This window comes from Schistocerca gregaria, chromosome 1, assembly GCF_023897955.1.
Source record: "Schistocerca gregaria isolate iqSchGreg1 chromosome 1, iqSchGreg1.2, whole genome shotgun sequence".
NCBI classification, from domain to species: Eukaryota; Metazoa; Arthropoda; class Insecta; order Orthoptera; family Acrididae; genus Schistocerca; species Schistocerca gregaria.
The window spans coordinates 349,054,656-349,126,744 of record NC_064920.1 but is presented as its reverse complement, the minus strand read 5'-3'; the positions used below and the strand labels follow the sequence as shown (position 1 = coordinate 349,126,744).

Below are 72,089 nucleotides of genomic sequence, written 5' to 3'. Positions count from 1 at the left end.
CTTAAATATGAGATCTTAATATTAATTGGGGTGTAATAGAAGTGTTTGTGTTCAGTGCATTCAGTATATGGAGATAACTCTCTGTCTATAGAAGTGTCATGGTACAGCCTCTTCTAACATTAAGGAATTATTACTTTAAATATAGTTGCCTGAAGTAATGTATGTGGGAAGAATAAGCGAGGTTTCTGTGTATATCGCCCTTCAGGCTAGAATATCAAGCAGTTTAATGGAATGTCAAGCAAATAATAATTTTTTAAGTCATGATTTTGTCTAATCGTTAATGAGAGTTAAGTTTTTCTTAGCATAAGGATCTGTTACTGTGAAGTGTTTTTCTGTAGAGTCAATTTTGAATTAGATAAGCAGAGCAGGTGGGTTGTTTATTAGCTAATGAAACACCAGTGAAATAATAAAATAATTAATAATGTTAGGGTCTTAATGGTTAGGGGACCTGTCTCTACAGCAGTGATATTTTTTGACTATTCACTCCACTAGCTAACAAGGTAAGAAATGTAAGTGAAATAATGGTGCTGAAAGATGTGATTAATGAAAAAGATAACTGAATACAAAGAAATGTGGTGTAACTATAGTGATGATCTATTTTTGAACTAGGCTACATAGAGTACATTCATGAAAATGCACCAGAAATGAGAGTTTAACAGAAAGAGCAATATTTTAGTAAGGTACAAGTCATATAATGTTGCATCATTGGACCTAAACGTTATCTGAAGAACTTCTATTTCTGCTGTGAGTAATTATGATCTTAAAGTGGTAATACTGGGATGAAGAAAAGAAATTTTGCTGATTAACTGATAAATGTGGTGCTAGATTGACATGAATATTCTGACATTTCAACCAAATGGTAACATTTTGTGATTTTGTGAGATTTAATTTTCTATTTGAATGAGAGTAGTACTCAGAGTGAAGAAATAGGGCAATGATTTGGTACAGCTACCATCCTCTTAATTTTGATTTGAATGGTAATTAAGTAACATGATGGGGCCTCGCTTCTTTTTTCATACAGTAATGATTAGTAAATCAATACTGCTGCACATCTTGAGTTTTTAGTATTTTGCAAATTGGAAAGAAACAAAACATCTTTCAAGTTTAACCAGTTTCTGAGAGTTATGACTTAGAGTAATGTTTTGTAGTGCAATGTGAACTTCATTTTAAAAAAATTTCTAGTCACCACCTTCCTTACCATAGTCAATTGTAGTGCTAATAATTGAAATGTTATGAGAACTATGTAATGTGTCTATTTACGATGTAATGGCTATCATTTACCATTAGTGAAACATTTTTTTAAGTTATAAGTAAAACTAAGTGTACTGAAGTAGGATATTTTGTCTGAAATTTTCATGTACTGTGACGCAGGAAAACCACCTCCAAGGGCACTGATAGCAGTACATTTCCTTGCTAACTGCCATGTGGACCAGTTGAAGGCGTGGACAACTTGCCGAGAAAATGTGAAAAAGCTCATTAAAATTGTGAAAGTGCTTGCAAAAAATAATAAACATTGAGTAACTGAGATTTTCTATCAAAAAAGGGAACCGCAATGCACAGTGTAATTTAACTTTTTTGCTACCCATGAGGATTAAATTTTTGTTAAGCATGACAGGACTTGTATAAAATGATATGTATCTTTAAATGTGATCTTTGCTTACCCATAAAGGACATCACTTATGATGAAGTCGCCTATTTTTTTGTTAAAAGTATAACTTGTGGATATTTTGTGCAAATGTACAATGCACTGAATCTAAATATTTTAGATGGGGACTTTCATGTGGCCAGCTCATATAAGTATGGATCTGAAAAAAACATATGCACTGTAGTTGTGCTAAGATTTCTTATGGAATATTTTTTGTGTGTAGGATTTCAACCCACTGTCTGCGGACACTTGTGGTTATTGAATTGCCCAATTAGATATTCGCAATATCTACCTGTTAGCCAATCAGGGGGTGATGTGATGAAGCAAACTGGGGTACTTTTACTTCCCCTCTTGTTTGGTCATATGCCTCCTTAAATTCATTTTTTCTGTTTTGAACTAATTACCAGCATACATGAATATGCCCTCAGTTTTATAGAATATAACAACCAGATCTAATATTGTGCCTAGTGTTATATACACAATTGATTTTATAATTTATTTTGACTATTCCAAGTTAGTATCTTTCATTATAGGGTGAAATCATTAATTGTTTCGTAACTGAAATTCTATTCTTGACGTATAAGCAAATATAAATTCTATACTAATTATAAACAGTTGGAAGACAAAATACTAGTAATCTTAAAGTATCTATTTGGTTCTCTTCGAAAACATGTAGGCAAAGCCAGCCCTTAATTAATTACAAACTAATTAACAGTTTTGTTAAAAGTTTAGTTGGCTTAACGATATATGTTAATTTCATGACTTAAAAAAGTAATTCGCCCTAAACCTTGTAGTAGAACAAACTGTTAAAAAGAACCACTTTTTCGATGTATTCAGTTAATTTAGTGAGTTAAGTTTTAATTATAATTTATGTAAACTTAACTTTGATCAATGTGTAGTTTCAGTGCCTACTTTTATGAGGATATATAAGGGCCCACTTTTTGGTCCCAATAGAGTCAGTCCATGGCTGACGAGATACCTGTGTTGGTTAGAACAAAAACGATGTTTCAACTTAATTGTGAAAAAAGTGTTACACAATTAAGCTGTGTGTTAATACAATGACAGTGTCTGCTCCATACGTACCTTTCTATTCTTCAAGAGCCGTGAAATTTGAGGTTAGGTTTTTACTGCTCCTAGATGTTCAATAGAAACTATTGTAGCAGCATATGGAGGTTTGCCTGCAAACTATTGATCAGGCTTATCGAAAGTTAAACGATAGTGCACTGGCCATATAACTGAGTATTATTGGGGGTTGTGAACAGTGAAATTGAAGTACTGTGAAATGCACCTGTCGGCTACATTATTTACAGTTTTCAGTGCCGGCATTACAAACCCCACTTTTCAGCCAGCGCAGCAACGCAGTACGTCGACACCGAGGACAATCAACGAAGAAATAAATAAAGCAGGGAACGTCGTCATACCTGTAGTCCTTAGTATCGGCTGCCAATTGATTTGATTTGTTTTACGCAAGTAGTTACTTACATATTAAGGGTCCAGTACATCGGTATGTGGCCCATCATGCTGTAAACATCTTTCGTATGGTGAGGTCAGGACTTCTTGGTGATCATTTCAAGGAAGTTTGTGTTCCTTATGAACGACGATTTATCCACTTTCATGGAAAGTATTCATTTATGAACTCGTGCACTGCAATAACGTAGTGAGGATGCGCTCTTATTGCTGCAGCCATATGCATTCTGTGAAGTCCGTTTCCTCAAGCTTGGGTGTAAAACCAAGTTTGTAATATCTGCAATCTGCGACATTCACAGTTGCTTCAAGAAAGCAGCTCTTGTGACGTCATCGCTGCCCATATCATTACGTGAGGCGGGTTCCTGTTTAACTCGACTGTGAAATGAGGATTCTCTTTGGCGGAAAAGGCAAAATTTATAGTACGTGAGCTGCGGTAAATGGCGCATTCATCCGAAAACATAAACTTGGCACGGTTCACTGCATTTGGAAGTTCAGTTAACAAAACACTGCTTGCTAAAACGCACTCATTTCAGTCGGTGTCCGATGACTCTTTACGAACTTCGGTCGACAAAGCCTGACGTTAAGGCCTTTTTCCGGGTGGTTCCACATAGCTGTCCTCGGCATACCGAATTCCGATGCACCTTTACGTGTCGACTTCGTAATACATTGTTCAGTCGAAGCAGAGACTCCGGCACATGTTTCTTCTCGTGTCTTCTTCCTTCCACTTTATGAGGTACTGGTTGCCAAATTGCTTCGGTCAAAGAATAAAATTTGTTGATACTTACTGAAGGGGAAGATCATTTTGGTAGATGCAGAAGGACCAGTAGCTTGACATAGTCGAAGACGCTCTTGGAAAATTAACTGACGATTAGAAAAAACAGTTCCTGTTATGAAGAAGATATAACAAGTCTATGTATCTTGTATGGTATTGACTCAGTGGAATAAAGCGCCTTGTGTCTGGTGACAGATAAGGATATTTTAGACGTCGTTATCTCCCCTGAGGGGTACCCGAAATTGGTGGTACTCTTTATTCTCGACGGTAAATCTAAAGAAGAACCCAAAACAAGGCCGCTGTTCGCAAAGTTCCATTTGAAATCATGTGAGTCGCTATTTTCATGCACCTGAGTCACGTCGTAAGTTGTCCACCGTATTTAAGCAAACAGACTCATTGCCATCTTCAGATGATTCCTGATGACCGCTCCTCTGCACTTTTTCTATATACGTTGGCCGTTGTCTCTCCATAATTCCACTCTTGTCGCTGTACAAACAGCCGCCGCTGTGGGTTGTGGTGGTGGTGGTGATTGTGGTGGTGGTGGCGGGTGTTTACGAACTGTGGTTTCCGGTCTCCGTGCAATCGTCGTCGGCTGCGGACCTCACTATATGGCAACGCCCATTTTTTCTCGGCTCAGTGTAGGGCTGCAAGCCGGACAGTTGCGGGCCGATGTCTAGGTTAATTAGATCGTTTTGGACCCTAATTTCAGTTGCCTGTTTATTCACGCAATCCCAGAAGAAGGAAGAATGCATAAGCGTCTTGGTTTTCTTGTAATGTATAGTACGGCGAGTTTTTGTAGTATGGTCGACCATGGCTGATTTGGTCCTCTAGCGTAATTCAGTGCTTACGACACATCTGCTCTACCATGCGTACAATTTCCCCAATACGTGCTTTTCCGCAATAGCAGAGAATTTGGCAGACCCCTGGTTTGCGAAGGCCTAGTAAATGCTTTACTAAGCCCCGTAGTTTCAAGGTCTCGCGGGGCGCTAGGAGGGAGTTAAGGGGAGGGGGGGGGGAGACGAAGGCGAAACACACATTTTCTTTGTGCCACTACAAGATTCTGCCGACTTTTCTTGGTCTACTGCGGGAACAAACGGTGCGCACGCAAATGAGTTATTGTCCTCTTTTTTTCTTCCTGCTGTTGTCTACGTACAACCTGTCTCGAAGTACGCTTTATCTGATTGTCGCTGTAACCGTTTCTCCGGAATGTTGTCTCCAGGAGTTTCAGCTCAGCTGAAAGTCTGCTTTAGTGACAGATGAATTTCGCAGTGGGGACAAGTGTGCGTGAAACGGCTTCAAGCTGGGAGTTGTGGTTATTATTGAAGACTTGAAGTTACAGATTAGTGTGTGTAGGCTTCCTGTACACACTGTGTCCCATATTGGAATATGGTTTTTGCTTCACCAGGACGTGAGGAAACGGGAGGGCGCCATCCTGTTCTACTTGCATAATAAAGTGAATGTTGGGTTAATGCGCGATGAGGTGATAGGTTTACCTAAGGCGTCCCGTCCTCGTGGTCAAACGTCGAGCGTATCATCCACATAACGGTAGTAACAAGTTGGTTTTGGTTGGGCTTGCTTCAGGGCCTTCTCCCGGAAATCTTCCATGAACAAATGCGTCACGACCTGGTGACAGAGGACACCCCACTGTGACGCCGTCCGTCTGCTCGTAATAATGTCTATCGAACAGAAAGTAAGTTAAAGTGAGAACAAAGTCGAAGAGTCTCACCCGGGTGGTCTCGGATTTCTCGCTTAATTTCTATGGAACCGTACGTCGGTGAAAAGGGACATTACGTCAAAACTCACCAGCAGATCACCATCACTGAGTTCTTGTAAACGTTGCACAAAATGGAGCAAGGGTATTTGGAACAAACATCTGGTTAATATTCTAGGGATGACAAAAAGGGCTAGATGGTAACAAGGAACTGAACGTAAAACCGGCTACATTTGGAAGTACTTGTGGCACAATCCACATCAAGTTAAAAAATAAGACAGGACCAGAAGGTATAGTAAAATTTTTAAAAATTCCTTTTTTTCAGCCTTTCTTTGTGGGAGAGAACATTGAATTCTTAGAAGGATCTTTAGATGAAATACATGGTGGGGAATCTGCATTTATAAGAAGATTAGAGGTTACTCAAAAGCGGATCACGTAAGAAAAGAAACAGCGCGGCTTGAGATGGAACTAGATGAAATTGAATGAGTTATTGTTGTGGTCTTTAGTCCGAATACTGGTTCCATGTAACCTTCGATGCTAGTCTATGCTGTGCAAGACTCTTTATCTGTATTTAGCTGCTTTACGCTACATCGATTTTAACCTGCTTCGTATAGTTTAGCCTAAGTCCTCGTTTACCGTTACTCTCCATAACTATACCTTGTTGTCGCAGAAACAGTCTTATCATTCTTCTGTAGCACCACATTTCAAAATCTTCTATTCTCAATCGTCTGTGGCGTTTATCGCCCATGTTTCACTTCCATGTAAAACTACAAAGCAGTCAAATACTTAGAGAACAAGCTTCCTAACACTAAAATTAATGCTTGATATTAAAATTTTTCTCTTTTTCAGAAAACAGTTTTTGTGAGTAAGCACTTTATATTGTCTTTATGTTTGCGGTCCTTAGTTGCCTTGTTTCCCCAACAACAACAACAAAAATTGGTGTGTTACTTAGATTGTGTCAAGTTCTAATGTAATTTCGTCAGCATCAGCAGATGTGATACGACTACATTATATTTACCTTTGTCTTCATCTGGTTGACGTCCATCTTATTAGCTGCTTTCTTAAATGTCCTTTTCAGAGTTATAATGCCACCGGCAAAACTTAAATCTGCATGAAAGGCTGCAGGCTAACATGACTGTTGTCACTGAAGGTAAAATCTTTGAGAAAGTTAGGTACAATTTTCTAGAATGTTAGGCAGCGTTATGTTCTTTTTTAATGTCCTCTCCACTATCGACATTTCGCCCATTACGGAGAACTACAGCGAAGTAGTTTCCTTCAATAGCGTACGCACGGAGACCAAGGAAACCAATGTTTATAGGCGGGAAGTCCGAGAACACTAACTGAGATGTTCAATAATGAATGTAGCTTTAATAGAGTAGACAGATATAGGCTTTCAGCTTCGTGGTTCTCGCCATAAAGTAAGTACACTACTGGCCATTAAAATTACTACACCTAGAAGAAATGCAAATGATAAACGGGTATTCATTGGACAAATGTATTATACTAGAACTGACATGTGATTACATTTTCACGCAATTTGGGTGCATAGATTCTGAGAAATCAGTACCCAGAACAACAACCTCTGGCCGTAGTAACGGCCTTCATACGCCTGGGCATTGAGTCAAACAGAGCTTGGATGGGGTGTACAGGTACAGTTGCCCATGCAGCTGTAACACGATACCACAGTTCATCAAGAGTGGTGACTGGCGTATTGTGACGAGCCAGTTGCTCGGCCACCATTGACCAGACGTTTTCAATTGGTGAGAGAACTGGAAAATGTGCTGGCCAAGGCAGCAGTCGAACATTTTCTGTATCCAGAAAGGCCCGTACAGGACCTGCAGCATGCGGTCGTGCATTATCCTGCTGAAGTGTAGGGTTTTGCAGGGATCGAAGGAAGGGTAGAGCTACGGGTCGTAACTCATCTGAAATGTAACGTCCACTGTTCAAAGTTCCGTCAATGCGAACAAGAGGTGACCGAGACGTGTAACCAATGGCACCCCATAACATCACGCCAGGTGATTCGCCAGTATGGCGATGACGAATACACGCTTCCAATGTGCGTTTACCGATATGTCGCCAAACACGGATGCGGCCATGATGATGCTGTAAACAGAACCTGGATTCATCCGAAAAAATGGTGTTTTGCCATTCGTGCACCCAGATTCGTCGTTGAGTACTGCATCGTAGGCGCTCCTGTCTGTGATGCAGGGTCAAGGATAACCGCAGCCATGGTCTCCGAGCTGATAATCCATGCTGCTGCAAACGTCGTCGAACTGTTTGTGCAGATGGTTGTTGTCTTGCAAACGTCACCATCTGTTGACTCAGGGATCGAGACGTGCCTGCACGATCCGTTACAGCCATGCGGATAAGATGCCTCTCATCTCGATTGCTAGTGATACGAGGCCGTTGGGATCCAGCTCGGCGTTCCGTATTACCCTCCTGAACCCGCCGATTCCATATTTTGCTAACAGTCATCGGATCTCGACCAATAATGTCGCGATACGAAAAACCGCAATCTCGATAGGCTGCAATCCGACCTTTATCAAAGTCGGAATCGTGATGGTGCGCATTTCTCCTCCTTACACGAGGCATCACAACAACGTTTCATCAGGCAACGCCGGTCAACTGCTGTTTTTGTCTGAGAAATCGGTTGGAAACTTTCCTCATGTCAGCACGTTTCTAGGTGTCGCGACCGGCGCCAACCTTGTGTGAATGCTCTGAAAAGCTAATCATTTGCATATCACAGCATCTTCTTCCTGTCGGTTAACTTTCGCGTCTGTAGCACGGCATCAACGGGATTACTACATTCTTCTTGAAGTCAGGGTATTTCGTTTGTTTCATATATTCTGCGTAGCACTTTTCTGAAGGTTAGTTCTCCCAAAGACCATTATCGACGAAATGTTACATACTCCAGAAGACTTATATAAACCTAGTTCAGAGATGAGTTTAATCTTCTCTCAACTTCACATCTCCCACTGCTTCCTCACGTGCAGCTGAATGTAAAAGTAGTAATTAAATGTAAAAGAAGTAAATATCCCAATATCTGTTACGAATGGGCACAGATAACTGGCATCATGTGACTTCACAAATTAGAATTATCTTGTACACTGACCGCTAGAAAAACTGTCTTAAGATCTAAAAAGATATGTGCAGATTGCGAAGACAAAGAAAATTAAGAAATTTTTGTTCAGAAAACTATTTGACCATTCCTTTACTAAGTTAACTAATTTCAAATGATAAAGCACGTGCCATAGTTATACTCATTTTTCATCTGATGAGGGAAGTCCATAGACATTTTTATCACTTTTCACCAACGAAAAAATGGTCCTATTTGAGCGCAAACAAGCGAACATACTCCTGTTTAATACAGTGACGGAAAAGTGGGGTGCCGACTGTTTCATTCTACCCTCTTCGTTGCCACTGTCATAGACTCTGTCTCTCATTATCACTGGCTCTCACCCACTTCCACTTCTTTCCTCTCTTTATTTCTCTCCTTCACTCTTCTCCTAGCACTTCTCTGTCGCTACCACTGTGTTCATATCTTTCCCTTACACTGCCATTGTCTTCTTCGCTCTTTCTGTGCCACAACTAGCGTTTACTATCTTCCAGTATTTATAACGTTTCCCTATATTTTCCACTGAACCGTCTCTTTATCTTTGAGCAGAAAAAAGTCCGAATATGTCCGCATGTCAAAATTTTGGAGAAGTTTTTAAAGGTACCGAGGAAAGTAGGATGAGGCAGCTGTTCTCAAATTTTCAGTTAGTCTTTTAATAGGAGTGTTTGCTCCGATAGGAGATTTTCTCTGCTGGTTCCCTTCTTTTTCCTGCTACAGCAGGACATGTCATTCATATGAAAAGAGCTTTATAGGTCAGTACAATTTTGATAGCTTGCTTATGAGAAACTGAAATAACGCGAAATTGGTTTTACGCCTCAGGTGGTTCAGACACTTATTTAGAAATCAGCTGTGACGGCGAAAAAACGATGAAAAACTCTTTTTTCCTGTTTTCTCAGGAACCACCCATGAACTAAATAAGCCCTTTAAGGCCCACCATGGACTACATCGAATGCAAAAAGAACCAACCGATTTGCTCAATTTGCCTAAGCAGGAGGGACTGTGTAATATTCAAACTTTGACCCTGTACTGTACGATACTTAGCGCAAGACCATCTTTCTGCTGGGTACACGTATGGCCCCTAACCGACGGCTATCCAGAACATTTGACCCTACCTTTCTATCACAAATAGAATCCGAGGTACGAGCCCTGGAAAAATCCTGTTTGTATGCGCGGCGAAAAGAATATATTGGTAGCGCATTCTGTCGCATGCTTACCAATTATTTGGTTTATTTGTGCCCTTCAATTTTAGAATAATTCCGCAATAAAACATTTCGAATCTTTCCAGTTTTATTGTTTCTACCGTTCCCAATGCCCTCACAGTGCCGTAATCCAAATGTACGCTTTCTGAAAGTTCTTTCTCAATTCCTGTCAATATTTTGCGTGGAAGTCTTCTGGTCCTGGATCTGACTGCATTCTCGTTTACCGAGCTAGGTGGCTCTGTTGTTAGCACACTGGACTCGAATTCGGGAGGACGACGGTTCAACCCCGCGTCCGGCCATCCTAATTTAGGTTTTCCGTGATTTTTCTATATCGCTTGAGGTAGATCCTGGAAAGTTGTTTCGAAAGGGCACGGCCGATTTCCTTCTCTATCCTCCCCAAATCCAAGTTTGTTTTCCGTCTCTAATGATCTCGTTGTCGATGGGACGTTGAACACTAATTTCCCCCTCCTCCTCCTGCATTCACGTTAGTGGAGTTGAACGTGACCACGATTGCCACGACAAAACTGCTGGCGGTCCGTCAACGTGGAACATCACGTTTCCTGTAGAAGGGATGGTGCAGCGGAAATCGTTTCCACTTTTATCTTTGACACTCTGTAGTGTCACTGGATGCCCTTCCCATACATGTGTTTTTGTCCCAATTTGTTTCTCAAGGTACTCGAAACAGCCCCTTAAAGTTTGTCGATACCGTTTTAATACACCCAGAACAGGGTGGCTGAGAAGTCCCCGTACCCGTGGAACCATTGTTTATTATGCACGTTGGTAGTTATGTTACTTATTATCGATTGTTGGAATTTATCGTAACGTGTTTCCGCTTTTGCAACTGCTGTCGAATTTCAATTTGTAGCCGTGAAGTACGTGGGTGGTCATAGTTACACTACTGAGGGGCACTTAGTGGGAAATGTGTCGGCGCACTAACAACAACACACAGGGCAGTCCATGAGACAGATTATGGGTGCGTTCCAGGAAAGATTTCATAGGGCTCCACCGCAAAAGGCAACTCTCTTGGGAAAGACATGATTACTCACAAAAACTGTTTTCTCAAAAAGAGAAAAATTTTTATATCAAGCATTAATTTTAGTGTAAGGAAGCTTGTTCTCTAAGTATTTGACTGCTTTGTTGTTGTACATGGAAGTGAAACATGGGCGATAAACGCCACAGACGATTGAGAATAGAATATTTTGAAATGTGGTGCTACAGAAGAATGATAAGACTGTTTCTGCGACAACAAGGTATAGTTATGGAGAGTAACGGTAAACGAGGACTTAGGCTAAACTATACGAAGCAGGTTAAAATCGATGTAGCGTAAAGCAGTTAAATACAGATAAAGAGTCTTGCACAGCATAGACTAGCATCGAAGGTTACATGGAACCAGTATTTGGACTGAAGACCTCAACAATAACTCATTCAATTTCATCTAATTCCATCTCAAGCAGCGCTGTTTCTTTTCTTACGTGATCCGCTTTTGAGTAACCTCTAATCTTCTTATAAATGCAGATTCCCCACCATGTATTTCATCTAAAGATCCTTCTAAGAATTCAATGTTCCCTCCCATAAAGAAAGGCTGAAAAGAAGGAATTTTTAAAAATTTTACTATACCTTCTGGTCCTGTCTTATTTTTTAACTTGATGTGGATTGTGCCAGAAGTACTTCCAAATGTAGCCGGTTTTACGTTCAGTTCCTTGTTACCATCTAGCCCTATTTGTCATCCTTAGAATATTAACCTATTAACCAGATGTTTGTTCCAAATACCCTTGCTCCATTTTGTGCAACGTTTACAAGAACTCAGTGATGGTGATCTGCTGGTGAGTTTTGACGTAATGTCCCTTTTCACCGACGTACGGTTCCATAGAAATTAAGCGAGAAATCCGAGACCACCCGGGTGAGACTCTTCGACTTTGTTCTCACTTTAACTTACTTTCTGTTCGATAGACATTATTACGAGCAGACGGACGGCGTCACAGTGGGGTGTCCTCTGTCACCAGGTCGTGACGCATTTGTTCATGGAAGATTTCCGGGAGAAGGCCCTGAAGCAAGCCCAACCAAAACCAACTTGTTACTACCGTTATGTGGATGATACGCTCGACGTTTGACCACGAGGACGGGACGCCTTAGGTAAACCTATCACCTCATCGCGCATTAACCCAACATTCACTTTATTATGCAAGTAGAACAGGATGGCGCCCTCCCGTTTCCTCACGTCCTGGTGAAACAAAAACCATATTCCAATATGGGACACAGTGTTTACAGGAAGCCTATACACACTAATCTGTAACTTCAAGTCTTCAATAATAACCACAACTCCCAGCTTGAAGCCGTTTCACGCACACTTGTCCACACTGCGAAATTCATCTGTCACTAAAGCAGACTTCCAGCTGAGCTGAAACTCCTGGAGACAACATTCCGGAGAAACGGTTACAGCGACAATCAGATAAAGCGTACTTCGAGACAGGTTGTACGTAGACAACAGCAGGAAGAAAAAAAGAGGACAATAACTCATTTGCGTGCGCACCGTTTGTTCCCGCAGTAGACCAAGAAAAGTCGGCAGAATCTTGTAGTGGCACAAAGAAAATGTGTGTTTCGCCTTCGTCTCCCCCCCCCCCCTCCCCTTAACTCCCTCCTAGCGCCCCGCGAGACCTTGAAACTACGGGGCTTAGTAAAGCATTTACTAGGCGTTCGCAAACCAGGGGTCTGCCAAATTCTCTGCTATTGCGGAAAAGCACGTATTGGGAAAATTGTACGCATGGTAGAGCAGATGTGTCGTAAGCACTGAATTACGCTAGAGGACTAAATCAGCCATGGTCGACCATACTACAAAAACTCGCCGTACTATACATTACAAGAAAACCAAGACGCTTATGCATTCTTCCTTCTTCTGGGATTGCGTGAATAAACAGGCAACTGAAATTAGGGTCCAAAACGATCTAATTAACCTAGACATCGGCCCGCAACTGTCCGGCTTGCAGCCCTACACTGAGCCGAGAAAAAATGGGCGTTGCCATATAGTGAGGTCCGCAGCCGACGACGATTGCACGGAGACCGGAAACCACAGTTCGTAAACACCCGCCACCACCACCACAATCACCACCACCACCACAACCCACAGCGGCGGCTGTTCGTACAGCGACAAGAGTGGAATTATGGAGAGACAACGGCCAACGTATATAGAAAAAGTGCAGAGGAGCGGTCATCAGGAATCATCTGAAGATGGCAATGAGTCTGTTTGCTTAAATACGGTGGACAACTTACGACGTGACCCAGGTGCATGAAAATAGCGACTCACATGATTTCAAATGGAACTTTGCGAACAGCGGCCTTATTTGGGGTTCTTCTTTAGATTTACCGTCGAGAATAAAGAGTACCACCAATTTCGGGTACCCCTCAGGGGAGATAAAGACGTCTAAAATATCCTTATCTGTCACCAGACACGAGGCGCTTTATTCCACTGAGTCAATACCATACAAGATACATAGACTTGTTATATCTTCTTCATAACAGGAACTGTTTTTTCTAATCGTCAGTTAATTTTCCAACATCGTCTTCAACTATGTCAAGCTACTGGTCCTTCTGCATCTACCAAAATGATCTTCCCCTTCAGTAAGTATCAACAAATTTTGTTCTTTGATCGAAGCAATTTGGCAACCAGTATCTCATAAAAGCGGGTGAAATTGATGGCATTTAACTTCCTGAAATGTTGACTCAGAACTTGTTTAAGAAGTCGGATCCGGTAGGACTTCTTTGTCCGACAACACATTTTCGTCAGATCAGAGTATTTGTACCGTAGTTGAAAATGTTTAGTATGTATGACTGCGAGGAGTACATGTATAGAGTACAGGCAGGTTTGGATTGCTGATGAAGACAGGTAACTCCAGTCTTCAAACATATAATACAACAGAATAGTAATAAATGGGCTGCTGAGAGTTTATCTAACTCCATGAAACCGAGAAGAGGTTTGGAAATCATCACAAGTCATTGAAAGTATTTCGTTGTGACGAAGGAATGTACATTATCTCCTGTGTTTCCATTGCTAAGGGAATATTGATGGAAAAAATCGTAATTTCACATGTCTCATGTTGCAGTGTAACTGTACTGTAACATTTAGTGTTGGCTGTAAGAATCTGAATCACCCAACGCGCAGGAGATTTACCCGTGAATCACTTACGGAAACTGTAATTTTTGTCGGTATTGGTGGGTGATTACTTCGCTGATGAGAGCGTAATATAAAATAGTATATGATCTGATTAAAATGTCTAATTTCCCCATGTTTCTATCCTTTGCTAATTTACTGACAGATTTCAGGTGCCATAGTCTGGCTAATTGTTCTACTAAATCCGTGATTGTAGGTGCTCGTATTTTATGAGCATAATGACAGTGTTGGACATCCCTCCAGCGATCTTTTGACTATGTGCCACCAGAAATTGTTCTCTGATGTCCTTCTCGGACTTGTCGGTGATTGGCTACATTCATATCTGTATCGTATGTGTGACTGAGGTGAGTGCATTGTCGTACTGTATTTGCAATGTTGCTATCAACATTGTCATATGTTTCCGCTCGGGACATAATATGGAAACATTTCCAGCTTTCCTCAGAGGTACTGAACAGCCTCTGCTGATCAGATATTGAACGTTATCATTCCTTCTCCCATCGACGATTAAATTTCGGTGATAGAAGTTCTTGCACCACCAAGATTTGAACATGTTACGTATGGATCAATGGTAACGCACTTACTCCCATTAGTGAATTAATGTTTGACGAAATAAATCTCGGGTGAACAGCCTGGTATGAGTGTGCATAGGACACAATATTTCGGCAATCGACCACGTTGCAATCATCAGGTGCGCTGATGTACTGACGCCAGGTATATATAGGACAATCTCCCTCCTCCACCTGATGATGGCAACGTGGTCGATTGCCGAAATATTGTATCCTATGCACACTCATAACAGGCTGTTCACCCGAGATTTATTTCGCCATAAAATACGCCTGCAGAAATTGAAGAATCACACGAATTTATATTTGTTAAATTTCAACAAAGTTGCGAATTTCAACAATATGAAACAGTTTGAATTTCATCTTTAATTTTTTCTATCGTTTGCCAAAGGTACTCTTCTGTTCCGTCAAAAAATAGTAAAAAAAGATGCTATTATTATAAAGTGTGCGTATTCAAATGCCCTGTTTGCATTAGTATTGGAGTCCTGTTCCCTCTCATGTTCGTGGTGCTACAGAGAGTATTCCTTCTTCGTTGAGCCTTTCTGGAAAATGAACAATCAGCCTTACCCTCTCTCATCAATACAGAAACCTTCTAAAAAATAAATGTAGCGAAGAGAAAAAAATTGTGTTTTTAGATCTGTTGGGTCACTTGGAAGCTTTGTGTTTACCTGGTGTAAAACCATTAACAATAATTTTTATGTGTATTGTGCACAAACGAAATTTATTAAGCTCCGTTAAGGAACATGTCATGTATCAGAGCTAGAAAGACAAAAAAATTAACAGTGATCGTCAAGAGAAGGGGAACAGTTTCCAGGCCTATTGTTCCTTGTCAGTCAATTTCAGGCCGCCTTGTATGCCTGCAGCCCATATGACACTGCTGCTGGGCGGGTAGCCTGACTACCAGGCTTCCCTGCAAATGCCTTGCGCGTCGCGGTACTGGCCGTCGGGACACGGCCTGTCCGGTGCGTTGATGAAGCTGTATACCACCAGCTGCATGTCATCTTCCACATCCGTCGCCGACTCTGCCTCCTCTGCGTCTTCCGCTGCTGCTTGCGCTGCGTCAGCTGGTATTTCCACCGTCTCCTGCACAGAGAAAGGTCCACATACTTAAGATATAACGACCATAATGTAGTATTGAATGACATATTATTGAAGTATGAAGACATATTTTATGTGGTAAATGCAACAGTTATTGTTTTAATACTGTGGGAAACCGGAGTTACGTAACTGGTACTTCAGAACGTTGTCATCATAGAGACCACGAAATCAGAAGTATTGAAATGAAGCAAAAAAAAAAAAAAGTTCACATGGCTCTCAGCACTATGGGAGTTAACATCCGTGGTCATCAGTCCCCTAGAACATAGAACTACTTAAACCTAACTAACCTAAGGACATCACACACATCCATGCCCGAACCTGCGACCGTAGCAGTCGCGCGGTTCCGGACTGAGCGCCTAGAACCGCGAGACCACCGCGGCCGGCGAAATGAAGCAAAAGGAAAATACGCAGTAATCTCTTCACACATCTTCTAGGAGAATATAATTTTCTATAATTCGTGTGACTAGTACTCAAGCTCTCAACCTGTATTATAACAAGATTTTTAGGCTGGAGCTCCCAAGAAACTATTATAGGAATGCGTATTAAGATACAGAGATATGTAAGCAGGCAGAATACGACGCTGGTGACAGCAAATGCCTGGCGCAGTTGTTTGATCGGCTACTGCTGCTACAATGGCAGGTTATCAAGATTTAAGTGAGTCTGAACGTGGCGTTACAACCGACTCACGAGCGATGGAACACAGCATCTCTGAGGAAGCGATGAAGTGAGAATTTCCCCGTACGACCATTTCATGAGTGTACCGTGAATATCAGGGAACCGGTAAAACGTCAAATCTTTGACATCAAATCGGCAGCAAAAAGATCCTGTAAGAACGGTACCAACGACGACTGCAGAGAACCGCTCAACGTGACAGAAATACAACGCAAATTGCTGCAGATTTCAGTGCCGGGCCATCAACAATATCAGCGTGCGAACCATTCAACGAAACATCATCGATATGGGATATCGGAGCCGAAGGCCAACTCGGGACAACCTCATGAATCCATGGACCCTGCATGTCAGCAGGGGACTGTTCAAGCTGGTGGTGGCTCAGTAACGGTGTTGGGTTCGTGCAATTGGAATGATATCGGACCCCTGATATGTCTAGATACGACTCTGACAGGTGACATGAGAGTAAGCATCCTGCGTGATCACCTGCATCCATTCATGTCTATTCTGCATTCCGACAGACTTGGGCTATTCCAGCAGGACAAAGCGACATCCCACACGCCGAGAATTGCTACAAAGTGCCCCAAGAACACTCTTCTGAGTTTAAACACTTCCGCTGGCCACCAAACTCCCCAGACATGAACATTATGGAGCATATCTCGGATGCTTTGCAATGTGCTGTTCAGAAGAGATCTCCACCTCCTCGCAGTCTTACGGATTTATAGACAGACCTGCAGCATTCATGGTGTCTGTTCCCTCCAACACTACCTCAGACATTAGTCATGACACGTAATATTTCGTCATTTCTGCGCGTTCGAGAGGGGCCTACACGATATTAGGCAGGTGTAGTAGTTTCTTTGGCTCTTCAGTGTATTTTCTTAGTTTGTCACCAGAGAAGGGACAATACGTGACCTGCCAGCAATGTAATTGGAACACAACGTTCACAAACACGCTGAAAACAAGCTTAAGATAATCATTCTCTAATTAAAGTCTGCAGAGGAAATGGTAGATTGCCAATGTAGTGTGCACTAAATATAAGGTGGTAGACTTCCACCGCTAGGTCAATACGAATACCGTAAAACCTTTTGGGTAGTAGGTCGACCATTATGAAATATTGAAATACCGAGGATTCGACCGACATTCAGCCATACTTGTACATTTAAAAAGCAAATATCTACTGAGTGAAGTCTGTGGCGCTCTACACATGAAAGGGCTTCTGGTCTGACAGCAGGTACAGTGCAGTCTTTTGTTCGTCGTGACACTAGAAGTGTGGGGGTAGTCAGATGAGTGGAACTGGAGGGTCTGGAACAAGTAAGAATCCCGCTCGAAACCCGGAGTCTAGTACTCTACACGCTAGACCACAACGGGCTAAATATTTACTGACAGTAACTAAAGGTCACAAGCGTAGTCAAATGTCGTGTTCGTATAAATGCTAGCACGTGTAACAATCATTTTAGTAAAATGATATAAGAAAATATAGTACAACTTTTGTGCGAAAAGAGTGTGATTTAATTGCACATATAAAGAACTGGTATTTTAAAAGTAGTCAAAGTAATGTAAAAATATTTCTGAAAGAACAAATGGGAAGAATATATGAAAAGAAATGTCAGTATGTGTCGGTGCCGTATAAGTTAATAAACTTACTTGTGTTTGCTTCAATTTGGAACAGGTTCGTCTACACGATTCACAAATTCTGAAATACCTTTATTTTTATCTTCCTCTTATAGATCTGAGGCCAAACAGATTACTGATCGGAAAGAGTAAACTGGTACCAAGACCGTGAATTCTACGATTTATATGGATATCAATTTCTTAGCTTTTCTTCCAACAAAGTGAGCTCGTTTCATGTCCATTTCTCACATAATATACGTAGAATTGATCGGATCGGATTATGCAGTCGTGTCCAATTATTATTTCTACGAGCTCTTGTTTTATCTTATAGTTTCACTGGATATTCTGGTCATCAAAATTCCTATCATGGGCAGTAAAATGAAAAGAGGGAGAGAGAGAGAGAGAGAGAGAGAGAGAGAGAGTAAGGAAATTGTCTATTACTTCGAAAGTCACAGCCGTTAACATATTTATCTCAGCGTGAGACAAGCCGTTCAACGCCTTCATGGAAAAATGTTTGCAGTTGCCTACAGAACCATGTTTGTGTCCAGACGTGCACCTCGTCGTCTGAAACAAATTCACAGCCAGGAAAGTCTTTCTTGAGGGCTCCAAAAATATGGAAATCGCGTAGGAAGAGATTGTATGGAAGAAGAGTAAGGGCTCCGCACCGTAGTCGAAACAACCGTGACACCACGTGGGTGGGAAGTCCTTACGCTTCTTCCATACAATCCCGACCTTTCCCCATGCGATTTCTATATATTTGGAGCCCTGAAGAAGGACATTCCTGGCCGTGGATTTGCTTCGGACGAAGCGATACACACTGGGTACAAACATGGTTCTACAGGCAATCGTAAACATTTTTCCAAGAAGGCATTGACCGTCTTGTCTCACAGTGGAATAAATTTAACAGTCATGGTGCTTAACTTTGAAATAACAAACAGTTGACTTACTTTTTTCCATCCATCCAGTTCGCATTTGACTGGTTCTTATAAATTTGATTTCTATTTCTGATTTCTCATCTAGAGTATTCCAGATTACAAAACCGTGTAACTCAGATTAACTATTTATACAATTACGTTATAGAGGAAATAGCTGGCTGTGATGACCGAGCGGTTCTAGGCGCATCAATCCGGAACCGCGCGACTGCTCCGGTCGCAGGTTCGAATCCTGCCTTGGGCATGGATGGTGTGATGTTCTTAGGTTAGTTAGGTTTAGCTAGTTCTAAGTTCTAGGGCCTGATGGCCTCAGATGTTAAGTCCCATAGTGCTCACAGCCATTTGAACCATTTTTATAGAGGAAATAGTCTAAATTCTCTAATAGAGTCCCATTTTAATTATATGAAGTATGGCGTTAGACATGGTGTAACGTTTGGTGTACGTAGGCGAGTTTTTCGGCCACGCAGAATTGATAAAAGGTGAAGTGAATTTGTTTGTGCAGCTGAAAGCTAGCCGGCCGCCCCAGGACCCAGGGTGCGCCACGACCGGTCCAGCAGGACGACCACACGGCCAAACCTGGGTATGAAGTGAGCCGCGTCGCCATTGAGTATGTAGACTGTTTTGTCTGCCGCCACTGGCTCTGGTCTAGTATCGACTATCCCTCTTGCGACCCCAAGAGGAAGATTTGGTACCTGTGGGTTGTGTCCATAGAAGGTCTTTGCTACCGGTATCTACACGGAGTTCGCTGGCCCGAGAAGGAAGCACGAAGTTTGAGGATTGGCGGTAGCGTCGCGACAAGAGCTGGTCACTAGGTCCGAGCGGCCGAAGCCAAGAGCTGCACAAGAAGGGCCTGGGCAGAGCGAAGATACCGGAGTACTTCACCGGGGTCAGCGTCGACGGCAAGCAGCAGGCCGACATACCGTCGGTTGGTTGGCAACATTCTTGTCGAACGACCACTCGTGGCCTGGCTGCCCTCCTCTGCCTGGCTTTCATCGGCACCACTCAGTAACCGCTGCGACGCACCGTGGATCCATGGAACTGCTTACTGATAAAGGGGAGTAATAGTCTGTAATCATAGTGGTGATTTGTTTCTTTGTCTACCTGCCCTCCTTATTATTTTCTGCTTTGTACCCCACCCTAAGAGTTTTAATGGGTCGGCTCTTTGGTCGTAAATACGGGCAGTAGTATTGTGCTAAGACATTAGTTGTTGTTTGAAAATTTGTCCCGCTATCATATTGCCTTTACTTTCTGGTTTGTATCCGATCACTAATGTTCTAATTAATTAGCTATTGGTCGTAAATATAGCCGGAACAATTGTGCTAAGGCACAGGTTGCCGTTAAACAAAAGATGGACCTTTTGGTTAGATTTAGCTGTTAACTGGTTCAATTCTTTGATTGTAATTGCATTTATCTGTTATTAGTTATAATCTGAACAACCTGTTGTACTAAGCTGTTCGTTTCTGTGTTTGAAAGACCGAGTCACTATTCGTGTATTTTAGCTGGATCTTGTGGTTCGGCAGGCCGTTGTGGCCGAGCCGTTCTAGGCGCTTCAGTCTGGAACCGCGCGACCGCTACGGTAGCAGGTTCGAATCCTGCCTCAGGTATGGATGTGTGTGATGTCTTTAGTTAGGTTTAAGTAGTTCTAAGTTCTAGGGTACCCACTACCCTACATGTTAAATCCCAAAGTGATCAGTGCCATTCGAACCATTTATTTTCTTGTGGTTCCATCGAATGAGTTCTCTTGTAATAAGTGTTCACAAGTGATGTTTTAAGACGTTCCTTCAGAGCATTCTTAATAACTGACAATTTGTATAATCTTCAAAATATTGACAGCCAACTGTCAACAGGGATTTACTCAAATGTCGGAAGGTACGGGTTGGGATCCAGTCGCACCTTGGTTGCCGATTGAAATTTAAAGGTTGGTTGCTTTCAAGTAATGTCATACTTCATCTTACTAATCTGTTTAACCTTTAAGCACAGTTGCACATCAGAAACCCCGAACCTTTCGACATACAGCTTTCAAATTCAAAGTCAAGTCATCTGTTTTGAGTAACTGAATCACTCTTCCCAACAGTGGTGCTTATATAGTTTTCATGTGCTGCAGAAGGGTATTTAATAAGCAGACTGTGTGGAGGGCGGTAGTGAACTCCACTGTTTGACCCGATAACTGGCGCGCTGCAGGTCCGGCCGTCCTGTAATCATTGTCATAATGTTTGCTGTTTTTCAATACAGCTCTTTAAATTTCTATTGCAAAGATTAAAAGCTTAGTTGACTTCTGGCTTAAGGTCAAAAGAAATCTGCATATTTGTTCATTTTGTTAAAGATAATTTTATGGTTAAATGCTTCGATTATCTGTAAAACACAGATTAGATATTGTTAAATAAACAAGTTTTATGGAAAGAAAGTTATATTGGTGGGTCCTCCCTTCCAGGTTTTCCTTAATTCAAGTAAGTACCACGTCTCACGAAGGCACTGAACGTGGCGGAAAAAGTCCAAAGCAGAGAGAATCTCGACGGCAGCTGCTCGCTTAGCTGAAGAACAGACAACACACCAAAAATGGAGGAGCACCACACAGTCTGATGGCTGCTTACAGCTCTTAGATATTGTATAATAAAACACAGTTACACAATAAAACGCATCTAATACATCAGCAATCTCAGAAAAGTCACAATAACATTTTTCAAAAACTTAAAAATTAAAGGAGGTCATACACTGAGGAGCCAAAGGAACTGGTACACCTGCCTAACATCGTGTAAGGCCCCTGCGAGCGCGCAGAAGCACCGCAACACGACGTGGCGTGGCCTCGACTGAAGTCTGAAGTAGTGCTGGAGAGAATTGGCACCATGAATCCTGCAGGGATGTCCATAAAGCCGTAAGGCTACGAGGGGGTCGAGACCTCCTCTGAACAGCACGTTGATACCGCATCCCAGATATGCTCAATAGCATTCATGTCTGGAGAGTTTGGTGGCCAGCGGAAGTATTTCAACTCAGAAGATTGTTCCTGGAGTCAGGGCGTGTCGGGTGTTGCTTTGTGCTGCTGGAATTGCCCAAGTCCGTAGGAATGCGTAATGGACATGAATTAATGCAGGTGATCAGACAGAATGCTTACGTTCGTGTGACTGTCACAGCCGTACGTATACATACCAGGAGTATGCACACACCCAAAACCGTTACTGAGCCACCACCACCTTGAACAGTCCCCTGCTGACATGCAGGGTCCATTGATTCATAAGGTTGTCCCCATACAAGTATACGCCCCTCCGCTCGATGAAGTTTGAAACTCGTCCGATCAGGCAACGTGTTTCCAGTCATCAACGGTCCAATGTCGGTGTTGGCGGGCTCTGGCGAGGCGCAAAGCTTTGTGCCGCGCAGTCATTAAGGGTACACGATTGGGCTTTCGTCTCCGAAAGCCCATATCGATGATGTTTCAGATGTTTCCACAATTTTGCGGAAGGATTGCACTTGTGTCACGCTGAACGATTCTCTTCAGTCGACGTTGGTACCGTTCTTGCATGATCTTTTTCCGGCCACAGCGATGTCGGAGAGCCGGCCGTTGTGGTCGAGCGGTTCTAGGCGCTTCAATCTGGAACCGCGCGACCGCTGCGGTCGCAGGTTCGAATCATGGCTCGTGCATGGGTGTATGCGACGTCCTTAGATTAGTTAGGTTTCATCTACATCTACATGACTACTCTGAAATTCACATTTAAGTGCTTGGCAGAGGGTTCATCGAACCACAATCATACTATTTCTCTACTATTCCACTCCCGAACAGCGAGCGGGAAAAACGAACACCTAAACCTTTCTGTTCGAGCTCTGATTTCTCTTATTTTATTTTGATGATCATTCCTACCTATGTAGGTTGGGCTCAACAAAATATTTTCGCATTCGGAAGAGAAAGTTGGTGACTGAAATTTCGTAAAAAGCTCTCGCCGCGACGAAAAACGTCTATGCTGTAATGACTTCCATCCCAACTCGTGTATCATATCTGCCACACTCTCTCCCCTATAACGCGATAATACAAAACGAGCTGCCCTTTTTTGCACCCTTTCGATGTCCTCCGTCAATCCCACCTGGTAAGGATCCCACACCGCGCAGCAATATTCTAACAGAGGACGAACGAGTGTAGTGTAAGCTGTCTCTTTAGTGGACTTGTTGCATCTTCTAAGTGTCCTGCCAATGAAACGCAACCTTTGGCTCGCCTTCCCGACAATATTATCTATGTGGTCCTTCCAACTGAAGTTGTTCGTAATTTTAACACCCAAGTACCTAGTTTTATTGACAGCCTTGAGAATTGTACTATTTATCGAGTAATCGAATTCCAACGGATTTTTTTTGGAACTCATGTGGATCATCTCACACTTTTCGTTATTTAGCGTCAACTGCCACCTGACACACCATGCAGCAATCTTTTCTAAATCGCTTTGCAGCTGATACTGGTCTTCGGATGACCTTACTAGACGGTAAATTACAGCATCATCTGCGAACAGTCTAAGAGAACTGCTCAGATTGTCACCCAGGTCATTTATATAGATCAGGAACAGTAGAGGTCCCAGGACGCTTCCCTGGGGAACACCTGATATCACTTCAGTTTTACTCGATGATTTGCCGTCTATTACTACGAACTGCGACCTTCCTGACAGGAAATCACGAATCCAGTCGCACAACTGAGACGATACCCCATAGCTCCGCAGCTTGATTAGAAGTCGCTTGTGAGGAACGGTGTCAAAAGCTTTCCGAAAAACTAGAAATACGGAATCAACTTGAGATCCCCTGTCGATAGCGGCCATTACTTCGTGCGAATAAAGAGCTAGCTGCGTTGCACAAGAGCGATGTTTTCTGAAGCCATGCTGATTACGTGTCAATAGATCGTTCCCTTCGAGGTGATTCATAATGTTTGAATACAGTATATGCTCCAAAACCCTACTGCAAACCGACATCAATGATATAGGTCTGTAGTTAAATGGATTACTCCTACTACCCTTCTTGAACACTGGTGCGACCTGCGCAATTTTCCAATCTGTAGGTACAGATCTATCGGTGAGCGAGCGGTTGTATATGAGTGCTAAGTAGGGAGCTATAGTATCAGCGTAATCTGAAAGGAACCTAATCGGTATACAATCTGGACCTGAAGACTTGCCTGTATCAAGCGATTTGAGTTGCTTCGCAACCCCTAAGGTATCTACTTCTAAGAAACTCATGGTGGCAGATGTTCGTGTTTCAAATTCTGGAATATTCCATTCGTCTTCCCTGGTGAAGGAATTTCGGAAAACTGCGTTCAATAACTCCGCTTTAGCGGCACAGTCGTCGATAACAGTACCATCGGCACTGCGCAGCGAAGGTATTGACTGCGTCTTGCCGCTTGTGTACTTTACATACGACCACAATTTCTTCGGATTTTCTACCAAATTTCGAGACAATGTTTCGTTGTGGAACCTATTAAAGGCATCTCGCATCGAAGTACGTGCCAAATTTCGCGCGTCTGTAAATTTTAGCCCATCTTCGGGATTTCGCGTTCTTCTGAACTTCGCATGCTTTTTCCGTTGCCTCTGCAACAGCGTTCGGACCTTTTTTGTGTACCACGGGGGATCCGTTCCATCTCTTACCAATTTATGAGGTATGAATATCTCAATTGCTGTTGCTACTATATCTTTGAATTTGAGCCACATGTCGTCTACATTCGCATAGTCAGTTCGGAAGGAATGGAAATTGTCTTTTAGGAAGGCTTCTAGTGGCACTTTATCCGCTTTTTTAAATAAAATTATTTTGCGTTTGTTTCTGATGGATTTGGAAGAAATGGTATTGAGCCTAGCTACAATGACCTTGTGATCACTAATCCCTGTATCAGTCATGATGCTCTCTATCAGCTCTGGATTGTTTGTGGCCAAGAGGTCAAGTGTGTTTTCGCAACCATTTACAATTCGCGTGGGTTCGTGGACTAACTGCTCGAAATAATTTTCGGAGAATGCATTTAGGACAATCTCTGAAGACGTTTTCTGCCTACCACCGGTTTTGAACAAGTATTTTTGCCAACATACCGAGGGTAGGTTGAAGTCCCCACCAACTATAACCGTATGAGTGGGTTATTTATTTGTTACGAGACTCAAACTTTCTCTGAACTGTTCCGCAACTGTATCATCGGAGTCTGGGGGTCGGTAGAAGGAGCCAATTATTAACTTAATTCGGCTGTTAAGTATAACCTCCACCCACACCAATTCGCACGGAGTATCTACTTCGACTTCACTACAAGATAAACCACTACTGACAGACACAAACACTCCACCACCAAGTCTGCCTAATCTGTCTTTCCTGAACACCGTCTGAGACTTCGTAAAAATATCTGCAGAACTTATTTCAGGCTTTAGCCAGCTTTCTGTACCTATAACGATATCAGCTTCTGTGCTTTCTATTAGCGCTTGAAGCTCAGGGACTTTTCCAGCGCAACTACAACAATTTACAACTATAATTCCGACTGTTCCTTGATCCAAGCACGTCCTGTAATTGCCAAGCACCCTTTGACATTGCAGCCCATGCCGCACTTTCCCGAGGCCTTCTAACCTAAAAAACCGCCCAGTCCACGCCACACAGCCTCCGCTACCCGTGTAGCCGCCAGCTGAGTGTAGTGAACTCCTGACCTATTCAGCGGAACCCGAAACCCCACCACCCTATGGCGCAAATCAAGGAATCTGCAGCCAATACGGTCGCAAAACCGTCTGAGCCTCTGATTCAGACCCTCCACCCGGCTCTGCACCAAAGGTCCGCAGTCGGTTCTGTCAACGATGCTGCAGATGGTGAGCTCTGCCTTCATCTCGTAAGCAAGGTTTAAGTAGTTCTAAGTTCTAGGGGACTGATGACCTCAGAGCTCAGAGCCATTTAGACCATTTTATGTCGGAGAATTGATGTTTTACCGGATTCCTGATATTCAAGATACATTCGTGAAATGGTTGTACGGGAAAATCCCCACTTCATCGCTACATCGGAGATGCTGTGTCTCATCGCTCGTGCGCCGAATATAACACCACTTGAAACTCACTTAAATCTTCATAACCGGCCCATGTAGCAGCAGTAACAGACCTAACAACTGCTCCAAAGACGTTTTGTTTCATGTAGGCGTATCCGACGGCAGCGCCCTTTTCTCCCTGTATACATATCTCTGTATTTGAATACGCATTGCTATACCAGTTTCTTTGGCGCTTCGGTGTAATTTACAACGACTATTATCGCAATGAACCTTAGAATTCACAACTTTTAGACACCTCAGGCAGTTTGACCAAATGATATCTCAGATGATAGCACTGCACTATAACTGTCATTCCTAAAATACACTCCTGGAAATGGAAAAAAGAACACATTGACACCGGTGTGTCAGACCCGCCATACTTGCTCCGGACACTGCGAGAGGGCTGTACAAGCAATGATCACACGCACAGCACAGCGGACACACCAGGAACGGCGGTGTTGGCCGTCGAGTGGCGCTAGCTGCGCAGCATTTGTGCACCGCCGCCGTCAGTGTCAGCCAGTTTGCCGTGGCATACGGAGCTCCATCGCAGTCTTTAACACTGGTAGCATGCCGCGACAGCGTGGACGTGAACCGTATGTGCAATTGACGGACTTTGAGCGAGGGCGTATAGTGGGCATGCGGGAGGCCGGGTGGACGTACCGCCGAATTGCTCAACACGTGGGGCGTGAGGTCTCCACAGTACATCGATGTTGTTGCCAGTGGTCGGCGGAAGGTGCACGTGCCCGTCGACATGGGACCGGACCGCAGCGACACACGGATGCACGCCAAGACCGTAGGATCCTACAGAGTGCCGTAGGGGACCGCACCACCACTTCCCAGCAAATAAGGGACACTGTTGCTCCTGGGGTATCGGCGAGGACCATTCGCAACCGTCTCCATGAAGCTGGGCTACGGTCCCGCACACCGTTAGGCCATCTTCCGCTCACGCCCCAACATCGTGCAGCCCGCCTCCAGTGGTGTCGCGACAGGCGTGAATGGAGGGACGAATGGAGACGTGTCGTCTTCAGCGATGAGAGTCGCTTCTGCCTTGGTGCCAATGATGGTCGTATGCGTGTTTGGCGCCGTGCAGGTGAGCGCCACAATCAGGACTGCATACGACCGAGGCACACAGGGCCAACACGCGGCATCATGGTGTGGGGAGCGATCTCCTACACTGGCCGTACACCTCTGGTGATCGTCGAGGGGACACTGAATAGTGCACGGTACATCCAAACCGTCATCGAACCCATCGTTCTACCATTCCTAGACCGGCAAGGGAACTTGCTGTTCCAACAGGACAATGCACGTCCGCATGTATCCCGTGCCACCCAACGTGCTCTAGAAGGTGTAAGTCAACTACCCTGGCCAGCAAGATCTCCGGATCTGTCCCCCATTGAGCATGTTTGGGACTGGATGAAGCGTCGTCTCACGCGGTCTGCACGTCCAGCACGAACGCTGGTCCAACTGAGGCGCCATGTGGAAATGGCATGGCAAGCCATTCCACAGGACTACATGCAGCATCTGTACGATCGTCTCCATGGGAGAATAGCAGCCTGCATTGCTGCGAAAGGTGGATATACACTGTACTAGTGCCGACATTGTGCATGCTCTGTTGCCTGTGTCTATGTGCCTGTGGTTCTGTCAGTGTGATCATGTGATGTATCTGACCCCAGGAATGTGTCAATAAAGTTTCCCTTTCCTGGGACAATGAATTCACGGTGTTCTTATTTCAATTTCCAGGAGTGTATATATTTGTGAATATATGTTATTTATTAATGCATAACTTTTTACATTCTTTTCATTATGCAAACTATTATCAGAAAATCGTATGCTCCTCAACACAGCAACTGGATGCAGCATGGATACCTCACACCATGTCATCCTTGGTTAATGTTTTAATAAATATTTTCCTATTTTATTTAAATGTTGATTCTAACTGGGATTAAAAACCATGGCAACTTAAAAGTGGTCAATCTCATGCGTTAGGTGATATTAGGTGATACTGTCATTCGAAAGAGCAGCAAAATACGCTTCTATCCGACAGTCATAAATAAATGTTTAAACAATATTTAACGACAATTTGCTGTCATTTAACATGATAGGCCTTGGAGATAAATGCTGGCTCATTTATTTATGAGCAAACCTTTATTTGTATTTATTGTGAATGGTCTGAGTGTAACCGACCGTTTATAACTTTTTATTTTATTATTATTATAAAAATTACTTTGGCATAGAAAGTTGAGTGAAATAATATCTGTAGAAGATAAGAACGATGTGTTTTGGATGGGGATGGTCTTGAGTCAAAGAAAATTAGGCACTGGCGGAAAGCTGCTGGAATCGAGACATACATTTTGAGTGGTGTGCTGCGGGGAGCGATACTGGATTTCTACCCGAGTTGAAGAATGCAGACCTGCCCATGGGATAGCGAGATATTAGGTCGTGAAGGTGATTGATTCTGTATGATGAAAAGCCTCTAGAAAACATTAACTTTTGAAGTTACGCTAATTTTGCGAGGTCTGGATGTGCTCTAGTGCAGAACTCTTAACTTATCCGCTTGCATTACGGAACCTAGAATAGAAAGAATATGAGTTTCTAATAGTTCTCTCTCGTGTGCTATTGTTCAAACTGTCATACTTAGCGCTGAATTATTTTGAGCTGGTGAATATTTGGTGTACCTGGATCACGAAACGGACTTAGTTTTTCGCGTGTCTCTCATGAATGTTTAGTTTGGGGATTCTCATAACGCTCTCAATGCAACTTTATTGCATTTAATAAGGTTATTTTATGTCTACTTTTTTATTGCCTATCGTATCATTTCTTTCCGTATATTTGAGATTTACTTTCTTGAATGAACGTTATTCAACAAAATTCTCTGATGACGTGTACGTCAATTACTGACGTTAAAATAGTACCCTTCTTTTAATTCTTCATTTGTCCTTTATTTGATATTTCAGTTCATTTTGTTAATTCGCAATTCAAGCTCATGTATAGACCGTCTGGCTGCTGGATCACAGGATCACAGTAAGTTAGCTATTGGGCACGAAAGTAGACGACATTATCGAGCTATTCATTTTAAACAGAACCGTGCACAGCCCAGCCACCTATGGTGCGAACAACATCAGATAAAGTCGCAGTATTTATTGTGAATGGTCTGAGTGTAACCGACTGTTTATAACTTTATAATTTTGTGATTATTATAATAAATTACTTTAGTATAGAAAGTGGTCAAGTTGAGTGAAATCATGAGAACGATTTGTTTTTGGTGGGGATGGTCTGCAGCCAATGAGAATTAGGCAGTGGCGGAAAGCTGCAGGAGTATTAAATGCTCGTATTAAATGCTGGTTAGAGAAATTACTCCTGAGTGGATATCCATTGGGTAACGTCACATTTGATAATGGCACTTTTCGCGATGGTTTGCGGTCAATCTTATTATTAATTACGGACTGATTGGAAGTCACCGCTCGTTGGCATTTAGATTTCCTGTTCTACGCTACTTGGATTATTTTCAAACATTCACTGTAATGCGTGGTAGTTCATATTGTAAACTGAAATGAAAATTAATGCTTTCACAAATGTACATCTACATCTACATCCATACTCCGCAAGCCACCTGACTGTGTGAGGCGGAGGGTACCCTGAGTACCTAATCGGTTCTCCCTTCTATTCTAGTCTCGTATTGTTCGTGGAAAGGATTGTCGGTATGCTTCTGTGAAGGCTCTAATCTCTCTGATTTTATCCTCATGGTCAGCGAGATATAGGTAGGAGGGAGCAATATACTGCTTGATTCTTCGGTGAAGGGCCCGCATCCCGTGGTCGTGCGGTAGCGTTCTCGCTTCCCACGAACGGGTTCCCGGGTTCGATTCCCGGCGGGGTCAGGGATTTTCTCAGCCTCGTGATGACAGGGTGTTGTGTGATGTCCTTAGGTTAGGTCGTTTTAAGTAGTTCTAGGGGACTGATGACCATAGATGTTAAGTCCCATAGTGCTCAGAGCCATTTGAACCATCTTCGGTGAAGGTATGTTCTCGATATTTTAACAAAAGTCCGTACCGAGCTACTGGGCGTCTTTCGTGCAGAGTCTTCCACTGGAGTTTATCTATCATCTCCGTAACGCTTTCACGATTACTAAATGATCCTGTAACGAAGCGCGCTGGTCTCCGTTGGATCTTCTCTATCTCTTCTATCAACCCTGTCTGGTACCGATCCCACACTATTGAGTAGTATTCAAGCAGTGGGCGAACAGGCGTACTGTAACCTACTTCCTTTGTTTTCGGATCGCATTTCCTTAGGATTCTTCCAATGAATCTCAGTCTGGCATCTGCTTTACCGAAGATCAACATTATGTGATCATTCCATTTTAAATCACTCCTAATGCCTACTCCCAGATAATTTATGGAATTAACTGCTTCCAGTTGCTGACCTGCTATTTTGTAGCTAAGTGATAAGGGATCTATCTTTCTATGTATTCGCAGCACATTACCCTTTTCTACATTGAGATTGAATTGCCATTCCCTGCACCATGCGTGAATTCGCTGCAGATCCTCCTGCATTTCAGTACAATTTTCCATTGTTACAACCTCTCGATATACCACAGCATCATCCGCAAAAAGCCTCAGTGAACTTCCGATGTCATCCACAAGGTCATTTATGTATATTGTGAATAGCAACGGTCCTATGACACTCCCCTGCGGCAAACCTGAAATCACTCTTACTTCGGAAGACTTCTCTCCATTGAGAATGACATGCTTCGTTCTTTTATCTAGGAACTCTTCAATCCACTCACACAATTGGTCTGATAGTCCATATGCTCTTACATTGTTCATTAAACGACTGTGGGGAACTGTATCGAACGCCTTGCGGAAGTCAAGAAACATGGCATCTACCTGTGAGCCCGTGTCTATGGCCGTCTGAGTCTCGTGGACGAATAGCGCGAGCAGGGTTTCATACAATCGTCTTTTTCGAAACCCATGCTGTTTCCTACAGAGTAGATTTCTAGTCTCCAGAAAGTCATTATACTCGAACATAATGCGTGTCCCAAAATTCTACAACTGATCGGCGTTAAAGATAGGTCTATAGTTTTTTACATCTGTTCGACGTCCCTTGGTGGAAACGGGGATGACCTGTGCCTCTTTCTAATCTTTTGCAACACTACGCTCTTCTAGAGACCTACGGTATACCTCTGCAAGAAGGGGGCAAGTTCCTTCGCGTACTCTGTGTAAAATCGAACTGGTATCCCATCAGGTCCAGTGGCCTTTCCTTTTTTGAGCGATTTTAATTCTTCCTCTATCCCTCTGTCGTCTGTTTCTATATCTACCATTTTGTCATCTGTGAGACAATCTAGAGAAGGAACTACAGTGCAGTCTTCCTCTGTGAAACAGCTGTGGAAAAAGACATTTAGTATTTCGGCCTTTAGTCTGTCATCCTCTGTTTCAGTACCATTTTGGTCACAGAGTGTCTGGACATTTTGTTTTGGTCCACCTACCGCTTTGACATAAGACCAAAATTTTTTAGGATTTTCTGCCAGCTCCTCACACTACATTTCGCTTCCCGGAATTTTTGTTTGTCCGCAAGTCTTTGGCTATGTTTATGTTTGCTGTGAAGTTCCCTTTGCTTCCGCAGCAGTTTCCTAACTCGGTTGTTGTACCACGGTGGCTCTTTTCCATCTCTTACGATCTTGCTTGGCACATAATCATCTAACGCATATTGTACGATGGTTTTGAACTTTGTCCACTGAACCTCAACACTAACTATACTTGAGACAAAACTTTTGTGTTGAGCCTTCAGATACTCTGTAATCTGCTTTTTGTCACTTTTGCTAAACAGAAAAATCTTCCTACCTTTTTTAATATTTCTATTTACGGCTGAAACCATCGATGTAGTAACCGCTTTATGATCGCTGATTCCCTGTTCGCGTTAACTGTTTCAAATAGTTCGGGGCTGTTTGTCATCAGAAGGTCTAATATGTTATCGCTACGAATCGGTTCTCTGTTTAACTGCTCAAGGTAGTTTTCAGATGAAGCACTTTAGAAAATTTCACTGGATTCTTTGTCCCTGCCACCCGTTATGAACGTTTGAGTCTCCCAGTCTATATCCGGCAACTAAAAATCTCCACCCAGAACTATAACATGGTCGGGAAATCTACTCGAAATATTTTCCAAATTATCCTTCAGGTGCTCAGCCACATCAGCTGCTGAGCCAGGGGGCCTAGAGAGACATCCAACTCCCATATCTGAGCCTGCTTTAACCGTGACCTTCACCCAAATCATTTCACATTTCGGATCTCCGTCAATTTCCTTAGATACTATTGCACTTCGTATCGCTATAAACACGCCTCCCCCTTCAGCCTGTCTCTGCGGTATACATTCCAATCCGAGTTTAGGATTTCATTACTGTTTACTTCCGGTTTCAGCCAACTTTCTGTCCTTAGTACTATATGGGTGTTGTGACCGTTTATTAATGAGAGCAGTTCTGGGACCTTTCTATAGACGCTCCTGATTGGAAATCCCAAACAAGCTCATTGTGCGTAGTTACTGAAAAGGACTTCCTGTTAGAATATCATGTGCCAATATTGTCCGCCCTGCATGTGCTACTGATGGGGAAGTGAGACGTGTATTCTAATCTTTAAACATATTATAATTCAAAATTGTCCTCCACGTTTCACTGTCTGTATATGAAGCCTAATCTCAGCAACTACTGAAGGAGTTTTAATACGGTTTTCACTATTACACAGACTGACTCACGGAGAAGGTTTGTGTGTGTAATTTATTAGCGATACCCCAGATAAGTCGCCCAGCAGTGCATACTTAGTGTCACCGGGGCGGGTCGCTAATGTATATAAAGTATAGGGCTGTTGAGGACTGAACATTTTAAAGGCTCTTTTCAAAAAATCAACATCGTAAAATAAACAAACACAGAACAGTTTAACGACGATTTGAAGAAAGAAATGTAGTTACGTCGCCTCCAACTTCTAATATGTAATACAGGCAGTAAAACACCTACAGTGGTACAAAGGTTTATGTACTAATGGATCATTTTAAAAAAAATCAATGATAAGGACGAAGACGTGGAGCACAAATTGATAAAATTGAAAACCATCGTCCAGTATGCCTTAGAAAAGTATGTTCCGAGCAAGGTGTTAAGAGGTGCGAAAGAGCCACCGTGTTTTAATAGCCGCGTTAGAAAACTGCCTTCTGAAGAAAGAGAGCTTCTACACAGATTCAAGGAAACCAAAAACTAGCTAAAAAACAAAAGCTGAATGAAGTGAAAAAGAGCATAAGGAGGGCAATGCGAAAAGCGTTCATTTGAAAGCAATATGTTATCAACCGGTCTCAGTGAAAACCCTAAGAAGCTTCGGTCTTATGTAAAATCCTCTGTTCGAAATCCTTTATTCACTCACTCAATGTCCACAGTAGCACCGAAACTGAAGATAAGAGAGAAGGCCGAAGCAATGAATGCGGTGTTTCTAAACCGTTTTACCTTGGAAGATCGTAACCCGGTCCCTCGTTTCAATCATCGTACAAACATCGAAATGGTAGATGCTGAGATAACCGATCGTGAACAGAAAAGCGACTGCAGTCGCTCCGTAGTGGAAAGGCTCGGGGCCAGTTGAGATAACCATAACATTATGCAAACATTATACGAACTAACTTGCTCCACTTCTAGCAGCAGTTTATCGTAAATCACTGAAGCAACGAAGAGTACCCAGCGACTGGAGAAAGGTACAGGTCATTCCCGTTTCCAAGAACGCCGTAGCATAGATGCAGAATTAAGGAACATGTTTTATGCTCAAGAATTACAAAGCTTTTGGAGAATGAAGATCTCTATAAAAATCAACATGTATTCCGCAAACAGAGACCTTGCGAAACTTAGCTTGCTCTGTTCCTCCGTGAAATCACTAGCGCCGTAGACAACAGCGCTCAGGTTGATACCGTGTTCCTTGACTTCAGGAAGGCATCTGACACCGTTCTGTCCTGGTGTCTAGTGGAAAAACAAGAGCTTGTCGAGTATTGACCCAGAACTGCGTCTGGGTTCAAGACTTCTTTTGCAGATAGAACTCAACGCATCCCCTTAATGGAGCAAAATAGACAGATGTAAAAGTAATTTCCGGAGTGCCTCAAGGAACTGTAATGGGATCTTTACTGCTTACAATCTATATAAATGACACATCGTAAAGAGTCAGAAGCACTTTGAGACTGTTCGCAGATGGTGCTGTTGTCTGTAGGAAAGTATAAACTCCAGAAGGCAGTCTCGATTTGCAGAATGACCTGCAGAGGATTAATGAATAATACAGGCTCTGAATTGTGACCCGAAACGTAATTAAATGTAACATATTGCTTATACATAGGAAAAGAAATCCACTGATACACAGCTACACTATTGATGACAAACTGCTGAAAAATATCTACCGTAAGATGTGCACCGCAACCTTACGCGGAATGACCACATACAACAAATATGCTGAACGAAAAAAAATCATCGAAACACCAAAAAGTAGAAACGTAGAGTGATTAAATTTCGGGACTGCCTTTCTCTACGTAACAAATTTAATTGATTAACACTGCAAGGTCACAGGTTAATATAAATACGACATAAGCCATTGCAAATGTGAAATGCCGGCACATTAAAACACGGTGCAGCGGCCAGAATGTTGAATGTAAGCATGCAAAGTGCACGCATTATGTTGTACAGGTGCCGAATGTCAGTTTGGAGGTTGGAGTTCCTTGCCTACTGTGTACTATGTATTGAACCTGGGAGCTAGAAACGATGGAGAGGCTTCGTCCCGCCGTAGCCCTCAGTGGTTCACAACCCCACAACAGGCAGTTCGCCCACCTCACCGCCGCCCCACACCGAACCCAGGGTTATTGCGCGGTTCTGCCCCCAGTGAACCTCTCTCTCCCTCCCTTCCCCACCGCCTCCCGCCCCCGGGAACGTCTCTTACCAGACGAGTGTAACCCCAATGTTTGCGTGGTAGAGTAATGATGGTGTACGCGTACGTGTAGACAGTGTTTGCACAGCAATCGCCGAAATAGTGTAACTAAGGCGGAAGTAGGGGAACCAGCCCGCATTAGCCGAGGAAGATGGAAAACCACCCTAAAAACCATCCACAGACTGGCCGGCACGCCTTTCCGCTCGGGGGGGGCGGCGCGTTAGACCGTGCGGTTAGCTGGTCGGGCTCCTCGCCTATTGACCGGTCTATACGAAGATGATGCTGGAGTTGTCGTCGGATGATATCCCATGTGTGCTCGACTGATGACAGACTGGCGATCGAGCAAGCCAAGGCAACATGTTGAGCCATGTTGGGCTACAACAGAGCTACGTGGGCGAGCGTTATCCTGTTGGAAAACACTTCTCAATCGCAACACAACAGATCGAGTCACCAGATTGGCGTACAGATTTGCACTCAGGGTGCATAGGATAGCCAAGAGAGTGCTCCTGCTATCATACGAAATTGCACCCCCGACCACAACTCCAGGTGTAGGTCCAGTGTGCCTAGCACGAAGCCAGATTGGTCACAGGTCCTCAAGTGGCCTCTTTGCAACCATCACAAGGCCATCACTGGCACCGAGGTAGAATGAGCGTCCATCGCAAAATACAACGACCTCCGCCCTGCCCTTTTGGATGACACCAATGAAGTCGCAAATGACCGTGTTTTCGGGTCAGTCGGCTCCCGAGCTGACCTGGAAGTAGCCGATTTTTAAAGTTCGATGTATCACTGTGGTGCGAACTGCTGCTCAAATTGCTGTTGCAGATGCAGTTCGATGGGCCAGAGCGATACGTCGAACACGATAGTCTGTCCATTAGGTCGTGCCACATGGGCGTCCGGAGACCGGTTTTCTTGCCACCGCATATCCTCGTGACCACCGCTGCCAGCAGTCACGTATAGTGGGTAGAATCCTGCCAAGTGTTTCTGCAATATCTCAGAAGGAACATCCAGTTTCTTGTAGTCCTGTTGCATGACTTCGTTCAAAGTTAGGTGTTGATAACGGCGTGTTGTCATTTTAATGACATTCTTGACCAACATCAACTCACGATGTCCAATCTCAAAGGTATCTAACGCCCTTCGTTACAGCGTGTATTTGAAGCAAACCTTATTTGCATCCTCATAACGGCTCTAGTAACGCCAATCTTATGTGAGTGGCGCGAGATTTGTATAGACACCTACCAACTTTCGTTTTATTTCGCACAACTCCTTCTTGGTGTTGCGATATTTTTCTGACAGTGTAGTAGGAAAAGCGAATGCCTAATTGAAGTTCATAAGAAGAATCTTAAAGAAATGTATCGCATGCACGAAGGAAATGGCTTGTACGGAGCTTGATCGACCGAGTACTGTTCATCAAAATGAGAGCCTTACCAGGTAGGACTGATAGAAGAGACAGAGAATATAAAACAAAAAGCAGCTCGTTTCGTCAGTGGGTCTTTTAGTCGGTGCGAGAGCATCACAGAAAAGATCAACAAACTCTATTGGCAGACGTTACAAGAGAGACGTTATGCTTCACAGATGTTTACCATTGAAATTTCGGGACAACACTTTCCTGACACAAACATCTCGCGAAATGATCACGGCGAGAAAATTCGAGAAATTGAGCTATCACAGAGGATTACCGACAATTATTCTTACCTCGCGCAACTCGCGTATGAAACAGGAAAGAGGAGTTAAGTTAGTAGTAGCAGAAGTAACCTCCGCCACACACCGTTAGGTGTGTTGCGGGTGTAGATGTTGGAATGCTTCGCCTGAGATTAAAAGATACATTCCGTGGCTACGAGTAGTGCACAGCCGCTAATAAAGATCATTTGGATGTGGAAGAAACACTGTTGGTGTTAGGAAAGGCTCACCATGAACATTGTGAATATCCACATAATACCTTGTAGGTCTGCCTTCGACAATGACAGCAACAACAAGAAAAAACACGTGCAGTTCTTAGCACCCTGCATGCTTGATACCTTCTCGAGGGAAATGACACTGTTATCCCGAGAAAGTTTTCTTCCAAGCCTTCTCGAGAGAGAACACGTCTGGACAAAATAATACCAATAGCAATAACAGTGAAACAATTAGAGATTCAAAAGGTTTCTTTCAGTGTGAGAGGCGGTTAGATAATCATGAACAGAGAAGGGATACTTCAAGCGTAGAGGTACAGAGGGACCCTATGCCATTGAGTGCTTGATGTGACTAACTGACTTCTGAAGCTAGAGATGTTATCCAGTTCTCACATGTTGTGAGGGATATTATTTCAGAGTCGGGTTTTTCCTACTGAAATGTACTTCGAGAAAGCGGTTGAGTGCCGGCCGATGTGGCCGTGCGGTTCTAGGCGCTTCCGCCTGGAACCGCGTGACAGCTACGGTCGCAGGTTCGAATCCTGCCTCCGGCATGGATGTGTGTGATGTTCTTAGGTTAGTTAGGTTTAAGTAGTTCTAAGTTCTGGGGGACTGATGATCACAGATGTTAAGCCCCATAGTGCTCAGAGCCATTTGAACCATCTGAAAGCGGGTGAGTGATGAACTGAGACACCAAGGATTTTGCTCTGACGGAAACGCGTGTTTCTGCCATATTGTTCATACACGAGGGTTAAGGTCGAGGAGAGATATGAAGCCCAGTGTACGTTGATAAGACCATAGAGGAGACAGAGTGTATGCAAATATCTGCGCTCGTCTGCACGTAGCGAGGATAGCTGCGCATGAGCTGGTGAAATACACATGACCAAAGAGTCGAACATCGCAAATATATCGAACACAGTCGTTCGTAATGAGTTCCACGCACCGTGAGTTTTCCTGATCTCAGGATAGCATCGCTATAACTAACAAATGGAGATATAAACGTAGGTACAAGTTTCTTTTGCAGGTCGAAAGGGAAAAGAGATGCTGATACCTTCTTCCACATTGCAGCTATGTACTCAGCGAATTTTAGATTTTCGTTTATTATTACTCCTAAGCTCTTTGCTGAAGGATTTAGTATTAAACGTGGTAATGATTACAGATATTTCGGGTTAATAAGCCTAGAATGACCAATCAGGACCGCTAGGGTTATGGATTGGTTGAGCTAAAACCCTATAGTCTGTAAAGTTTTGATAATGCACACGGGTGAGTATTGAAATTCTCGACAGATGTCTCGTGTTACTGGTTATGCAGTTAGATACAACAGGCGGTCATCAGAGTAAATGTGATACCTGCATTAGGACAAAACTAATGTGACAGCATTAACACATAATGAAAAAAGTGTAGGACTTAATGCATCTTACTACCTGTCTACGCTGTGACTTTGATGCTGGACGTGACGCAGTCGTTGCGAGGCGAGAGCCACGAACGAAACCATTGCACTACACCTGGCGAAAAATTTAGGCTTATCAGTTTGGCAAGAAAATGTCGAAGCTGACAGTGTCAAAGACTTTGTTCATCTCGGAGAAGGACATGACGCAAGCTTCACATCATTTGTTACCTCTATTAAGGGAGATATTGTGCCGCGATGTTTATTGAAACCTGATTTGTATGTCTTGTAGGCTGTTTGCTGGTTCTCTGACTCTTTGTAGTTAAGTAGGTGATGAGCTGGTCGTGGACTATAGACGGTGAAAGTGTTTGCATCAAACATCCGCGAGTGACAGAGTACGTCATGAGGAAAAACTTCTGTTAAAAACAAGATATTCGTTGATACTTCCTGGACACTCGGCGTCTTGTATTGTTGGGAATGCCCCTGTTAGCCTCCGTAGCTGTACGGTCAGCACGGCTCTCTGTCATGCGAAAAAACACGGTTTCGATTCCGATTAAAACCAATGATTATTCCTTGCTGGGAGGACTGATATGGACGCACTCAGCTTTGTAAGGCTAGTTGAGGAGCTAATTGACAGGCAGCGGTTGCAAGGTCGAGAAATCGGACAACGCCCCGGACAGCGATGTGTTAGCGCAGTGCTCTTCAATATCGTACCCAATGAAGCCACTGGCAGAGGAATGCCAGAACGCGGAGCTTTCTTTACCTTTTACCTTTCTGTCTCTGAGAGCCGTCAGAGCGTAATCACCCTGCGACGTGGTCATGCTGCGGGTCTTGTCTGCATCATAGGCATGTACCCCGCGTGAAAGGGAGTAGGCCGAGCCAATTAAAGTTCCTGATCCGCTCCCAAAATATCTTTCTCTACTTAGAGACACTCATTCTCAAAGTTTTCTTGTTGACAGTCACTGTATCTATTTACTGGTGTAGGTGGTATCCGACACACCTGGATAGTAGACCTTGCTAGTTCCGTGAAATCTCGTCTTCGCAGGGCCGCGAATACAAAACGACGCCTATCGCCGACGTAAGCGCCAGGGAACATTTCATCTCTAACTAAAGTTGTTCCTCATGTCATGATGTATAACACCTAGACACCTGAGTCAAAATCTTTGGAACAATCTGTATGTTCTAAGGCCTTGATGGTGCCGGAAGAATTTCAAGTTGGTCAGTAATCACAGAATGAGGTGGCACCGTCCTTTTTACGTAATGACTAGTTAGTCCATGATCCAGGTCTCGTGGAGAACACTTATGGTGAAGGAATAGTTGAAGATATCTGCTATATTGGGCAGTAGTGGGTCAACAACAAGCTTCACCACTTGGACTGTGATATTGTGTCCAGTCGATCATGGTCTGACAGAGCTGGTGGTTTCTTTGACGGTATTGGGAGTAACATGCTTACGGCAGAAGTTTTCGTGGCTGCCGTCGTCTGTCCATACGAAATAACCAATACATCTCTGTTCCATTTGCGGTTCAGTTGTGGTTGTAGGTAATGTGTAGCACCGGTTCATCTTCAGCTAGGACACTGGAATCAGTTGCAGCACTTACTTTGCCTATACTGTTGTCGCTTAACGTATAAACACCTCTGAGTTTATTTCTCTCAGGTTGCCTGATTCTGTTTTGCCTCTGCTTGTAAGCCATTTGAATTTTAAGACAAAAAGGAATCACAGACAATGACTGCGAGTGGGCATTGATTTAAATCAGTTGGGAAAGCTGAAAATTTTTGCTGGACCTGTATTCGAAACCGGGTCTCCTGATGACTAGGCAGATGCTCGGACCACTTCTTTTAAGTATGATCTCATTTTCTTCGTTATTACTCGTTGAATTGGTTCGGGGCGGACGTCCCATGACACCTGCTCAAGTTCATCGTTGATCCGTTTTTTTTTCAGAGGGCTGTTATCTCTCTGACCGAACATGCTGAGCTACCACGCTCTTACGGAATAAATACGCAATCGCAGGTATTATTTAGAAATTGAATTTAAATGTTGATTCTTTGTTAGCCAAATTGTGCCACAGGCAATGCGACGACGTCTGCAGCACCACAAACCGTCAGGAAGGCAACAAGCGTTGCGGCAGCAGGCAGAGGTGCGCCGGCAGTGGTGCACCCGACGGTAGCACAGGACGCAGGAGTGACACCAAGCCGCCTTCTCAGAAGGGTAATGGTTCTATGTACGCCATTACGACGGACGTATCTGTGTGTGAATGCTCCGACGACAACAAACATTGCTCGATTGAATTCATCGTAAATAGAATATTGTATAGAACATAGCATAAAAACACTTTTATTCGTAAGTGGTAAGCGGTTTCGATCTGATATGGATCACAATCGGACTGCAGTGATGACTTGCGAAGACAGAGTAGGAAGTCTGGGAGTGTTGACACTGTCCACTGACACCATTATCACCACCATCATGCGCACCCAGCCTGTGGCACAATGGTATGGGGCGCGTAATTGGTTATTAGCACTACAGCTGTTGTTCTTCTTACGTGTTCTGGCTGCTGGCGATACCTTATCTCCGAGCTGTCCGTAACGTCATATTTGAACAAGATAACGCAATACCGGATGCTGCTCGTGCTGTTCTGACCTACCTCAGTAAGGACGGTGATCAACTATTGCCCTAGCCAGGAAAAAATCGAAACCTCTCAGAGACTGAAAACATCTGGTCGTGCGTTGCAGAGAGACTTTCAGGTCACCACTAACAAGTGGATGCAGTCCGGTATAGATTGATGCGCTCATCTATCACCCAAGTGCAGTTCGGCTCAGTCTCCAGCTGGGTTAGCGCTATTGCTGCTGCCGGAGTTTGCAACTCTGTACACCATTATATAATCAAATCACCCACAAATTTAAGCGCATATTCCGTCCATATACAGCAAAAATAAACGAAACCATTAACGTTTCGGACATTTCAAATATTCTGCCATCCAAATTAAGAAGGTGTTATCCAACGGAAGACTGTGTAGGACAGGATGATGACACATTCGCAATGTTTTTGGTGGATATGATTCTCCTGAAACATTAACATCCATTTTATTTCAGCTGAAGTTGCTTTGGATAGGACAGTGCATGAAAAAAACGACATTGTAGACGATAACGCCATAATGTAAATGTTGTGTGACTTGGGCCTCCCACTGGGTGAGTGTTTAAGGTTGTAGTGTTAATGGCAGTGGCGGAAAAAGTGCTCCTCAGAGACAAGCTAACATTTCTGGTGACTATGAATCTTCACCAAAACATAAATCCAGTACTTTTAGTATTTTAACGAAATTTTCTGAAGAACTTTTCTAACGTACTTTTGATAGTCATCAGATATTTGCACGGAATGTTGCAACCTACAGCTCATTACCGATGATAAATCGAGTTATAAAAGGCACGTCGAACATCAAAGTGATATTTATGTGAGAAAGAAAGGCGTAAGAAAAACATCCATTTTGAGGAAATCAGGCAATCAAAGAACTGGAGATAAAATAACACATTCTATCCCAGTTTCACATAGCAAGGATTGGCACTTGAAAGTTTGGGCAATGTAAAAAGCAATAGAAATTAGGCACACTAAGTTTAAATGTTCTGTAGCTTTCATTCCACGTCTCAAGAAAGAATATAGAACATGTCTTAGACCCTCCCTTAGATACATCAGTGCTTTCATGAGCACCTGAGATATACAGGAACGCCAAGATATTCGTCAGCCTACGTCCCGTTTTGTCGAAGAAGTAAACCAGGTAACTGTAAGTATCCAGATACGGCCGCGCCGTATTTGGAATTCTGATCAAAGTGGATTTAATTATGAACTAACTTCTGTTGGGAAAGGTATCTGAAAAGGTGTAAAATCAACAGATACCTTGAACCAATATGCACACAATGCAATCCATAGTAATACAATAGATGCTGGACTATGAATGAGCGGACTTGTAATAAAAAACTGAGTTTGTATTCAGGAAAAACTTTCGGTCCGAATGTTAGAAAGACTATAAAAAACAAGTATCCACCTAACATAGATTTGAAGGCTAGCTCCGTTATTCAGAATCAGCTGTCTACTCCTATGTTTCAGCCTATGCTTCAATTTTTCCTGGCAAGATGTTGGGTGCAATACTGCTGCACATATTGATGAATACATGAATGTGATTCAAGTGGCATTTTATTTTCCAGCTCAAGAATGTGACTCTGACGATTGTCCAGATATTTCTTTCACCAAATACGCCTATTGTGCTTCTGCAAATTGTTTCATACATTTTATTCAGGAACCTCATGTACATCAATAAGTCCGATAGCGGGGAAATACAATCGGATGGCCTGCATCTCGTGGTCGTGCGGTAACGTTCTCGCTTCCCACGCCCGGGTTCCCGGGTTCGATTCCCGGCAGGGTAAGGGATTTTCTCTGCCTCGTGATGGCTGGGTGTTGTGTGATGTCCTTAGGTTAGTTAGGTTTAAGTAGTTCTACGTTCTAGGGGACTGATGACTATAGATGTTAAGTCCCATAGTGCTCAAAGCCATTTGAACCATTTTTTTTGCAATCGAATGTATCGCTTCACAAAAGAGCAGGAATTTCTGTTAGAGCTGAAATATTTCTGTTATCAGCTTGGAGCTAGGATGTGTGCACTCAGATTGAGCCTGGTCAGCAACAAATCGTCAGTCAGACGAGGGCAGAGAAGTGCTCCACTCAGACTATCAAGAGCCTTCGGCACCATCTCACTTGATGCACTGTGTGTGGTGTCAGATAGACATCACGATTAAATACAGAGCAGCAGGGTGGAAGGGGGGACTAAATTAGATATACACAAAAACTGGTGTAATTATACAAACGACACGTGAGCTTAAAAGTTGGCGTTTGGATACGTGGCAAGGCGATAAGAGACGTAGGCTGCACGTCATCCTCCCTGCCATAAGGGAGCGGTTGAGAATGAAATATGAATACATCGATCTCAGCCGCGGTACGATGATTTTCTTAACTGGCCACGGACCATATCTCATGCACTTTAACCGCGTGAGTCTTAGAGAAACACCTACATGCACTTGTGGGGAGGAAGTTCCCAGAATACACTGTCTTCTTCTGTGGACAATACTCGAACAACATACATAGACGACACAGAATCATGCACTCCTGGAAACGGAAAAAAGAACACATTGACACCGGTGTGTCAGACCCACCATACTTGCTCCGGACACTGCGAGAGGGCTGTACAAGCAATGATCACACGCACGGCACAGCGGACACACCAGGAACCGCGGTGTTGGCCGTCGAATGGCGCTAGCTGCGCAGCATTTGTGCACCGCCGCCGTCAGTGTCAGCCAGTTTGCCGTGGCATACGGAGCTCCATCGCAGTCTTTAACACTGGTAGCATGCCACGACAGCGTGGACGTGAACCGTATGTGCAGTTGACGGACTTTGAGCGAGGGCGTATAGTGGGCATGCGGGAGGCCGGGTGGACGTACCGCCGAATTGCTCAACACGTGGGGCGTGAGGTCTCCACAGTACATCGATGTTGTCGCCAGTGGTCGGCGGAAGGTGCACGTGCCCGTCGACCTGGGACCGGACCGCAGCGACGCACGGATGCACGCCAAGACCGTAGGATCCTACGCAGTGCCGTAGGGGCCCGCACCGCCACTTCCCAGCAAATTAGGAACACTGTTGCTCCTCGGGTATCGACGAGGACCATTCGCAACCGTCTCCATGAAGCTGGGCTACGGTCCCGCACACCGTTAGGCCGTCTTCCGCTCACGCCCCAACATCGTGTAGCCCGCCTCCAGTGGTGTCGCGACAGGCGTGAATGGAGGGACGAATGGAGACGTGTCGTCTTCAGCGATGAGAGTCGCTTCTGCCTTGGTGCCAATGATGGTCGTATGCGTGTTTGGCGCCGTGCAGGTGAGCGCCACAATCAGGACTGCATACGACCGAGGCACACAGGGCCAACACCCGGCATCATGGTGTGGGGAGCGATCTCCTACACTGGCCGTACACCTCTGGTGATCGTCGAGAGGACACTGAATAGTGCACGGTACATCCAAACCGTCATCGAACCCATAGTTCTACCAATCCTAGACCGGCAAGGGAACTTGCTGTTCCAACAGGACAATGCACGTCCGCATGTATCCCGTGCCACCCAACGTGCTCTAGAAGGTGTAAGTCAACTACCCTGGCCAGCAAGATCTCCGGATGTGTCCCCCATTGAGCATGTTTGGGACTGGATGAAGCGTCGTCTCACGCGGTCTGCACGTCCAGCACGAACGCTGGTCCAACTGAGGCGCCAGGTGGAAATGGCATGGCAAGCCGTTCCACAGGACTACATCCAGCATCTGTACGATCGTCTCCATGGGAGAATAGCAGCCTGCATTGCTGCGAAAGGTGGATATACACTGTACTAGTGCCGACATTGTGCATGCTCTGTTGCCTGTGTCTATGCGCCTGTGGTTCTGTCAGTGTGATCATGTAATGTATCTGACCCCAGGAATGTGTCAATAAAGTTTCCCCTTCCTTGGAAAATGAATTCACGGTGTTCTTATTTCAATTTCCAGGAGGGTATATACTTGTACACACAGCGATAAGAGACTAATAACAGTGGGCACAATTAAATGCATTAAAACACAGCATTTCAAAGACAACTTATGAAGAATACCTGAGGATATGACATAACAGACATGCTTATACGTAATGTCACAACGATCTCCAGAGGTCTGACAGTGACAGTCACAATAGTGACTCTGAAGTGGATTAGGAGCAGGAGGAAGAAGATGAGCTGTAACAAAAATAAGACACCTAGAGTTATGACTAAGACATAACATGTCGAAGTGGACTGAAAAATTGTACATAACAGACAAATAATTGTTACGGATAGCGAATACTAGAATAAATGTATTGTATCGTGCTGGCACTCTAGGCGAGAAAGTAGCCAGTGTAGTAGGTGGATGAATACATTATGTTACTGTATAGGAAAAACGGTACCATTTCTCTACTGCTAACTATAAACTGTTTTCTTGTGACCGGCGCTCAGCACATCGAAAGAACCACTCTGAGCTATTCACCGCCAGTCACAGTAGGCTATGGCACTAACAAATCTCAGCTCTATCCTATCACATTTTTACATTTTCTTACAACAACTATATTTTATTTATATGTCAACTTCACATTATTTGTTATTTTAGAAAACTTTTTATTCCGTCTCAAATGCTGCAATTAAACACCAAACAAAAACAAGAAACTGTTTTAAAATATCAGGTAACAGGTCTTTAAATTCGCAATAAATAAATAAATTCGTCCTAAAATTCCGCTATTACTGGTCCGAATCCCGGGGACCCGTCTACCAAGTGACGGGGAAGGAGAAGGGGGAGGAGTAGCACCCTCGTTAAAAAATCTGGGTCCATCTGGCTCCGGTTGGTAGTATCCTGTGAGGGGCTCGCCCGTTTAGCAGTGCGGTCTAACGCACGGCTTTCCGGAGTGGGAAGGAGCGCCTGGTCCCCGGCACGAATCCGCCCGGCAGACTTGTGTCGAGGTCCGGTGAGCCGGCCAGTCTGTGGATGGTTTTAGGCGGTTTTCCATCTGCCTCGGCGAATGCGGGCTGGTTCCCCTTATTCCGCCTCAGCTACACTATGCCGGCGATTCCTGCGCAAAGATGTTCTCCACGTACGCGTACACCACCATTACTCTACCACGCAAACATAGGTGTTACACTCGTCTGGTGTGAGACGTTCCCTGGGGGGGGGGGGGGGGGGGGTCCACCGGGGGCCTAACTGCACAATAACACTGAAAGAGTGGTTCGGTGTGGGGCGGCAGAGGGGTGAAGTGGACTGCGGTAGTCATCGTGGGGTTGTGGACCACTGCAGCTGCGGCGGGGACAGGGCCTCTCCGTTGTTTCTAGGTCCCTGGTTAACATACAATACAATACCCTGTGAGGGCCTATACTTGGGTTAGAGATGAAACGCGGCCAACGATCTCGAAGGCAGAAGAGAAGGCCGATTTAATTCCCAGCGGTGGAGAGAATGGAAAAGCCTAGTCGAGTGGACCACGAACAAAAAATTAAATTCTGCACTAATAATCCGATCGTATTTCGGAATGCAATTCCTTACTTTCATGTAATACAACTTCCATTGCAGTGTGGAAAGTTTGTAAAATGAATGCGCCACACCAGGTGGTAACTCGAGAGAGAAATACACCATCAGAATGTTGAATCGGAGCAACTTTGGAATCCTTCTAAAATAAAATTCAAAAATTAATCCTTCCGAGGGGCTTTAAATACGAAGTCTATAATCAAGTCTGGTAAACAAAAAGAGCTAGAAATATTTTTAGAGAACAAAAAATTCAGACTTTACCAGTTCAAGGAACAAGGCTCTCAGATGAAAATATAGTAGATACTTGTAAATACAGAATCTTCAAAGGCAAATTAGCAATCAAAATTATGAATCAGATGCCATTATTGGGTACAGCTTTCCATGTTCATAACAGTATAATAGGAAATGTAACGGAATTTAAATCCACCTAAGAGAGAATATCTTTCCTATCACTTAAATGCCAAAAAAAGATGTACACACTTGTTAACTGCAATGCACCAATAAATGAAGACAACACGCAAAATCCACAATAGACAGAGGAATCCTGGAATCTTTTAGAAATGGAAATATCCGAAATTTCATATACGAACACCATATTACTATCAGGAAACTTCCATGCACAAATAGGCAGAGAAAAGAAATTTAGAAATGTAGTAGGACAATATCCAGCTCATAGAAGAACCAATGCAAATGGTATCAGGTTAATAAGTTTATGTCAATGCTCTCACCTGAAACTAATGTCAACCTTCTTTAAGAAACTCCGAAGAACAGCTAAAACATGGATATCTCCCAACCCAATGTTAGGATATTTTCAGTTAGATCATGTGGCTATTTTGCAAAAAAAAGTACAATGGAAATTATGAACGTGAAAGTAGTAAGGAATGGTAAATTTGATTTTGAACTCCTATCCAGTAAATTACAAAAAAAGTTACAAAGGCTAATAAAATATAATACAAACAGACTTAGTATAAAAAAGAATCGGTTAATAGCCATCAAGACGAAATTAAGGTGGCTAAGAATGGCAGCTGGCAAGAAATATCCAAAGCAAATAAATGCAGCACAGAAAACATTTGGGTCAATGAAAATTAAAAGGAAAATATGGTCAAATGAAATATGTGAAGAAGCCATAGCAGAGAGAGCTAAAAATGGGAAAAATGCAAATGTTCAAAAAAATTGAAGATTAGGATCAATTTAAGCAAGAAAGAAGGGAAATAGTCAGTTTACTCAGAAATCCCAAACGAGGCTTTGAAAAGGAGGAAGATTTGGAAACAGACAAAAACTTTGTAAAAAATAATACCCGTGACTTTTATCAAACTTTTAAGACCACATTAAAGGGGTGTCAAACTCCAAAACATCAGCTTATGAGCTGTCCTGAACCAACTCATAAATTGGAATTCTCAGATATTAATGAAAATTTTGAAGAAGATATACCACTAACTACAGAAGAAATTGAAGAAGTAATTAAAACCTTCAGAAACAACAAAGCTAGTGAAGAAGATTCTCTTAGAGCTGAACGTTTGAAGTGGTCCTTGCCAGATATAGCAAATGAGCTAAATTTACTCTTTGGAGAAATCTGGAGAATGAAAAAAATCCTAGAGGAATGGAAAGTTACCTTGATACATCCACTACCAAAAAAACGTGAAAAGCAGGATGTAAACAACTGCAGAGGTATTTCTTTACTGCCAGTAGCGTATAAAATGTTTTCGAAGATTTTATAAAGCAGAATAGAACAATATTAGACAGTCATTTAGGTGAATATGAAGGTGGTTTTAGGAAGGGAAGGTCATGCTTAGAACAGATATTTAATCTGAAGTCACTAATTCACCACAGGTTTCTTAACTCAAGGAACATTGAAGTTTTGTTTGTGGATTTCAGAAATGCTTTTGATTCTGTTGACAGAAACTATATATAGAATTATTCGAGAATTTGGCGTCAAGTCTTAACTGACAAACTTTCTCCGTGAAACACATACAGATATAGTCTTTAAAGTAAACTTTATGGGATAAGTTTCAAAGCCTATTAAAATAAAAACAGGTGTATGAAAAGGTGACGGCCTATCCCCAATCTCTTTAATGGTGTGTTAGAGAAAACAGTGGGAATCTGGAATTTCTGAAGAACAAACAAAATTAGAACCAAATATTAAGGATGCTCCAAAATTCCTGAAAATAGATTTTCCCAAACAGAGAGGTAAAAAAATTTAAATATCTTGCGGAGATAATCCAAGAAAATGCTTTGGAAAAATGTGCAATAGACAAAAGTTTGCCTACAGTCGGGAGAGCATATAGTATCACTAAAGACCTCTTCAATAAAAAGTGCCCCTCGAAAAATGTAAAAATAAGGCATTACAACACACTAGTGAAGCTTGAATGCCTATATGCAAGCGAATTAAATTATAATTTAGATAAATTAGAAGTGCTAGTAAGGCGAATTATAACGAAAATATTATGACTACAAAACACAGCAGAAAATTGGAAATTACAGAGTAATGTTGAAATATACCAAAGTGTAGAAAATATTTCAGACGTAATGAGAAAAAGAAGACGCATGTTTTTTGGACACATTTTTCCGGTAAGAAGTCCACAATAAGCTGGGTCAACGAAGCTAGAAAGGATTTAGAAAGAAACAGTATAAAAACAGAGGATATACGTAACAGAAAAGCTTTTCGCGAAAGGAAAATGGAAGGCTGCCAAGGCAGATCAGCTAAAAAGTCTGGTTCAAAATGGTCTGAAGACAGGAAGAAGAAACATGGTGAACAGATGAAAGCATACTGGATGTAAAGAAAAGAACAAAGAACAAAGAGTTGAAATTGGAACGTGGTACTCAGATGACCTATTGGCAGTAAAAAAAGAAATCCTCCTACTACGCTCTATACGTGCAATAAGTAAGCTTGGTTTACGTCTACGTCTATATCTGTATTGTATAAGTGACCTTGCCGTGTGTGATCGACGGTGCTTTGTGAATCGCTGCCTCTTCGTAATGGCCCGCTGGAAGGACGATTGTTGGTATGCGTTTCTGTGAAATCGAATCTCTCTTATTTTACCTTAATAGTCTTTTCGCGAGATATGCGTACGAGAAAGCAAAATATTATTTGGTTTCTAGGTGTTCCTGAGCATATCCGTGACGCTTTCGTGTTTACTAAACGAACCTGTAACGAAATGAGCGACCCGTTTTCGCATCTTTTCTATCGGTGTATCATTTCTATCTGTTACCGATCCGAGCCTGACGAGCAATATTGAAATATTGATCTAACGAGTGTTCTGTAAGCTACCTCCTTCGGAGGTGGTCTGTACTTCCTGGAGATTCTTCCAGTGAACCTGTTTGGCATATGCCTAAGTTGCCATTAACTGCATGTGGTCTTCCGACATTATATGAAACGCTCCGTACGCATACTCTAGATATTTTGTGGAACTAACTGCTTCCATTAACTGGTCTACAATCATCTAATCATACAGTCATTGATCTTTCTGCGTATTTATATCCAATACGCTACATTTACTTATGTTCAGTCAACTGTCAATCTCTGCACCGAGCAGCGATCCGCTGTGTATATATAATCTTGCACTATGCTTTCATCCACTGATTGTGTTTCTTCTTTCTCTCTTCATTTTAAACCAGTCTTTTTAGCTACCCTGCCTTGGAATCCTCCAATTTTCAATGCTTCTCTCTGTTGTTAATATCTTCATTATTTTCATTTAAAAAATAATTTTCCAGAACATTCTCTTGGAGCACGCCCGAAGTGATTTTTTTACGTCTGAAGGCTTGTCTTCGTCGAGAATGACATGTTCTGTTTGCTAGAAACTCTTCAATACAGTTACGCAGCTGGTCCGTATGCTCGTACGTATATTGTTCGTTAGGTGGCAGTGGGGACCTGTGTCGAATGCCTTGCGGAATTCAAGGAACACGGCATCAACTTGGGCCTCGATATTTACTACTTTCTGGGCTTCATGGGCGAACAGATTGAGTTGAGTTTTCACACTACCGTTTTCGAAACAAATGTTGATACCTATGGGAGATTTTAGGTCTCTAGAAACAGTTTTCATGTTTGAAAATCCTACAACAGACAGAAATCAGAGACATAAGTCTATAACTGTGTGTGTTCGACGTCTCTTCTTGAAAACAGAAATAAACTGCACCTTATTCCTACCACTAGGAATGTTTCGCTCCTCCAGTACACTGCTGTTCTGCGTGGTGTTTCCATTTTAATGGGCGGCGGTGAAGTTGTGCGGCGGTCAGTTAAAAGTAAAATGTCGAGTGATGGCTTGCTATGGCCTGGTAAGGCTGAAGACTGTTGGAGCTCGCTACATAAGAAGTGACGCGATGGAATGAGGACTGCAGCAAGTGACGTGGAGACGAACATACGGGGCCGCCGTCTCTGCCAGGCTTCGACGACACGGATTCTGGCACACACCGGCTGCATGCGAGCTGGCAGGTCTGACATCCGCTAACACGTCCGTCAGCATATCACTGTGACCACTTCTGCGAAACGTTAACTGTACCTTGGCGTTCAGTCCTAAGCCTAGTTCGCTGCGGCTCTCCAAGTTAATCTATCCTTTCCTGACTTCTTCACCCCTGACTTACTGCTGGACCAACATCCACCTGAACATGCTTACTTTCCTAGCACTGGATCCCGTCTAGTTTCTTACCCCCTACCAATTCTACCAGGATGTATCCTATCAACTAACCCCTTCTTCCAGGTAAGTGCCATAAATTTTGTTTCTTCGCCATTCTATTCAGTGTCTCTTCGTTAGTTATCGAGTCTACCCGTATATTACCTAGGATTCCCATTTGAAATGTGAAGGTAATCCGAATCTTGTCAGTATGGGTCAAAGGTGTCGATAACTGTAAGAAAATAAAAATTGCAGGTGATCTCAAACATTTTTAGGATAAATTTTAATTTTCTAACTAATGCAGTCACCAGGCATTGTCTTGGACAATAATTTGTACCACTGTTTTGTTCTGAAATGTACAGATGTTTACAACTTCAACTGATTTCAACATGTATCAACATGTGCAGTATCGTATGACGCCCAGTTCATGTCGTTTCCATAGTTTACAAGGGTGTCGTGTACGAATATATAGCGCCGTTCGATGGAATTCCAGATATAGGTCCGGTGACTGTTAAAGATGGGTGTGATGCCTCATATCACACACAATGATCACGAATACAGACTGAAAAAATCCAACAATTGGTAGCTGCTATAAATTGCCGTCTCCTCAATAAAGTTAGACAACGGACAGTACCAAAATTCTGTAATGTGATGGCAGTACCAGTTCTAACGTATGGCTCAGAGGCTTGGACTCTAACCGCCAGTCGCGATTGGACGATAGCGGCAACAAATGGTTCAAATGGCTCTGAGCACTATGGGACTTAACTTCTGAGGTCATCAGTCCCCTAGAACTTAGAACTACTTAAACCTAACTAACCTAAGGACAGCACACACATCCATGTCCGAGGCAGGATTCGAACCTGCGACCGTAGCGGTCGCGCGGTTCCAGACTGTAGCGCCTAGAACCGCTAGCCACCTCGGCCGGTGATAGCGGCAACAGAGATGAGACTCCTGAGACGTCTATCTTGTTACAAACAATTGGATCGGAAAAAATACAGAAATAAGGAATTAACTGGGTATTAGAAGCATATTCCAAAAAATAGAAGAACACAGAAAGAAATGGCATGAACACATTCAAGGTACCTCAGAAGAACGAATACTTAGATTAATGTACCAACATATATTTCAAGGAGAAAAGAATGCCCTGTATTTCGATATATTGTGAGATATTCTGTTCAGAGTTGTTCCAAAGATACTACGAATCGTTTCGCACCTTGAAATCATTTATAGGTTGTGCCTCTTTTACAATAGCCTGGAATGCTCTGAAATGTGCCAGATGAAGACGTATATTGTCGAAACAAGCTGCAGCGACAAAAAATTTTAGCATCCTTGTGGTGGTGTACATATGAACATCCAATAATTATTGTCAGTACTAAGGTTTCTAGCCGGCCGCTGTGGCCGAGCAGTTCTAGGCGCTTCAGTCTGGAACCGCGAGACCGCTACGGTCGCAGGTTCGAATCCTGCCTCGGGCATGGATGTGTGTGATGTCCTTAGGTTAGTTAGGTTTAAGTAGTTCTAATTCTAGGGGACAGATGACCTTAGATGTTAAGTCCTATAGTGCTCAGAGCCATTTGAACCATTTTTTGATCTAAGGTCTCTCCCCGAATGCCGTTCTCAGTATACGTAACAGTTTATCAAATGTGGGCCGGAGCACCATCATACTGCTCGCTGACGATCATGTTGTCAACAGGTGCAACATCCTCTTTGGGCGAGCGCAACTAAAAGAATAAGGATTTGCTACCAATTTTAACTTGGCGCAATGAATGGCAGTTTAGTCCAACTCTAAGTAAATTCAAGATATGTTAATACCAAGAAGCGATATGATGCAGGATAGTAGAAACAATAGCACAGTAGGTAAATCCAAAATATATTTGCATAAAAGTTTTTGGGAACATGCAGGGCACATGGAAGTTTAAACCTGAGACATATTATGAAGTAGACAATACCGCAGTTTCGCAAAGATTGAGCGGCCTACTGCTAGGGTCCTAACAGACTGGCAGAGCCCGTATAAAAGAGTAAAGAGATGCTCGGCGTATGTGAATATTTGGAAAAAAGTTGACCTTATTCTTACGAAAGTCTACGTAAAATTGGCAATCAGGAACTCTTGTGCGAGAATTCTCACTCTATATCATATGGAAGGAAGGAAGATTGGGTTTAGCATCCCGACGACATCGTGGTCATTAGGGACGGAGCTCAAGCATCGGATTGTGTCAAAAAAGACGAAATAAATTAGCCGTGCCCTTTCAAAGGAGCCATCCCGGTTTTTACCTGAAGCCTTTATGGAAATCACGGAAAACCTAAATCTGGATGGGCGGACGTGGGTTTGAACCGTTATCCTCCCGTATACGAATCCAATGCGCTAACTACTGCACCACCTTGCTCGGTCTTTATATCAGGTGTAGGGGCCATGAGAATAAGAGAGATTTTAGGTACTTACCGAAACATAAAATTTCCGTTTCTCATCTTACGAATGAAAAGGAAATGTGTACGGAATATCCTCCGTCATGCTTTGGAAGGTGGCATGCAGGGTGTATATGTAGACGCACATGTAAGGTCTCAGTGATTCCGTTGACTTATGATTCCGCTCTACCATATCTTCACTTTCGGAATATCTCCGGTTAGTTTCTCTTCAGACTATACACTATTCATATTTAGTGAACGTGCGGCACAAGAAAAAACACATTATACAAAACTAATTTTCAGTGCAAAATCATGATTTTGTTTCTAATGGAGCACGAAGGGGCCCGTTATTTTTGCCGCAGCCGCTATTTATAAATCTCGCAGATTTATCGCCGGCTGATAAAGACGTAATGCGCTGCGGCAAGTTCGGTCGTCGGCCAGCCGCAGCGGCCTCGTCTAGCGTGTGGAACGCAACGTCCGCTATGGCGGCGACTGTCATACCACGGGCAGCTGTTTCCTTGCGAAGTCAGAGACCGCTTATCTCTCCCAGAGTGATCGAAAGTTTTCTTATATGGGGGAGAGGTTAACATACCGCTCACATGAGTGTCATTACGGGCGGCGACTAGCGCAGCTCTCATGTAGAATCATTCGACTAGTTTAGCAAATAACGGCAAGTCACAGTATCAAATCAGTCCCTTATTATCGTGAGTAATCGTCGTTAGCAAAGTCCACAGGAAGTAGGAAAACTGGTGAAATGTGTATATACACTGACGAAAAATAATGGCAAAACCAGAAATTAATTAATGTAGATTAATGTAACTTCGGGAATACATTTGACTAGGTAACATATTTCAGTAATTAACTTTGCAAGATCACAAATTAACGTAAGTGTGTGACACGGCAAATGTGAAATGCTGGTACATTAATAACAGGTGTCAGCGCCAGTATCTGAACGCAAGTATGCAATTGCATAAGCATTGAGCCGCGCGGGATTAGCCGACTGGTCAAGGGCGCAGCAGTCATGGACCGTGCGGCTGGTCCCGGCGGAGGTTCGAGTCTTCCCTCGGGCATGGATGTGTGTGTGTGTGTGTGTGTGTGTGTGTGTGTGTGTGTGTGTGTGTGTGTGTGTGTGTGTGTGTGTGTGTGTGTGTATGTGCATGTGTGTGTGTGTGTGTGTGTGTGTGTGTGTGTGTGTGTCCTTAGGATAATAAGTAGCGTGTAAGCTTAGGGACTGATGACCTTAGAAGTTAAGTCCGATAAGATTTAACACACATTTGAACATTTTGAACATACGCATCGAGTTTTACAGGTGGTGGACGTCAGTTTTTGTCCAGTTCTGTTCCAGGCCATATTGCTCTTGGCCTGTCAATACAGGAACGTTCAAATGGTTCAAATTGCTCTAAGCACTATGGGACTCAACATCTGAGGTCATCAGCCCCATAGACTTAGAACTACTTAAACCTAACTAACCTAAGGACATCACACACATCCATGCCCGAGGCAGTATTCGAACCTGCGACTGGAGCGCCTAGAATCGCTCATCCACAGCGGCCGGCAATAGAAGAACGATCAATGTTATTTGTGAATGAGGCTTATGATGTCCCGTATGTACTCGATTGATGGCAGATTCGTGATCGAGCAGGCCAATTCAGCATGTCGACACTCTGTAGAATATGTTCGGCTACGACAGCGGAATGAGGGTGAGCGTTATCCTGTTCGTAATCACTCCCTGGACTGCAGTTCACGAATCGCGGCACAACAGACCGAGTCACCAGACGTACAGATCTGCAGTCAGTGTGCGTGAGATAACCAAGAGAGCACTCCTGCTATCATACAAAATCGCACCACATACCATAACTTCTGTGGCCGAGCGGTTTTAGGCGCTTCAGTTCGGAACCGCGCGACTGCTAGGGTCGCAGGCTCGAATCCGGCCTCGGGCATGGATGTGTGTGATGTCCTTAGGTTAGTTAGGTTTAAGTTATAGGGGACTGATGACCTCCGAAGTTAATTCCCATAGTGCTCAGAGCCATTTGAACCATAACTCTTGGTATAGGTCCAGTGTGTCTAGCGGGCAGACAGATTGGTTACAGGTCTTCAACTGGCCTTCTTCTACCCAACACACGGCCATTACCAGTACCGATGCAGAACCAGCTTTCATCAGCAAGCACAAGAGATCTCCACCCAGCTCTTGCTTGACACCACTAAAGTGGCAGATGGCGGCGGTTTGGGGTCAGAGCAATGAAGGCTACAGGGAGTCTGGCTCGGAGCTGTCCTTAAGGTAACCGATTTGTAACAATTCGTTGTGCCGTTAAGGTGCCAACTGCTGCTCAAATGCTGCTGCAGATGCTGTATGATGCGCCGGTGACATACGCCAAACCCTTTGGTCTTCTCTCTCGTTAATGTCACTCGGGCGTCAGGAAGCTAGAATTCTTGCAACTGTACTTTCCGGTGACCACCGCTCCCAGCAGTCACATATAGTGGCTAGATTCCTGCCAAGTCTTTCTGCAGTATCGCAGAAGGAACATCCAACTTCTAGTACCCCAATTACATCCTCTCGTTCAAATTCAGTGAGCCGTTGATAATAGCGTCTTTGTCGCTTAAAGGTATTCTTGAGTAACGTCAGCTCACAGTGTCCAATATCAAAGGTAACACTCACAACCCTCACAGCGTTCATTTGAAGCAAACCTTATTTTTAACCTCATAGTGGCGCTATTAGCGCCACTCTTACGCAGCTGGAGCGCAATTTGAATGGACGGCATTTTCCAGATGTAGAAATAGCCTAACAACTTTCATTTAATTTGCACAACTCCTTCTCGGTGTTGCAATTTTTTTTCGGTCATTGTACTTCAGATATCTGCGAAGAATGATGTGAATGAAACTATTACTTTCAAAAATCAATGACTTTCAAATTTCTTAAACGATCTTAGAGAACTACGTGGCAACTTGAACCGCACTATCTAAATACACTTTTAGAATATTCTATTAAAGCAGCAGAATTATAATTATGAGCCGTAACGTTGAACCTGAGCGTTAAAAGCACCGTTACTATTCTTGCGATTTTCAGTCCCAAGACTGGTTTGATGCAGTTCTCTTGCTGCTTTATCTTGTGCAAGCTTCATCATCTTCGAATAACAACTGCAACCGATATTATTTTGAACCTGCGTACTGTATTCATCTCCTGGTTTCCCTCTACAATTTCCTCCTCTCCTCCCCCAGACGTCCCTTCATCATTAAACTGGTAAGCCCTTGATGTTTCTGAATGTGTCATATCAGCAGATCCTTTCTCTTAGTCAAGTTATGCTACAAACTTCTTTTCTTCGCAGCTCTATTCACTATTTCCTCGTTAGTTGTACCATCTATCCAACTAATTTTCAGCATTCTTTCGTAAAACCACATTTAAAAACCTTCTATTCTTTTCTTGTTTGAATTGCTTTTCGTTTACGTTTTGCTTCCTTTGCTTTCCTTTACTGCTTACTAAACGTACAGATTGAATAACGTTGGGGATAGGCTACAACTCAAACTCACTTCCTTCTCAACTATTGCTCCCCTTTCCGCCCTTCGGCTCGTGTAATTGCCGTCTAGATTTTGCGGAAGTTGTCTATAATCTTCCTCTCCCTGTATTTTATCCCTGCTACCTTGAGAATTCCAGAGAGTGTATTCCAGTCATTGCCCAAAACTCCAGACACATACCCTCATTTAAATCTATATTCGATGTTCACAAATTTCACTTCATCCGAAATGCTTTTCTTACCATTGCCAGTCTATATTCTATATCCTCTCACACTGGCTTCCATAAGTTATTTAATAGCCCAGATAAAAGGCTCGTTTACTATTTTAAGTGTCCCATTTACTAATTTAATTCCCTCTGTACCACATCATTACATTCCATTTCTATTGTTTTGATTTTGTTAATATTCATCTGATATCCTACTTTTATGACACTATCATTTCAGTTCGGCTTCACTTCCAAATCCTTTCCTGTTTGTGACAGAATTACAATGTCATCGGCAAATCTCAAAGTTTTTTTTTTCTTCTCTCTGAATTTCAATTCCTTCTCGAAATTTTCCTTTCACTTCATTTACTGCTTTCTCAGTGTACTGATTGAACGGCATCGGGGATAAGCTACAACCCTGTCTGACTGCCTTCTCAACTATTACTCTCCTTTCACGCCCTTCGGCTGGTATAACTGCCATCTGGATTGTGTACAAGTTGCCTACAGTCTTTCTGTCCTCGTATTTTATCTCTGTTACCTTCATAATTCCAAAGGGTGTCTTGCAGTCATTTTCAAAATCTCTCTCTCAGTCTACAAATGCTGTAGCGCAGATTTACCTTACCTGAACCTATCTTCTGAGAAGAGTCGTAGGGTCGGTAGTCCTACGTTTGTCCGAAACCCCGAATGGTCTTCTATGACGTCGGCTTCTATCACTTTTCCCATTCTTTTGTAAATAACTCATGTGAGGACTTTGCAGCCATGACTTATGAAACCGAGAGTTCCCACCTGTCAGCACCTGCTTTCTTTGGAATTGGGTGTATTACATTCTGCTTGAAGTCGTAGGGTATTTAACCCGCCTCAAACATTTTGCATACCAGGTGGAATATTTTTCTCATGGCTGACTCTCCCAAGAATATCAGCAGTTCTGAGGGAATGTCGTATACTGCAAGGGTCTTGTATCGACTTAAGTCTTTCAGTGCAATTCACTGTCAAATTATTCTCATTGTATCATATCATCCACTTCATCTTCTTCTTCCTTTTGCCTTTCTATAATATTGTCTTCAGGTTAATTTACCCTGTATAGTCCCTTTATACGTTTTCCTTCCACCTTTCAGCTTTCGCTTCTTTGCTGAGGACTGGTTTTCCACCTGAACTCTCGATATTCTTACATCGACTTTTCTTTCCTCCGAAGGTATCTTAGATTTTCCTGTAGGTGGTATCTGCCTTTTGCCTACTTATACGGTCTTCTACAGTGTTACGTTTGTCCTCTATTCAGTCTTGCTTGGCAATCTTGCACTTATTCTTAGTGTCATTTTTTAGACGTTTGTATTCCCTTTCGCCTGCTTCGTTTTGATATTGTCTAGTATCTACAGTGACATCCAGGTATTGTTAATGGGCCTTTTACCTGTTTGATCCTCTGCTGCTTTCACTATTTCATCTCTCAAAGTCATCCATTCGTCTTCTACTGTATTCCTTTTCCCCGTTCCAGTCCAATGTTGCTTAATGCTCCCTTTGAAACTCTCAGAAACCTCTGGTTCTTTCACCTTATCTACTTCCCATATGGTTCAACATTGTTGAATGCAAAATAAATTGCAAAATAATAAATATAGCGGAAGTATTATATGTTGACCTGCAGTAACTAGATGTAGGCTATCGATTCACCTAAGGTTTTAGAACATATGATAGTTTTGACCATTTTTCTCAATAAGATAAAATAACTCAGAAATCAAAGACCCGATAGGAAACTAAAATTTGCTACGAAAACCTGGTAAAAGTCTAAACCTAATTCATGTATAATACATATGGCAGGGACAAGTTTTAAGTACAGATAGTGTTGAGGATCAGTGGACAAAGTTCAAAACCATCGTACAATATGCGTTAGATGAGTATGTGCCAAACAAGATAGTAAGAGATGGAAAAGAGCCACCGTGGTACAACAACCGAGTTAGAAAACTGCTGCAGAAGCAAAGGGAACTTCACAGCAAACATAAACATAACCAACGCCTTGCACACAAACAAAAATGTAATATGAGGAGGGCCATGCGAGAGGCGTTCAATGAATTCGAAAGTAACGTTCTATATACTGACTTGACAGAAAATCCTAAGAAATTTTGGTCTTATGTCAGAGCGGTAGGTGGGTCAAAACAAAATGCCCAGACACTCTGTGACCAAAATGATACTGAAACAGAGGTTGATAGACTAAAGGCCGAAATACTAAATGTCTTCTTCCAAAGCTGTTTCACAGAGGAAGGCTGCACTGTAGTTCCTTCTATAGATTGTCGCACAGATGACAAAATGGTAGATATCGAAATAGACGACAGAGGGATAGAGAAACAATTAAAATCACTCAAAAGAGAAAAGGTAGCTGGACCTGATGGGATACCAGTTCGATTTTACACAGAGTACGCGAAGGAGCTTGCTCCCTTCTTGCAGCGGTGTACCGTAGGTCTCTAGAAGAGCGTAGCGTTCCAAAGGATTGGAAAAGGGCACAGGTCATCCCCGTTTTCAAGAACGGACGTCGAACAGATGTGCAGAACTATAGACCTATATTTCTAACGTCGATCAGTTGTAGAATTTTAGAACACGTATTATGTTCGAGTATAATAACTTTTCTGGAAACTAGAAATCTACTCTGTAGGAATCAGCATGGGTTTCGAAAAAGACGGTCGTGTGAAACCCAGCTCGCGCTGTTCGTCCACGAGACTCAGAGGGTCATAGACACGTGTTCCCAAGTAGATGCCGTGTTTCTTGACTTCCGCAAGGCGTTCGATACAGTTCCCCACAGTCGTTTAATGAACAAAGTAAGAGCATATGGACTATCATACCAATTGTGTGATTGAATTGAAGAGTGCCTAGATAACAGAACGCAGCGTTTCATTCTCATTGGAGAGAAGTCTTCCGAAGTAAGAGTTATTTCAGGTGTGCCGCAGGGGAGTGTCGTAGGCCGTTGCTATTCACAAATACATAAATGACCTTGTGGATGACATCGGAAGTTCACTGAGGCTTTTTGCGGATGATGCTGTGGTATATCGAGAGGTTGTAACAACGGAAAATTGTACTGAAATGCAGGAGGATCTGCAGCGAATCGACGCATGGTGCACGGAATGGCAATTGAATCTCAATGCAGACAAGTGTAATGTTCTGCGAATACACAAAAAGAAAGATCCCATATCATTTAGCTACAATATAGCAGGTCAGAAACTGGAAGCAGTTAATTCTATAAATTATCTGGGAGTAGGCATTAGGAGTGATTTAAAATGGAATGATCATATAAAGTTGATCGTCGGTAAAGCAGATGCCAGACTGAGATTCATTGGAAGAATCCTATAGAAATGCAATCCGAAAACAAAGGAAGTAGGTTACAGTACGCTTGTTAGCCCACTGCTTGAATACTGCTCAGCAGTGTGGGATCGGTACCAGATAGGGTTGATAGAAGAGATAGAGAAGATCCAACGGAGAGCAGCGCGCTTCGTTAGAGGATCATTTAGTAATCGCGAAAGCGTTACTGAGATGATAGATAAACTCCAGTGGAAGACTCTGCAGGAGAGACGCTCAGTAATCACAGAGGCAGCAAACGCTAGCCACTAGACCACGTTCTGCGGACGATTGTGAGTGTGATTGACCAATTCTGTTGCTTTGCTTTACCAAGCCTCACGTATTTACATTGCTGATATCCTTTTTTTTAAACAGATTTTGTAATGGAAACTCGACGACTACTGCTTGTACATAATACGGTAAACAATCTTCTAACAGTAAAGCACCTGATTAAAGTGTCTTTATTCGTGTCTTCACTAAATTTCGTGGACTGCTGCAGCGCCGAGCAGTCATATCGCATCTGAACGTGCAAATAAACTGAGTGTGAATGAAGTAGGGATTTATTCTCTGCCCTGGGACTAGGTATTCGTGTCGTCCTGATAATTTCATCATCATGATTCATTATGTCACTAGACTGGATTGTGAAAAAATTGGACTGTGAAAAAATTGGACAGTGAAAAAATTGGACTGTGTAAAAATTGGGATCTTTAAAGTCAGTACCGCCATTAGACTGCTGTTTATTTCCAGATTTACATTTACACTATCATGATTTCGACTTCAAAGTGCCATTGTCAAGTGTTTTATGTGTTGAAACTTCGTGGCAGATGAAGACTGTGTGCCGGACCGAGAGTCGAGCTCGGGACATTTGCCTTTCGCGGGCAAGTGCTCTACCAGGAGTGCTAGTCCTGCAAGGTTCGCAGGTTTGAAGGTAGGAGACGAGGTACTACTGGAAGTAAAGCTGTGAGGACGGGGCGTGAGTCATGCTTGGGTCGCTCAGATCGTCGAGCACTTTCCCGCGACAGGCAAAGGTCCCGAGTTCGAGTCTCGGTCCGGCACACAGTTTTAATCTGCCAGGAAGTTTCATATCAGCGCACACTCCGCTGCAGAGTGAGAATCTCATTCTGTTTTAAGTGTTATACAGTGCCTAACATGGCATACTCTCGTATTTAAAATATACTTTTAGACACATTGTCTAAGGATCGATATTTCTTATAAAGTCTACTGCTTTGCTTCACCGAGTATGGCGGCACAGGTTGAAAATCGATGTAGAGTAAGGCAAACGAAAGATCGAATCAGGATCACAATGTAGCAAGAGTACACTCGGTGAAACAAAGCAGTAGGCTTTATAAGAGATATCGACCCTTAGACAATGTGTCTAATAGTATATTTTAAAAACGAGAGTATGCCATCTTAGGCACTGTATAACACTTGAAACACTTGATAACGGCACTTTGAAGCTGTAATCATGATAGTGTAAATGCAAATCTGCAAATAAACAACAGTCTAATGGCAGTACTGACTTTAAAGAAATATATTATGACTGTGCCCCTGCATTATGAAGAAAATTATTAAAAATTGGGACTTCGTACGGTCGCTGATAATAGCGCAGTTGAGCGCCCTACAAACCAAACGTCATCACAGTCACAATCACAGCTGAACAACTGCATTATGTGAACTGTAGCACAACTTCATCAAAAGAAAAATGACAATCGACAAATAAACGCCTGGTAACTGGAGTCCCGAAATCTAAATGGAAAGCTATATTTTTAACCGGGTGCATGCCTGCATCCAAGAAAAATTGCACGTACATCACATGGAAACTTTTCTTAGAATTAGTCTGTACCACCACTTCGTAAACTATTTACTTCTCCTCCTGAATCATTTCGTATCCCGGAAAACTTCTTCGGATTCGTACTTACCAGGGAAAGTTGTAAAAGGGAGATACTAAACTTATCTTGACATTAGGAGCAAACGTGACAGAGAAAGGGTAATGAAGACGGCGAATGCGCAGACCTGCTTGAGAGGGATGAGCTGCTGCTGCTGGTCGCTGTGGGGGTGGACGGACCACTTGTGTGAGGAGGCGAGGGCGACCCCGTAGACGGCGGGCGGCCGCGGCAGCGCTCCCCACAAGAAGTCTGTGGCGGGCAGCTGGTGCTGCAGCGGCAGCGGCCACCCCAGCGACAGTGACAGCGCCGCGGCCGACACCAGCAGAGTGCTTCCGAGAGACATGGTAGCCCCACTGAGCCGACCGCTGGCGCGCCGCGCTTATACCGCGCCGCCTCCTCCGTTGCGTCACGTCTCACCGTCGCAGCCACACTGCCGAAAGGAGCGCTCTTATCTGCCGGCCACCAAACAGTTAGGTGCCTCTTACGTTTCCAACTTACTGTAGCTGTTCCACTGCTGCCTTTCCTCCTGTACGGGCTCATTTTCAGAAGTCTGCCTTACTCTACATCAATTTTCAACTGTGCCGCCATTAACACTATGAGCGAACAATCGAAAGAAATTTTGCCCTCGGTCACTATTTTTAACAAATTAACCTTGTTTCGACACTGTAGGAGTGTCTTCCTCAGAATTTAAACAAAGAATCGTCTATATTCTATAACATCGTCACAGAATTATGTCTAAAAACATATGATAGAGTATAAGTACGGAATCGTCGTGAAAGACTGGCAGTACTTATGTGTCATTTATAAAATAGTAAATATGCCAAAAGGGCATTAGTCACAAAGATATTAAAGATAAAGAAAACTGTGATGGTGAGCCACTAAGGACTGCTCTTTACTTGCGTGGTGCAGGTTGCAAAACTGACTGACTGACTAGTTTGCAACCTGCACCACGCAAGTAACGAGCAACCCTCACAGTTTTCTTTATCTTAAATATCTTTGTGACTAATGCCCTTTTGGCATATTTATTACTTTATGAAAATGGCTCTGAGCACTATGGGACTTAACATCTTAGGTCATCAGTCCCCTAGAACTTAGAACTACTTAAACCTAACTAACCTAAGGACATCACACACATCCATGCCCGAGGCAGGATTCGAACCTGCGACCGAAGCAGTCCCGCGGTTCCGGACTGAAACGCCTAGAACCGCACGGCCACCTCGGCCGGCTTATTGTTTTATAAATTACAAATACGTGCTGCCAGTCTTTCACGACGATTCCGTACTTATACTCTATCATATGTTTTTAGTCATAATTCTGTGCCCTTGTTATAGAACATAGACCATTCTTTGTTTAAATTCTGAGGAAGACACTCCTACAGTGTCGAAACCAGGTTAATTTGTTAAAAATAGTGACCGAGGGTAGAATTTCTTTCAATTGTAACTATTCACAGTCTCTGAATGTGCAGCCATCTACAAGATTTTACTATGAGCGAACTCTGCCAAATGACAGTACAATTATTCCACGCCAGTGGGGGTTTCGATTAAAATTTTATCATTATGTGAGCTTATTTTCAACACACAAAAAATAAAGTCCTACAAATGAAGAATGGTTTGAGTAGACAATCGCTATTGAGTGTTTCCAATACAAGATGACAGTGTATTTGGTAATGTTAGAATTACCCGATATTAATTTCTGCCCCGGAAGGACTCTCGACAGAGAAGAAACTCTTCTGAAACCTGTGCATGACTGACTATCTGAACGCTTATATTGTTTTCTGGTCCTAGTTGTGGAACCTAAGTTGGCAACTTGTGATAAAACAATGTGTTACGTTAACCGGGGACCTAGAAACGACAGAGACGCTCCGTCCCCGTCGCAGCCGCAGTTGGCCGCAACCCCACGACGACTACCGCAGTCCACTTCACCCCTCCGCCGCCCTACATCGACCCCAAGGTTATCGTGCGGTTCGGCCCCCGGTGGACCCCCCAGGGAACGTCTCACACCAGACGAGTGTAGCCCCTATGTTTGCGTGGTAGAGTAATGGTGGTGTACGTGTACGTGGAGAACTTGTTTGCGCAGCAATCCCCGACATAGTGTAGCTGAGGCGGAATAAGGGGAACCAGCCCACATTCGCCGAGTCAGATGGAAAACCGCCTTAAAAACCATCCACAGACTGGCTGGCTCACCGGACCTCGACACAAATCCGCCGGGCAGATTCGTGCCGCGGACCGGCGCTCCTTCCCGCCCGGAAAGCCGTGCGTTAGACCGCACGGCCAACCGGGCGGGCGATAAAACATTAACTAACATGTAAAGTCTCTCAAAAAATAATCAAAAGTACGAGGGTCAGTCAAAAAGTAATGCCTCCTATTTTTTTTCTGCGTTTAATTGTCAGGAAATTTAAATGCAATTACATAGGTTGAAAACCACAACATTGAGGATCATTTTGTCATTTTTCAATGTAATCTCCGCCCATCTCTACAGTTTTGGTCCATCTTTGAACAAGGGCATGTATCCCAGCACGGTAAAAATCACAGCTCTGCTTCCTAAGCCATTGACGCATGGATGTTTTGACGGCCTCCTCATCTTCAAAATGAATCCCACGATGAGCTTCTTTTAGTGGCCCGAACAGATGGAAGTCTGATGGTGCCAGGTCAGGGCTGTATGGGGGATGAGGCAAAACTTCCCATCCAATTTTGACAATCTCGTCAGAGGTGTGACGACTGGTGTGTCGTCTTGCATTGTCATGCAAAAGAAGAACATCTGCCATTGATTTTGTTGGGCGAACTCGCTGAAGACGTGCTTTAAGTTTTTTGAGGGTTGTGACGTATTGAACAGAATTTACTCGTATTGTGCATCCCTGCTCCAAAAAATCAACCAGAATCACACCCTCTGTATCCCACAAAACTGTTGCCATAACTTTCCCTGCCGATCGCACAGTTTTGAATTTTTTCTTCCTCGGCGAGCTTGTGTGACGCCACTCCATTGACTGCCTCTTTGATTCGGGTTCAAAAAAATGCACCCATGTTTCGTCCCCGGTCACAATTTTTTTCAGAAACTCATCTCCCTCCAAACGGAAGCGCTGCAAGTGTTGGGAGGCTATTGTTTTCCTTGCCTCTTTATTCTGATCGGTTAACATTCTTGGAACCCACCGTGCACAAACTTTTGAGTACCCCAATTGTTTAATAATCGTGATCACACTGCCTTTACTAAGAGAAATAATGCGACACACTTCATCTGCAGTCACCCGACGGTCACCACGAATGATGTCATCAACTTGCTGAATGTTGTGTGGAGTCACTGCACTCACCGGCCTGCCGCTCCGCTTTTCGTCAGTCAACGGTGTTTGCCCTTCAGCTTCCTTACAACGACGAACCCATCGTCTAACAGTGCTGACATCCACTGTCACAACACCATACACCTTCTTCAGTCTTTCATGAATGCGTATGGGCGTTTCACCTTCTGCATTCAAGAATTCAATCACACAACGCTGTCTCAAACGAACATCGATGTCGGCCATCTTACAAACTTCTGCTGTGCTGCCACCTGTTGACACAGAAAGTTACTACTGCAGGGGATTGCAGAAGAAGGTTTGAGGAATGGCGCCAAATTCAAATTTTTCACTAAACTTAATTTTTTTAAGTAGAAAAAAAATGGGAGGCATTACTTTTTGACCGACCCTCGTAGTAAAGGAACAGGTATAGTCTATATTGAAATGACTAATTTGTTACAACTGAATCACGTATGAAATTTGTTGTTGAAAGTGAACAGTAGAAAAAAAAGATCCTAAAAGCACATGTAGACGACAATTATCTCAACTGTAATGCTCGACTGGCAATGTTGCATGAAGGGATAGGATTCTCTCCGCGACACGTCTCTCCTTGTGTAACAATGGTAAGGCTATTTGACTCTGTCTCACATGACAGTGATTATGCAACACGAAACATGAAAGCTATGCAACTTAGATTAATTGAACAACTGCAGCCAGAACTGCTTTACACCACTGACGGTGTAAAGCAACACTGAAAATTCCCTGTGTGCAGCAGCCACAAAGATGCTCACCCTAGACAACTGCCCGTTCTCAGTCAATCCCGTGCCCAGTGTCGTCAATAATTTGCTAATCTACAACCAGAACGCCCGTGCTCAGACTCGAACGTCGGACTTTTCCTCTATCACCACCTGTGGACTTAAGTCTGCAATGCGTTCTCGACGCCGTCTCCAAACAAACTCCGCTCGAACCATACACAGTGTAGTCTCACTCCGAAAAGACCTCTTTCCTTCTCTCCCAACGGAAAGGCTTGTCGCCGAAAGCTACCGACGCCATCAGTACATTTCTGGCGGACAATAATTGCGCTTATTTTTTAGAGTGCGAGGGAAATCACTTTGCGCGCGAACTCAACTTTCTAAAAACTACACCAGTCGCGTCGGCGCCAGAATCTCGGACATCCAGTATCTTGGGACTACCTCAGACTATAACACCTTAGCAGATTTTCTTCAAAACTCGGCCATCAGGCCCGCTTGTATCTGTAGATTCCGATAAAAAATATTTCTTCCAACTGGGAACAATTTCGAGGGCGCCCACAGTCACTAATATCCCATCTCATTAACCGTCGTAAATGAGAGGCAAACCGTCAAAACTTGCCATGTTTCAACTTTGCTGGAGCTTTTCATGCACAGATTGCAACTCAGCATATACAGAAGATATGAATGAGCGGCTTATCGGGAACTTCTGAACTTTGGGGAAGGTCGAATCATGAGCATGAGGGACAAGGGAGTATCATACAGACTGCGTAGGCAGGTAGCCGTAGTGCAACGACTGCAGAACGAATAAGCAGAAGATCGAATCAGGATCACAGAAGACTAAGAATGGCTCCTTACATAATGACTGCTCAACAAGAGGATCTGACTGTCAAACAGACGGGTGGCAACAGATGAAATACAGGCTGAGTGTCACCACGAACTGTCAAGAAAATATTGCTGGGAGCTGAGATGTTTACCGCTGACACTGCGCCAAAGACAACAGAGACTTGCATGGTGTGGAGACAGAACCAAATGGAACATTTGAGAGGGCTTCAGTGGTTTTGCTTCAGTTTGTGGCTCCAAGGTACCTGTAGACACCGAGCGAGGTGGCGCAGTGGTTAGCACACTGGACTCGCATTCGGGAGGACGACGGTTCAATCCCGTCTCCGGCCATCCTGATTTAGGTTTTCCGTGATTTCCCTAAATCGCTTCAGGCAAATGCCGGGATGGTTCCTTTGAAAGGGCACGACCGATTTCCTTCCCAATCCTTCCCTAACCCGAGCTTGCGCTCCGTCTCTAATGACCTCGTTGTCGACGGGACGTTAAACACTAACCACCACCACCACCACCACCACCACCTGTAGACAGCCCGGTGAGAGGTCAAAGGAAGCGGCGATTATCGAGACCCTCACCATTCCAAATCCTCGAATCATGGTGTGGGGACCTATTAGATATGACAACAGGTCTGATTTCATAACTGTTGAAAGGAGAGACAAGAACGATTGACATTGCTGTCATACCTCTAATGACCAGTTATAATATGGCATATGCCAGCAAGATAACTCGAAATCCCACACTACACTTCACACAATAAACGCTTTGAGGAACATACTGATTCTTGAGTGATGTGCCTTGTCCCCTGATTTGTCACCCTTGGACAATATCTGGGATGCAATGATAAAACAGATATTGTCCAGCCAGCCTTCAGCGAGCATTCTTCACGAACCGATAAACTACTGGTGCAGCATGATGCAAAACTTCGTATTTGCGTCAGTGTAGCTAATTGGTTCGTCCATCTGAATATTTCAAACACTCCGTATGTTGGAACATTGATATTATGTTATCCACACTGCATGTCGTGAACTCTATGACCGTTAAGGGTTGTTGAAGAAGAAAGCATACAATCACAAGAATATTTTTTAAAAGGTTTATTTCAATGCCTTAAACCAGTTTCGATTTATCGTGTTCTGCTTCAGATGGCTAACGTTTCTGATTTTATTAATGTTTTAGGCAGCATCATATCGTCTGGTCCAAATCACAAGAATATTTTAATACACTACTGGCCATAATTTGCTACAGACGCGAAATTTAATGGACAGGAAGAAGATGCTGTGATATGCAAATTATTAGCTTTTCAGAGCATTCACAAAAGGTTGGCGCCGGTGGCGACACCTACAACGTGCTGACATGAGGAAAGTTTCCAACCGATCCCTCATACACAAACAGCAGTTGACCGGCGTTGCTTGGTGAAACGTATTTGTGATGCCTCGTGTAAGGAGGAGCAATGCGTACCATCAAGTTTTCGACTTTGATAGAGGTCGGATTGTAACCTATCGCGATTGCGTTTTATCGTATCGCGACATTGCTGCTCACGATAGTCGAGATCCAATGACTGTTAGCAGAATATGGAATCGATGCGTTCAGGAGGGTAATATGGAAGGCCGTGCTGGATCCAAACGGACTCGTATCACTAGCAGTCGAGATTACAGGCATGTTATCCGCATGGTTGTAACGTCTCGATCCCTGAGTCAACAGATAGGGACGTTTGCAAGACAACAACCATCTGCACGAACAGTTTGATGACGTTTGCAGCAGCATGGACTATCAGCTCGGAGACCATGGCTGCGGTTATCCTTGACGCTGCATCACAGACAGGAGCGCCTACGATGCAGTACTCAACGACGAACCTGGGTGCACGAATGGCAAAACACCATTTTTTCGGATGAATCCAGGTTCTGTTTACAGCATCATCATGGCCGCATCCGTGTTTGGCGACATCGCGGTAATCGCACATTGGAAGCGTGTATTTGTCATCGCCATACTGGCGAATCACCTGGCGTGATGTTATGGGGTGCCATTGGTTAAACGTCTCGGTCACCTCTTGTTCGCATTGACGGCACTTTGAACAGTGGACATTACATTTCAGATGTGTTACGACGCGTGGCTCTACCCTTCATTCGATCCCTGCGAAACCCTATATTTCAGCAGGGTAATGCTAGACCGCATGTTGCAGGTACTGTAAGGGCCTTTCTGGATGCAGAAAATGTTCGACTGCTGCCCTGGCCAGCACGTTCTCGAGATCTCTCACCAATTGAAAACGTCTGGTCAATGGTGGCCGAGCAACTGGTTCGTCGCAATACGCCAGTCACTACTCTTGATGAACTGTGGTATCGTGTTGAAGCTGCATGGCGAGCTGTACCTGTACACGCCATCCAAGCTCTATTTGACTCAATGCCCAGGCGCATCACGGCCGTTATTGCGGCCAGAGGTGGTTGTTCTGGGTACTGATTTCTCAGGATCTATGCACCCAAATTGCGTGAAAATGTAATCACATGTCAGTCCTAATATAATTTATTTGTCCAATGAATTCCCGTTTATCACCCTCATTTCTTCTTGGTGTAGCAATTTTAATGGCCAGTAGTGTATTTAGCGCAAATAAAGTGGCACTATACATTCAAACATTCTTGTGCAGTGCAGGAGCGGATGACATGCTACTCATGAAAACCTTGTTATAATCGGAAATGTTAACCATCTTAAGACGGACGTGATAGCCGAAACAACCGTTATGGTATGAAATAAAGAGGTTTTTAAAAGAATTTGAGGCTGGTTGTGTTCTTCAAACATACCCAATATTTTTTGTCTGGGACTATAATTCACAGTCTATTTACGCTGAGTCACTCACAGTTGTAAACACCACATCTACACCTACGACATTTTTCTCAATTTTGTAGTCATTTATGCGTTTTGTAAACATTCCTAGAAGCTAAGTATACTTATGTGCACTGAAATCGTACATATGTCACACTATTACGTCTTCAGCAATTCTGGTGCTCGAAAAGCTAGCGTACTTTTGACCATCAGCAGAAAAGTATACATTGCCTTTGAGGTGACTGTCTATTCTCCCGTGTAAAGACAAGTTTCTCTTCAAATTATAAGCTTTCGAGGGTGCACGGTTTCTGGCCAATGGAGTACACTGCCAAGTAAGGTGTGCTCTACCCTTGAATCCTTCTTCATAAATCCGTACTTGACACAGGTGCTGATCTGAAGCTACTGCGCATGTTTTCACAAGGCTAGAGGTAAATTACAGACAGGAATGCGTGCGGACTAGTGGTGCGCGAAAGTGTGTCTGTGGCAATATTGTGTCACCGCCCTTGGAGCAAACAGTTGCGGCGGCAGCTCTGCCGCTGTTGGAACAGCTGCCAGCGAGCGGAAGCGCCACCGCCAACTTAGCTTCGGGTAACACGCACGTCTACACTATACGTGCGTCTGCTCTCGTCAAATTAACTTTTGAACCGACGCAGTGTGTATCGTCCTTGTTGGTCCTAACAAACCAGAAAAATCGACACGTATGACGCTACACAGGCCTCCATTGCGATTATCATCTACGCAACTCTCTCTCTCTCTCTCTCTCTCTCTCTCTCTCTCTCTCTCTACCTTTTCTCCTTTCACTTTTCTCTCGCAGTCTCTCAAACCTCTCGCTTAAGTTTAAAATTCAAAACCATTAACGAAACTGGTGATGTTCAACTTCGTTTAGAGGTTCAGAAACATCATGAGACAAGTGACTACAATCACCAGCAAAAGACATAATCCAGATAAACAGTTTTAGAATTATTTGTTTTCAGATACCTACTTTTTACCGCGCTAAAGATGCAACAAATCTTTCCGTTGGTGTGTAATAAGTCTCATTGCTGTTACTGGCTTTCATGGCAGTATCTGATGTACTGAAGGCCGAATTTCTGTCAGTTTTTACTGAAGTCTTGTGATGAACTGTCGCGGAGTATTTGGGCGACCGGGTTAGCACACTACTGCCGCGCTGTTCATCCCAGTTATGTTCCATAGCAGCAGTTGCATCCATTACGGAATGTGTTGGCGTGACTGTCACTACTAATTAAAGCATATACACATGTGACACAGGAAAGTTTAAAGATAAAACGGATACTTTTAGTGCAAGTGGAACAGTACGTGTTATTATTATTGCAGTATGTATTACTCAAAGAAGATGTAGGTATAACGTAACACATACTTTGTTTTATTGTGGTCCACAATCCAAAGCAGTATACACTGATTGGAATATATTCAACAAATAATTATGGACGTTAGCGGTAAATGCTATTCTGAGATGAAGAGGTTCGCACAGGAGACATCACGACGTACCGCATCAAACCAGTCATAGGACTGATGAACCAGAATAAAGCAATAGTGTTGAAAAGACACAATCACAGGATTCGCGTTAAACTCAACATTTTACTCCTTTTATAGCATATCACAGTCATAAATGAAGGGACTCTGTACCCAATTTCGATTGAACATTGTGATACACCTGCAATTATGCGGTTAGTTCGTGCAGAAACTAAAGAGAAGGTTAGATATAACACGTGCTGTCAGTAACGGTGCCCGTGCTAGTACTGTAACAAGACGCAGACAGCGATCTGCGTAGAAGACCTACGTGCTTAGTTAACTGATCTCTCGTACTGTACGTTCTACATTCACATAGACTGATCGGAATATCGCAACACCAAATACAGACTTGACAGGAATGTATCCACTATATATGCTCGCTGGTAGTGGTGGGAATGTACGGCAGGAAGAAGACCGGGCACCGGATAGCTAAGTGACACTACCGAGAGGGAACACAATCACGTTTAGCGTATGGCTCTGCCGCATCGTATAGCATTTGCAACAGCAGTCTGAGCAGCAGTTGGCACCACAGTGAAACAAAGACCTGTTACAACTCGGTTGCTTCAAGCACAGCTCCGAGCCGGACGTTCCGTAGCGTAGACCCCAGACTACTGCAATTTGCGACTTCAGTGGCGTCAACGTGAGCTCATTAGATGGCAGGGCGGAGGTCTGATGTGTTTTGTGATGAAGGCTGGTTCTGCCTCGGTGCCAGTGACGTGTACCTGGACTCAGAGTTGGGGTGCGATTTCGT

The 72,089-nt window shown here is 43.4% G+C and overlaps 1 protein-coding gene across 1 annotated transcript; it reads right to left on the bottom strand.

The window, feature by feature from the left end:
* Positions 1–15,339: 15,339 nt before the first annotated feature.
* Positions 15,340–62,537, bottom strand: LOC126306122 (uncharacterized). The gene is made up of 2 exons (XM_049992066.1): positions 62,274–62,537; positions 15,340–15,720 (listed from the first exon to the last, which is right to left on the bottom strand). The coding sequence occupies exons 1-2, from the start codon at positions 62,487–62,489 to the stop codon at positions 15,535–15,537; spliced, it is 402 nt and encodes a 133-aa protein (XP_049848023.1). The 5' UTR covers positions 62,490–62,537; the 3' UTR covers positions 15,340–15,534.
* Positions 62,538–72,089: the final 9,552 nt, after the last annotated feature.

What these genes read in the sequence shown, in the direction of transcription:
- LOC126306122 (XM_049992066.1), bottom strand. Translation starts at nt 62,489, where the DNA reads ATGTCTCTCGGAAGCACTCTGCTGGTGTCGGCCGCGGCGCTGTCACTG. An exon ending in AGCTCATCCCTCTCAAGCAG is followed by an intron (nt 15,721 to 62,273) that starts GTCTGCGCATTC and finishes TTCTCTGTGCAG; the next exon opens with GAGACGGTGGAAATACCAGC.